This window comes from Oryza brachyantha, chromosome 9, assembly GCF_000231095.2.
Source record: "Oryza brachyantha chromosome 9, ObraRS2, whole genome shotgun sequence".
Classification (NCBI taxonomy): Eukaryota; Viridiplantae; Streptophyta; class Magnoliopsida; order Poales; family Poaceae; genus Oryza; species Oryza brachyantha.
Window position 1 is genome coordinate 14058076 of NC_023171.2, and position 56423 is coordinate 14114498.

At 43.4% G+C, this 56423-nt stretch overlaps 10 protein-coding genes across 10 annotated transcripts; 5 read left to right on the forward strand and 5 right to left on the reverse strand.

The window, feature by feature from the left end:
- Positions 1-669: 669 nt before the first annotated feature.
- LOC102705005 (acyl carrier protein 2, chloroplastic-like) lies at positions 670-3439 on the reverse strand. The gene is made up of 4 exons (XM_006660846.3): positions 3296-3439; positions 1993-2091; positions 1401-1523; positions 670-987 (listed from the first exon to the last, which is right to left on the reverse strand). Exons 1-4 carry the CDS (start codon positions 3344-3346, stop codon positions 856-858), a joined length of 405 nt encoding a protein of 134 aa, XP_006660909.1. The 5' UTR covers positions 3347-3439; the 3' UTR covers positions 670-855.
- Positions 3440-7429: 3990 nt separating this feature from the next.
- LOC121055304 (UPF0481 protein At3g47200-like) lies at positions 7430-8869 on the forward strand. Its single transcript, XM_040527370.1, has one exon. It carries the CDS (start codon positions 7430-7432, stop codon positions 8867-8869), a length of 1440 nt encoding a protein of 479 aa, XP_040383304.1.
- A 406-nt stretch (positions 8870-9275) lies between these two features.
- On the reverse strand, positions 9276-10800 carry LOC102715608 (GDSL esterase/lipase EXL3-like). The gene is made up of 5 exons (XM_040527863.1): positions 10518-10800; positions 10303-10433; positions 9982-10209; positions 9654-9903; positions 9276-9550 (listed from the first exon to the last, which is right to left on the reverse strand). Exons 1-5 carry the CDS (start codon positions 10798-10800, stop codon positions 9351-9353), a joined length of 1092 nt encoding a protein of 363 aa, XP_040383797.1. The 3' UTR covers positions 9276-9350.
- Positions 10801-12634: 1834 nt separating this feature from the next.
- On the reverse strand, positions 12635-14262 carry LOC102715882 (mediator of RNA polymerase II transcription subunit 4). Its single transcript, XM_006661424.3, has one exon. It carries the CDS (start codon positions 14230-14232, stop codon positions 12964-12966), a length of 1269 nt encoding a protein of 422 aa, XP_006661487.2. The 5' UTR covers positions 14233-14262; the 3' UTR covers positions 12635-12963.
- A 187-nt stretch (positions 14263-14449) lies between these two features.
- Positions 14450-18820, forward strand: LOC102705279 (WD-40 repeat-containing protein MSI3-like). Its single transcript, XM_015841095.2, has 5 exons — positions 14450-15155; positions 16625-16768; positions 17092-17216; positions 17876-17971; positions 18418-18820. The coding sequence occupies exons 1-5, from the start codon at positions 14520-14522 to the stop codon at positions 18647-18649; spliced, it is 1233 nt and encodes a 410-aa protein (XP_015696581.1). The 5' UTR covers positions 14450-14519; the 3' UTR covers positions 18650-18820.
- Positions 18821-25533: 6713 nt separating this feature from the next.
- On the forward strand, positions 25534-27061 carry LOC102705558 (protein FD-like). The gene is made up of 2 exons (XM_006660848.3): positions 25534-26119; positions 26245-27061. The coding sequence occupies exons 1-2, from the start codon at positions 25616-25618 to the stop codon at positions 26314-26316; spliced, it is 576 nt and encodes a 191-aa protein (XP_006660911.3). The 5' UTR covers positions 25534-25615; the 3' UTR covers positions 26317-27061.
- Positions 27062-35276: 8215 nt separating this feature from the next.
- Positions 35277-39253, reverse strand: LOC102705840 (la-related protein 1B). Its single transcript, XM_006660849.3, has 7 exons — positions 38861-39253; positions 37994-38753; positions 37762-37912; positions 37580-37670; positions 36143-36220; positions 35954-36024; positions 35277-35841 (listed from the first exon to the last, which is right to left on the reverse strand). Exons 1-6 carry the CDS (start codon positions 39251-39253, stop codon positions 35974-35976), a joined length of 1524 nt encoding a protein of 507 aa, XP_006660912.3. The 3' UTR covers positions 35277-35841; positions 35954-35973.
- A 4078-nt stretch (positions 39254-43331) lies between these two features.
- Positions 43332-44834, forward strand: LOC102706125 (probable aquaporin PIP2-7). The gene is made up of 3 exons (XM_006660850.3): positions 43332-44096; positions 44176-44316; positions 44409-44834. The coding sequence occupies exons 1-3, from the start codon at positions 43491-43493 to the stop codon at positions 44529-44531; spliced, it is 870 nt and encodes a 289-aa protein (XP_006660913.2). The 5' UTR covers positions 43332-43490; the 3' UTR covers positions 44532-44834.
- Positions 44835-47004: 2170 nt separating this feature from the next.
- LOC102716443 (blue copper protein 1a-like) lies at positions 47005-48090 on the reverse strand. The gene is made up of 2 exons (XM_015841157.1): positions 47819-48090; positions 47005-47712 (listed from the first exon to the last, which is right to left on the reverse strand). The coding sequence occupies exons 1-2, from the start codon at positions 48060-48062 to the stop codon at positions 47357-47359; spliced, it is 600 nt and encodes a 199-aa protein (XP_015696643.1). The 5' UTR covers positions 48063-48090; the 3' UTR covers positions 47005-47356.
- A 4395-nt stretch (positions 48091-52485) lies between these two features.
- Positions 52486-53772, forward strand: LOC107304960. The gene has a single exon (XM_015841149.1). It carries the CDS (start codon positions 52609-52611, stop codon positions 52990-52992), a length of 384 nt encoding a protein of 127 aa, XP_015696635.1. The 5' UTR covers positions 52486-52608; the 3' UTR covers positions 52993-53772.
- Positions 53773-56423: the final 2651 nt, after the last annotated feature.

The following is a 56423-nucleotide window of genomic DNA, read 5'->3' on the forward strand; positions in this document are numbered from 1 at the left end:
CCAGCCGCGCGCCGCGTCGTCTTGCACGATCAGCCGACCGACCTGCATGCCTGAATATGCCGTTTTTCTTCCTCCCTTTATGTGCATAAGTATACCCATAAAATATAGGACCTTTCTCTATTTATCCTTCGTATTTTTATATGATACTGTTAACTTTTATATTTATATTTGATTATTTGTCTTATTAAAAAAATATATAATTATTAATTATTTTGCTATAATTTAATTTATTACGATAGAAACTTTACGTATGACTTGTAATTTTGCATTTTTGAAAAAAAATAACACCAATAGTCAAACGTAAATCCAAAAGTTAACAACGTCATATAAAAAATATAAGGCAAATATGTTTTAATTACTATTGCGAAGAAGGATCAATATGTTAAAAAGAAGATGAAGTATTTTTTAAAAAACTAGGGTGCCAAGGGATATGTGTTGTCAGCCCAATAGCACCACAGGTTCCGCGGGCAAGACACGCCTTTCCTCTAGTGTAGTAAAAGGCAACGGAGCATCTACTTACTTTTCACACGTTCCCTTCTAAGAAAGCACCACATAGGGGTTTCTCATTTCTCAAGGTCCAAACCATCCCAAACAGCAGAAAAAAAAGGAAGCAGCTCATCAAAGTTCTAAATCATGGCCCTTATAAAGAGCACTAGAAAGAAACACCAGTGAAAATAGCTTTTCTCAACAACTTCAATAGCTTCAAATGTCAAAATCACCGCAAAACAGCCAATGATAATCATGTGCTATTAAAGCACCTCTCCACAGTAAAATCTAGAAAAGAAAAATGGACATCGGACAACAACAGTAGTTTGATCTCTTAACAGTTGACACATTATTCCAACGAATTTGGGCTTATTTTCCAGCCTCAGCCTCAACAAGCTTGTCGATGAGATTAGCAGCATCCTCCACTGTCGCAATTGACTGCGCACTTGATTCCTCCACGCTGATATGGAAAGCCTCTTCGAGACCCATAACGATCTCAACCTACAAAACAGATTCACATGGAAGTTTAGATCACTCGGACAGTAAAATCACATGAAAGTTTAGATTCACTTCGGAGAAGGGAATGAGGATGGGTCATCTAAATGGTAGAAATATGAGCATGTGACTTTATAAACTTCATAAACTAGTCAACAGGATACTGCTGCTTAAAACTGTCCCAAAGAATCAGAGAAAATCTAGTATGTCAGGGGGAAAACTACTGCCAGATGAAAAATGCATTTCCAGAGAATTTTGCTACATGCAAGCCACCCTCAAAGGGTACTCATATAATATGGACAAGGAACAGCCGCGTGTTGTTTTGCTAACTAACACGAAAACATTAAGCAATTTCAGGGTATGTAGGTTAATGCCAAATGGCTGAAACCAATAGAACTTTGCATATCCAATTGGCTCACCGTGTCCAAGGAATCAGCACCAAGATCAGTGAACTTAGAGGCACCAGTAACCTGAGTGCCTTCAGGAAGCACGAGCTGCTTCTTTACAATATCACAAACCTTCTCCACTGTTTCCTTTTTGGCCTGTTCAAATGCATATTTTGAAGCACCAAATGGTAAAAATTCAATAAAGGAATCAAAAGTTGCAATGCAATGAAGGAAACAAAAGTAATGCATGCTGCTGTTCTTGTGTATCTGTGTCGGGAGCGGAGGATTCACTAGCTTAAGTGTGTTGCAACTACACTAGCAGCCCACTTATGCCAGCCAATCAAAGCATGGCAAAATGCACGACACCCTACACTAACTAAATTATCTTCAAGAAAAATTACTGCAATGTGCAGAAACAAATGCTCAATACCATCAATCTAAATAATCTGCTGAAGTGACAGCATCAAACCAGTATAACTTTTGATCAATCACAGAAGCAGAAACTCATTTACTTCAGATAAAATAACTGGGACATGAAATATGATGTAATAAATTTGCAATACCACCAAAATCAGGATGCCATGATTAATTCTGTAATAAAAAGCCACAAAAAGATGGTACTTACAGCACAGATAACTGCAAGTCTTTGTGTTACTGGCTGCATACGGAAGGCCACATTGTCCTTCCTTAAACCAGCAAAAGATACCGAGCCAACATTGATTGCCTGTGAGCCACCGAACATAACTTCTTTAATGCCAGCAAAAACTAAGCAAATCAAGAAATAGCATAATCAATTTGCAGGAGAAACTAGGAACAATGTAAATTCACACAAAACAAACTAATGGCATGACTACCAAATATCAGTCCAAGCTTACTCAGCGTCTCAGCCAACAAGTAAGCAGCTTGGCTCTGAAACACTGTCAGTTTAAGACTAATATCTTGTGAAGAAATAAACAGAAATGATAGGGACCAATTTCAAAAGTTGGTTTTCAAAGCAATACATAGGCCAACTTGATTGAATGACTGAACTCTTAGTTTTCAGTAAATTCCAACAGGGCAAGCTCATATAAAAGGATTGCACGGCATCACACTTCTCCCTGTGTTTTAGGAGTCCAGCTTGGCATTTTCATGTTCACCATAGGTCGGATTAGATATTAGCAATAAAAGTTATAGTCATGCATTTCAATTTTCATATGAAGGACATTAGTAGCACGTTGGTGACTGATGAGCATGTCGAGGTGAGATTGGTGAATCATTTCCCTGGTTCATCCCACCTTGATAGAGCCATTACAATTGTCATAAAGTATTGCACCAATAAGTTGTCATCTTGAACGCATAATTTTCTTCCGAGATAATCATCCATTATTTTCAGTTATGAACTATGGATAAATATAAAGGTAGTAAAACATGAGCAACAGTGTTGGCAATTCACAATTTCAAATGGTAGGCTAGTGTCGCATGTCCCACAAGAATTGTACTACAATATTTTTGGCCATGGGACTATCAGAGACAGTAACACGGAGACTGGTAGGCTCCAAAGACCAAAACCCCAACTTCGCGTATGACATATTTCATTGGGTGGAAATGTCCACACACATGTATACGTGAGTTGTCCACCACGAACACTAGACGCCAGAAACCCAGAGGAGATCATACCAACCATAGACCCGAACCCCAGATCTACCGAGATCTGCCCCCACAAGCGATCCGGTCGCCAACCAAAAACACACATGCACCCGCACAACGGGCGATCCAAGGACGGGCAGACAAACAGCTCAGCCCCACCCACCGGAGAGCGCAACCTCAAGCCGCGATCCCCAGCACCAAAACCCCCCCGAGCAGCACGCTTAAACCCTATCGAAAGACAGACCGACCGCGGATCGGGGGCGAGCCGAGAGGGAAAGGGGGGGGGAGATCCGCTGTGGTACCTTGACGGGCCTCGCGAAGGAGACGGCGGATCCGGTGGTGATGGCGGCCATGGGCGTCGTAGGAGAGGCGGCGGGTGGCGGCGGGAGCAGAGGAGAGAGAGAGAGCGGGGGGAGTGAGGTGCGCGTGGGGAGAGATGGAATGGAGGTGGCGAGGCTGCTCATTATAACGCGGGTGGGGACAGGAGGGGCATCGGGCGTATCGACCGTGGGCGGAGGTCACGAGGCCCCGCCGCCGCCCCGTGAGGCCGTGACGCCGCCCACAATTTCTCCTCCCCACGGTCGCCCGGTGGGTCCCACTTGTCAGAGACCCAATCAGTACGACAACGGCCAACGGGTTTGTTGGTTCGCCTGTGGTTAATAAAAATAAATCATATATATAAGAGCTGTTATAATGTGTATATATATATATATATATATGATCTCGGTGATATGAAAATAGATAATTCAATATAGAAAACCTAAAATTGACTTTATATTAAGTTTTAAATTTTAGCAGACTCGTCCTTTCGCTTCAACTTATACTTATAATTCAAAATTTAAATCACTAAGTATTCGTATGTAAAAAATTTATTTATAAATTATTTTTTATTTGAAAATATATCATTTTTTTTCGCTGAAATGGCTAAAAAATCATCCCATAGGTTTTTCTTTATAATTATAAGCTAAATAGTGAAACGATGGAGTTGAGAGCCCATCTAGTCCATTGTGTTGTCACCGGTTATAAGCAGAAGTGATAATTTAAATTTTGATGCATAATTTTAAAATTGATATTGATGCTTTTCATCGTGGATTATTTTACCATATTTATCTTTATATTGCTAAAAACAAGTACGGTATTATAAGAGTTTTACTAAAAAATTATATTATTTTTTAAGTTAGACGCTTTTGCACCACTGCATCCGCTCCGACGGTGTCTGACCTAAACAGAACGCTTCGAGAAGGGGACCGTGCGTGCGTGCGTCGTGCTACGCTGCTTGCGCAAATCGACGAAGAAATCGTGGTTGGTAGCACGTTGGTGTTGACGCTTGACTCGATCGTTTGCTGCATCTCCCCCCGCCTGCATCTGTTGCGTGTTGCCGATTGAGGGGTGGGTGATAACTTAACTGTCTACCAGTCGTCCAACTGTTCCTCGACGAGAATATAAAGACGAGCCACATGGGCTGCAACGAAGAAACATCACAAGACGGTTTTATGACCAGCGTGGTACTCCCATAGTGGAGTAGTAATTCTGTAGACGTGCACAGTGTACTTGCTGCCCAGTTTCCTACACGATTTTATGAACAACAACGGTGTCATTCATTCCAGTAACCTGCCACTTGCCAGCGAGGAGTCAAGGACAAACGGCAGGCAGCATCGTTGAAACAAGGCGTTTCTGAACAACAACAACATGGGAATTGAAGGGCCCGACCGGTGTCATGCCAGCAGTTGCCAGTTTGGCGCTTACGTTGCGTTCTTTTCTAAAGCTTATTCACGTATTAAACGGCTAGATGATGTGTGGTTTTTTTTACAAAAAAAAAACTATATTAAAGTTCACTACCACAACTTTTTAAAGTAGTTTTTTAAATTTGCGGTATTCTATCACTTATATATTATTAAACAGGTAAAAACCAGGTATTTTTTATCTTTCATGTCTTGAAGAAAATCCAGCCTCGGTACCACTACCATCAACTTAACTCGCTCGTTTTTCATATGCATGTTTTCCGAACTACTAAACGGTGTATATTTTGCAAAAAAGAATTCTATAGGAAAGTTATTTTAAAAAATCATATTAATCTATATTATATTTTTATAATTAATATTAATTAATTATGTATTAATCTATTACTACGTTTTCAACGTCGGATAAGTTACTTACCACCTCTCGAACAAATGCGACCCAAGAGGAGTCAAGGACAAACGGCAGCAACATCCAGACATCGAGGCCCATGCAGGCCCAGACGGTTCTCATTTTGGGCCGTTTCCCTTCGTCGTGGACCCAAAACTGGCTTTCGGCCCAAACTGCCTCAATCTCGCTGCCCGCTTCGGCCTTCCGCACCAAACGGGAATGCGGCCCACCTGCGACTCGTACGTGGACCGAACGGGAATAACGGCCTCCGTGAGGCCCATGTCTGATGGGCCCGAAATGCAATGTGGCAGTAATGCGGCCTGCATGTGTCTTTGCGCGTGACTTGCGGCCCATAAGGCCTCCGTGCGGTTCTACTAGGTGTAGGCCGCTGTTAGGGGACATGGATAATGCTTACTCGTGCCGAAGATGGTTTCAATATATATTCTTTCGTTTTATGTTTGTAGGTTTTCTAACGGCTAAACGACGTGTTTTTAAATAAAATTATTGAAAAACCACCATATTAGAAATATCTTATTATTATATATTTTAATTATTTTAATAAAATTAATGGAGCATAAACTAATCGTTTTTCACGTTAGTTAGTGACCCAACTACTTAAAGCGGGTTTACTTTAATGAACCAACTTGCAAGCCGAACTGGGTTACCATTAGGTTTCCGTTACTACGGTTACCGTCCAGGCTGGGCTCTCCACCAGGGCACACCTTCAGCATACCACGGTTTTGCCATAAGAAATTGATCGAAATTTTAAAAAATTAAGGAAATTTGTGGAGAAAATATATAATGTAGATATTGATTTGTAATGATGTTTGGTGAAAAAATTAATTTAAAAACTAAATTTAGCAAGTGATTTCACTTCAGTACCTCCACCTATAATAAGCAAGTGATTCCACTTCAGGACCATTCATACATTTCCAACCAATCCGGCATCATAGCCGTCAATTTCAGAGCAAGTTCACTAGTATAGCCAAATACTAGCTCCAATTTATATATAGTTAATCTAATAGTCAATTTATATAATAGGTACCTACAAAACATTAATACATGGTCCCACATGTTATCTCTTTTCTCTCTTTTCTCTTATCTCTTTAAAATATTTTTATAGCTTGTTTATAGCGTGTTATTATACCAGCTCTAACACAGAGAACAGTCAACACGTTCGACTGCTTGTCACGAGGATATACACGACTTCAGATGTCAACCCTTTTTCGGATTAAAGATTAAGAGAAACCGAGCCTGTCAAAATCTCCCGCTGTTACAAACACCCCATCTACAAAATTTGTCGCTCCGTTTTACGCTATTCCTTCCTTCTTCCTCTGGTTGCACCAAATGTTCATATTCTTTTGTCAAGTCATGGTCAATGGCTGAAATATGCTCTTCTCAGTCCACAGTTCCAACTCAGACTGCTGTCACCTATAACGCGGTGAAAAAGAAATATGCAGAAAAAATGCGGATACCAGGTCTCCAGGCTCATGATACGTGATGTAACAATCGCTGCAGCATTAGTATATTTTCTCCCTTTTTTCAGTTGGATCAAAGCAAGAAATGTTATGGCTGTCGTGTTTACTTTTTTTTTACTGCCTTCCATGTTCAGCCAGCTTGCTGTTTCAGAACAAATTAATCTTCGAAATCAAGGGGCAGCTCAGCAGCTGACAGCGAAGTCCTGTTCCCTTTAGCTTTTTAATGGTACATGGATGTGCTACGTTTCACTGGTATAAAACTTTTACCCCCACACATATACATTAATACAATATATATTCTCAAGTTACTAAAATCTTACACTAAAAATTTAATATTTGATATGTATTTTAATATATGTAGATACTGACCTTTTTATACATTTGGTCATTGTCCTATAGAAAAAATATACGCACGCGCACACATATATATAAATAACAGTAATAATTTTGAATTTTACAGTCTCATCTTCTTGCTCCTCGTAACTTTAACTCAAAATTTAAATTTTCAACATTAATTTTGAAGTTAATTCTGAGGATGTTCTATCGTACTTTACTTTTTATTATTTGCTTTTATACCGTGAAATTATTTTTTATTTGTAAATATCTCATTTCGTTTTTTCATTAAAACCCCAAATAATGACTAACTTAATTACGAATGGTTTAGCGTATACTGCTTCGTCTTTTTAGATTACAGTCGTCTAAAAAGGTGAAAAGATATATTTTTCTCAGTGGCAGCATATATAGACTGCATGCCATCAGCAGCGAGCATATGACAACAAAATTTTTACTTCTCTGCGAGGAAATATGGTAGCAAGCGCGCGTGGCGAGGTCATGGATGACGACGAGCTCCTTGGTCGCATGGAGCAAGGGATCGCCGACCTGTGGGCATCACCGGCAGTCCGCGGCGGCGACGGCGACGACGAGGCCTTCACCATCGTGCGCCTGCCGTCGCACGTCCACGCGCTGAACAAGACCCTGTACGAGCCGCGCGTGGTGTCCGTCGGCCCGTACCACCTCGGCAGCGACAGCACCCGCGGCATGCAGGGACACAAGTGGCGCTTCCTCCGCGACTTCCTCCTCCGGGACAGCCCCGCCGGCGCCGGTGACCGCCTCGACGCCTGCGTGCTCGAGGCACGCGCGATGGAGGAGCGGGCGCGGCGCTGCTACGGCGAGCCGCTGGAGATGGGGAGCGACGAGTTCGTGCAGATGCTGGTGCTCGACGGCTGCTTCGTCCTTGAGTTCTTGCTCAAGTGGAGCGAGAGCGACGCGGCGGCGGAGCTCGACGCGTACATGCAGTGGACGTGGATCTACGTCTACTACGATCTCCTCCTCGTGGAGAATCAGATCCCGTTCTTCGTCGTCGCCAAGCTATTCAGCCTCGCCATGGGCAAAGATCTCGGCGGCGGCGGCGGCGCGGCAGGCATGGGAGACGACGCGGTGGACCAGCGTCTTCTTGACCTCATCTATAACTTCTTCAGCCTGCACGAGCCGCTGTGCCAGGTCCCGGCGCCGAGCCAGCTCACCGTGCACCACCTGCTCCATCTCCAGTACCAGAGGATGGTCATAGCGCCGGAGAGGAAGGGGACGCTTCGCCGGAGGCCGACGTCGTCGCGGCTGACGAGCCGGCTGAGCGCGAGCCTGTACAACATCCGGACGGGCATCAGCGCGTCGGTGCGTGCCAGGATGATCGGCTCAACGACGACGACGCCGCTGGCGATCCCGTGCGTGACGGAGCTGCAGGAGTTCGGGGTGGCGTTCCGGGAGAAGGCCTCGCCGGTGAGCCAGTTCGACGTGATGTTCCGCGGCGGGACGATGGAGATCCCGCGGCTGGCGCTCAACGCCGGCGCGAGGATCCTCCTGGCCAACCTGCTCGCCCTGGAGCAGACGACGCGGGACTGGAAGGAGGGCATCGTCACCAGCTACCTCGTGCTGATGAACGCGCTGGTGAACACCGCCGCCGACGTCGCCGTGCTCCAGCGCCGGGGAGTCCTGGACAACATGCTCTCCAACGAGGACGCCGCGGCGGCGTTCTTCAACCGGCTCGGCGGCTGCGCGCTGTTCGACCCCAGGGGGCACCACTACGCGCGGCTCTTCGCCGACGCCAACGAGTACTGCAACCACCGGTGGAACCGGTACATCGCCGTGCTGAAGCGCGACCACCTCCGGACGCCCTGCTCCATCATCTCCCTGCTCGCCGCCGCCACCTTGCTCTGCATCTCGGTCATGTCAGCCGGCTTCCTCATTTGCCGCTATCGCCATGCTTGTTCTTAGGCTGCATTCTAGTAGCAAGATTATTCGTCGACTTTTACACGCACGTTTTTCAAATTACTCAATGGCGAGCCAAGGAGATGATTACTGAACCAAGTAGGAGTATAAATTAGCTGACATATTGTTTGGTACTGCTTCGGATATGATATTTCTTAAATCTAAATATTGTACTCAATGAAACTTTCCTTGTATAAAAAAAGTGTATTTTTCCATCCTTGAGAACGTAACACTTCTTTCCATGTAAATTTTAATATCTTTAAATATCTAAGATAAGATATTAAAAAATATTAAATTTTACATAGAAAACAATGGTATCTCGTGACACCTCTTAAGGATGGTAAAATTGTTCATAAAAAAAATCTTTTTAAATGCTTGATCATTAGAGATCATGCATAATAACCATCCTTAATTTACACAGTAAACTCAACGGGAGATTTTGCTCTGTACATAAACAATTACCGTGCGTTCGTGCCCATTATCAAACTCAATATGAGATTAGCTTCTCCACGTATCTTGGGTACAGATAATCCACCATCATGCCGTACGCTCTCTCAGTTGGGTGGTAGCTGTCCCAGAAGACATACTTCCGGTCATCGGCGCACGTCGTCGCCGTCAGCTCGGTGCAGGGAAGCGCCACCACGAGGTCTCCGGCGCCGCAGCAGCCTCTCGCCGACACGTCAAACCCTGCAGGCAGCAGCAACGAGCATCTTCTCAGGTGATCGACGACGAACCGGAGAAGGGAGAACGGGTTCTTGGAAGCGGAGGCGACGATCGAGTCGAGGTTCACCGTATTTGCCGGGGTCGGTGATCATGTCCTCCAGGACGCCGTAGATGTCGACGTAGCCGATGCTCCGGCACTGCAGCGTCCTCTGGAGGGAGACGATCTCCTGCTCCAGCCTGGCGTTGAACAGCCGCGCCGCGCGGTTGCGGGCCGCGTCGCACGCCCCGCCGCCGGCGATGCCCCGCTGCGACGGCACGCACCCGATCGGCGGCATCCCCAGGACCGCGATCCTCCTCGCCCCTTCCCGGTGAAGTTGCTGCATGCAAAGTGCAAACCAGTATCAACAAGCATGAAATCAGATTGTGTGTGAATTTTGGGTGAAAAAAAATCTCACCTTGATGAAATCGGAGGCTAGCTGGTTGAGGAAATCGACGTAGGCTGCAACATCGAATTGCAGTGATCTGACGGGGGCGAGGTAGTAGTTGTTGGCGATGTCGTCGGTGCCGGCGCAGACGAGGAACAGGCTCTCGGACACGATCCTCGCGGCGTCGCCGGTGATCCCGGCGAGCCTCTCCTTGTACTCGACGAACATGTTCAGCTCCTCCTGCATCGGCAGGACGGCCTGAAAAGAAAAGATCGAGCATTGCAACAGCAGCATCTCGCACTTCAATGGCGATGATGTGTGGAGAGATGGGGCTGAGTCGTGAGGTGTTACCACGAGAGTGGAGGTGAGGGGATCGTAGCCGGTGCCGGCCGAGGCGAAGCTGACGCCGGTGAGGAGGTCGTCGTCGGTGAGGTCGGTGCCGAGGTAGGCAGGCACCAGGTCTTTCAAGCCCAGCCGTGACGCTGCACAAGCAAGCAGCCATGGACGGTGAGACTCCGGTGAGGTGATCCTTACCTACATTGGAGTGGACGGAGAGTCAGGCTGACCTAGGAAGTCCGGCGGTATGCGGCCGTTGGAGAAGCGGCCGGTGGGGACGCCGCCGTCGAGGTCCTTGCCGTAGGGCCTGAAGTTGGACTTGGTGAGCGTCAGCACGGCGTTGTTGTTGCCGGTGTCGACGATGGAGTCGCCGAACACCAGAACGGCCGGCACCCGCGGCCGGCCACGCCCGGCGCCAACTGTGCCACTGACCGTCGTCGCGGCGACCTGCCATGGCGAGACGCAGAGCGCTGCCACCAACAGCAGCTGCAGCTTGACGCTGCCGTGCTCCATCCGAGTGTGCTTGCTTAGCCACTGTCATCTGTAGCACTGGTTGGCCTTTTCTTTGCTGAGTTTATCAGCCACTAATGATGGAGGATTCATCATTGGAGTTGGATTCCTTTTCGTCTGATACGACAAGCCGGCGTCCGCAACAGGGCATGGAGATTTTCTGGACGATCTGGTCGGTGAACTCCAGCCACTAACCGCATAAAAATTTAATTATAGAAATTTGACAGGAATTAATTCAATGCTCGTGAAAATATTCTCATAAAATAACTCCATTCCAAGGAGGCTTCACTGCTCAGAGCTTCATCCAACAACTACAGTCTACGTGCAAAGAATTAGACAAACTTGAGAGCATGGTGTGCAGCTCAGTACACATCACACCATGTTCAAGATACAGAGGAGCAACAGATATCCTGTAGAGAAGGAGCATGACATCCTAGCTGTTCCAGATTCAGAGAAGGAGAAACATTGGAACAAGCTATGCAAAGATAAATTAGAAGCAGCTAGGTAGGTTGGCAGCTGAATTAGGATTAGATAGCCAGAAACAGTCGATTGGGATAACAGCTCATAAGTCATAACCTGTGGCACTCTGCCATTTTCTATTCGTCAGTAATGTATGGAATGAAGGTACATGATTTCATTTTTCGCAGAATACTCATCAACAATGTTCAAGCTGCTGGCTAGAGATGTGCAAAATTCTGTCCACAGGCAGGGAACATAATACTACATTGCCCAGAAAAAAACAAAAACTAAAGTGCCAGTAAAAGAAATTTAGAGTAAAGATGATGAGAATGATGTATCAATATAATGTTTTAAAACCACATCCCACAATCTCAGTGCGAAAGTCAGAAACCAAACGCAAGAGAAACATCCGACTTTTCAGTTATATTCATTCACAAATCTGAACACAACTTAGAAGAAAAAAAAATGAAACCTTCCTTAATTGACTTATTGGCGACCATATAATTCTGACTCCATGACCAGAAGCCATTTTCTTAAAGGGTAGCAGCTGAAGACCAAAAAAGGAACAAAGATGATGAGTGCGGTGCGACAGGCACCAGAAGCTTAATGAAAACCTGGATGGTGACTCCTCATCGCATTCAACATTAGTACTCCAGGATGAGGCAGAAAACAAAAATTACAGATCTGTTGTATATAAGAATAAACCCCAAATCATAGGATATCTTAATACCCGCGGAAAATTGATCAGTGGCCATTTTATATTTTACTATGGACACTCTACTAAGGCAACTGAAATGTATTGATGATGTGATCACTTTGATAACCATGCAGCTCTTGAATAGGAAATACTTCTGCATGATGCCTTGGTATTCTAACCCATTTGAGTTAACTACTACTTTACCAAGTGCAGCCGTACAAGATTGCGGTTTCATGTTTGTAGTAGGAAGAGCCCATAGGCTGGAGCGAAAGAAGAAAGAAATAATGTCATGTTCATTTATGTGCAAACTTACAGCTTGACCACTCCCTTGTCATAGCTCATATAGTTTGTGTTACAGAAAGAATATTCTCAGGTTTTCAGCTATCACTCTTTGGTACAATGGTGACAGGGTTTTAAGCTATATTATAACAATAAGAGGTACAGAAACAACGTAAAACAATGATGTTAGATATATAATTAGCAACACTACTGATACAGTATAATGGCTTATGGAATTTGGGGGGAAATAACAGCCAATTGAACGGCAAACCAGCTCCGAAACGTGAGTAGCTGAGTAGACAGGAAATTTATGCAGAGGATAATGAACATGGAAGGCATTACTGGATGATTGAAAAGCTCATGACCAGTTATCACCCTAGCAAGCAATTACAACTGAAATCAGTAAAGAAGGGCATCAAACATTAACAAGAGATGTTCAAGTTTAAAAATCCATAAAGTAAGCCACATGTCTGACGATTCCAAGTACAACAGCAGCACATCTTTGAGATAATTGGAATCCATCATGCTTGACTACATATATGGGAACAAAATGACTGGTGAGATAGTTCAAATAATCAGCACATATATGTTATGCCATCAAATTCTATTCAATACCCGTTTAGTGCTGCAAGATCTTGAACAATCATGTATGAGCGCATTATTTGTTCCTACAATTACATGGGCTATAGCGGCATGACGATACATGAATGACAAAATAGCTTACCAAAGAACTAATCCTCATCATCTTCTTCGGAGCTCCCAACATCGCTGCTGTACTCATCACTGCTAGAACTAATGTTAATGTCAAGATCAACATGCCGGACTTGAATTGGTTCTTGGGCCTTCGGCACCATTGCTGGCACAGCAACAGACATCTGTGGCACACTGGCCCGTGGCTCCTCACCCTTGACACCAGCCAGAATGCCATCCGGTGGTAGAGTGATCGGGTCCCCAGGTTTCCATCCAGGCGGCGGCAACGGAATATCGAGTGGCCCGTTCGGCCACCCAGGCAGCACATTAGGTGGTAGCATATGTGGCATCATGTGTGGCCTCGCCTCCTCCCGGGGTGGTGTAGGCTCAAAGAGTGGAGTAGCCTCTCCCTCTGATGCGGTCCTCTCCTTTGCCTCCAGGGATTTCTTGGGCACCCCAACATCCAAATCAGCAAACTGATACAGCTGCGACATCCTCATCTCATTTTCCTGAGGAGCAGGCGGCAACGCCCCACGCAGAGGTAGCCCAGCACCATGCTCAGGCGGCGCGAAGGTCGTGTAGCTTATGCGGTGGGCGTACGTCAGGACGTCGTCCAGATCGAGCTTGGAGTGGAGCGATGAGCCGAAGTCGCCGTCTGACACCGGCTCGGGGCCGTCCGCGGCCGCTGCGCCGCGTGGGCGCTTGGGGTCGCGGCGGTAGTCGGCGTAGTCGTCGACGAGTCGGTCGAGCACCTGGTGTGCCTCGCGCAGCTTCTTCGTGAAGGCGAGGATCGAGGTGTCCTTGGCGCGCGCCTCACGGGCGAGCCGGGCGCGCGCGTCCTGCAGGTCGAGGGTCTCCTGCAGCTCGGCGACGGCCTCGAAGAGCTGCGTCTGCAGCGTGTTGAGCAGCGACAGCGCCTCCTTGGTGGAGGAGACCGGGGTCGGGAGCGGCGGCGGCGGCGCGGAGGACGAGGAGGGGAGGAAAGTGGGGAGCGACCCCCGATACGCGGAGATCCACGCGGCGCGGTTGGGCGAGAGCTCGAAGAGGTTGGAGGCGAGCGTGGAGATCAGCTGGAGGAGCGACTGCGCCCGCGGGAGCGGCGGCAGGAGCGGCAGCAGCGACGGCGAGGTGGTTAGGGTTGGGGCAGCCGCAGCGCCCGCCCCCGCCCCCGCCCCCGCGCCAGCGCTCGCGCTAGGGTTTCCGTGTGGCGGGGAGGAGGTGGGATTCACCACCGCCGGGTTCGGCGGGAGCGACGGCGACGAGGCGGTCAGCCCCAGCCGCGCCGGGGAGGGGAGGTGCGACTGCATCATCGCGGCGGCGGCGGCGGAGTCGGGGGATGCAAGAATCAACCGGACGCGACGTCGAAGCTACTAGGCATCACAATTTCATTTAGCTAAATGGGCTCGTGGGCCTTCATATTTTGTGGGCTATGCTTCAGTGGTGTTGGGTTTCTAGGCCCACTAAAGCCCATTAATTCCGCCATAAAATCCCTCTCCTACTGCTCCGCTCACTTGGCTGCTTCTGCTTCCTCTTCCCAATATTTTGGCGGGAGATTGCCACCGCGCCGCCTCCACTTCCCGCGCAATCGCAAGAGGCCATGGACGGCGGCTCCTCCTCGCCGGCGAGGCCTCCAAGGGCCGGGTCGTCCGCGACGGAGATGGAGGAGTACCAGAACTGGAAAAAGAACGCGCCGGTGCTCTACGACCTCGTCATCTCCCAGCCGCTCGAGTGGCCATCGCTCACCGTGCAGTGTTTCCCCTCCTCCCAGTCGCCGGAGTCCACCCGCTCCCACCGGCTCGTCCTCGGCACCCACACATCCGACGGGTCCCTCAACCACCTCATGCTCGCTGACGCCGTCCTCCCGCTCCCGCCCCGCTTGGCGGCCGCGGCGGCGGCTGCGGGCGGCGCCGTCCCGGCCCCGTCCGTGTCCATCTCCCGCTCGGTGCCGCACAAGGGCGAGGTTAACCGCGCCCGCTGCATGCCGCAGAGGCCGTACACGGTGGCTACCAAGAGTTGCGTCGACGAGGTGCATGTGTATCATCTTGGCGACGGCGGCGAGAAGGGCGGCGCCGATGTGGTGCTTAAGGGGCATGAGGCGGAGGGCTATGGGCTGGCGTGGAGTCCAATGAAGGAGGGGTTGCTGTTGAGTGGCTCGTATGACAAGAAGATTTGCCTCTGGGATCTAGCTGCTGGGAGTGGAGCTCCGTCTCTAGATGCGCGGCATGTGTTTGAGGTAATGCGCCGCTGAATCCCCTCCCCTCATTGCATTTTGCGTTAAACATTACAGCTGTTAAATGTTTTCATAATACTATGAGTAGAGCAGCTATTTGTTAAATTGTAATCTAATTCATTCAGTAACAAGCATAGCTCATTTGATCTGCTAGATGATATCTCAGTTTATGCTGCCATATTGAAATTAACTTATTACAAGGTTGAACCAATATTATAACTGAAATAATGGTACAATTCCAGATCAGATAATTTCACTGCCTAGAGAAAGTACGTAGAGCCATTGAATAATTAGTCCTGAAGAGAACATTTTTTCCCATCCCCATAGCTTCATTTGAAGGTAAAACAATCATCTTTTGGTGCTTGGAGCAATTAAATCATCACATGGACATAACACCCAGTTTTTCAAACCAAAAAACACTGAGTTTTTAGTTCAAGTGTTCTAGAAGACACTAGATACTTGTTCGATTAGCAAACAACGTGAAATTGGCATGTTTTAAATGTAACTGTAGAAATAGTTTTTTTTATCATCCTTGAGAGGTACTCCCTTTGTATTTAATAGATGAGCCATTGATTTTTTGCCACATATTTCACTATTCATCTTATTCAAAAAAGTTATGCAAAAATATAAGTTAAATTTAAACAAGTTTAGTAATAATTCCAATCACAACAAAAATATATGATAACTATATAAGTTTTTTGATTAAGAAGAATGGTCAAACGTGTGCCAAAAAAAAGTCAACTAACACCTGTTAAAATATGGAGGGACTATTAAAACTAGGAGATACATCTACCGTGCAATACCTCTAAAGGATACTAGTAATAAACTCTTGTTTTCCAGAACAAGTATCTAGAATGTAGATAAGAAATACTCCCTCCGTTTTATATTGTAAGACGTTTTGGCTATGCCTAGATTCATCTATATATCAATGTATATTGTTTATATATAATGTCTTGATTCATTAGTATTCATATGAATCTAGACAATGTTAGAAAGTCTTATATTGGGAAACGGAGGTAGTAAATAGGAAACCTGCCAAGACAAATTGTAGTATTTCCGTAAAAGTAATATTGAACAGAAGCAGCTCATGTAACAATGTTGTTCAATTCCTCTTTCCAATCTTCTTTCCAAAAAAAAAAATCCTCTTTCCAATCCACCAGCAGTTCTCAACAAACATTTTATGGGCATTGTGATCTTCAATATTCTAATTTCATTAGATGTTATTGATGACATATTGTATTGTTGCTTCTTTCTTCTTTTCACTGGTCTAAGTGCTTAAGTCAGATCATTTGTCCAAAATATTCTGTCGGAAATGTACCCTAGGACTTGCACGAGTGTTATGTGATTTGTCCAACATAACAATTCCACTCCATTGTAGCAGCATGCTTAACAAAGATGTTGAATATATAGTTCGTGCCACTGCTATCCATTTTCTTTTGATAGCTACTTATATCATATTCATGCTTTTGCAGGGTCATGACGATGTTGTTGAAGATGTTGCATGGCACCTGAAAGATGATAACCTATTTGGATCTGTTGGGGATGACTGCAAGTTGATGATGTGGGACTTGCGTACTAACAAACCAGGACAATCAATTGTTGCGCACCAAAAAGAAGTAAGCATGCTTTCATCATGAGTTGCAGAACTAATGATTTTCTGGGCTGATGAGCACATCATTTTCATTGACCTTAACCTTTCCTTTATGCACATTGGTGTGGCTTATGATGCATGTCTTATAAGGCTGTAGGAATACTCTTAACCTTTTCTTTTATCTGCTGGCTCCATTATCACTGTTGTGCTTCAATATAAATCATGCACAAGGTTCAGCATATGTTACTCCCCGTTGTAGTACAGACTATGCTGATGTTTGTTCTGGTTTTACAGTTTATTCGTGTAAAACTATTTTGCTGTTCATAATTCACATTGTTGATTTCTCAGGTCAACTCCTTGTCCTTCAATCCTTTTAACGAGTGGATCTTGGCTTCAGCATCCGGAGATGCAACTATTAAGCTGTTTGACTTGCGAAAACTGTCAAGAAGCTTGCATGTATTCGACAGCCATGAGTACGATTTTTTTTGCTATGGCCTGCTTTCTTCAGTCATTCCTTTTATTTTACATTATCATGCCCCTCGCCAGTCCCTCTTCTCTGCTACTTTGCAACTATTAAGCTGTTTGACTTGAGGCATGCAAATAACCAAATCGTCAAAGAACATCTTAAGCATTTACATAAAAACGGTTAGTATATTTTTTTCTTATGTGCCCATTATATTGCGATACTCACAGTGAGTGCTATGTTAGACTTCTTGATTGCTATTTCCCTTGCACAGTTACAGTAGTTGATATCATGTCATCTGTGACATTTGAATCCATGTCTTAGAAAATAATAAGCACTGGTCGTGGCATTTGAATCCATGTCTTAGAAAATTATAAGCATTGGTCGATATGAATGAGGCCAGTGTCAGAGTTCCCAAACACATCGCCCTACTTATTGTGATTTCAGTAGCTGTAGCTGACCTATAATGATATAGTAGAGCTGAATAATCTTTTAAAGGTGTGAACTTTTGAGCTGATCTGCACCTCTTACTCTCAACATTTTTCAGAGAAGTTATCAAAATCAACATAAAACACTGGCAATCAGTTTGTTGGTTACACTACATGTGATTCTCCAGTTTAACTGACTTATGCAACTTAATTGAATTTCTGCTATGCTTTGCTCCCGTAGAGGAGAGGTTTTTCAGGTTGAGTGGAATCCTAATTTGGAGACTGTGTTAGCATCTTCTGCTTCAGATAAAAGGGTGATGATATGGGACGTTAGTAGGTAAGTTTATTCAACTAAGCTCCATTTCGCAGTTGGTATTTTAAGTTATACTCTGTTATTTACTGGTGCCTCATTCCAAGTTGAAACAGAAAAAAGAATTAAACGAAAATATAGTACGACAACAGTTCTAATGAATTCTGTAGTAAATTGTTACACACGTCTGCAGTTACTACTAGTTAAAGGCTACACATCTAGTTATTCTGTAGGTGAATTACCTTTGGGAACTTTATCTTTAGAGCTTAACTTTACTAGTTCAGGTGATTTGCTACTTTTTCCCGCGTTCATCAACATTAAAATCCTCATCGTTTGTCATGCTTTGTATGTCCCACCCCACTGACATGATAGATTCCTGCCCAACTGAAACTAAAGCCACCATTCTCACTGGACTACATTTGCTTTTTGTGCTGTGCCTTTCCTGGTTCTCACTGCCCTGTGTCACCTTTCAGGATCGGAGATGAGCAGGCAGAGGAAGATGCAAACGATGGTCCACCGGAGCTGCTATTCGTGCATGGAGGGCACACAGCTAAGATATCAGAATTGTCGTGGAACCCCACCCAGAAATGGGTCATTGCCAGCGTGGCGGAAGATAACATCCTGCAGATCTGGGAGATGGCAGAAAGCATATACTGTGATGATAATTATCTGCATGACAATGATGATTCGTGTCAAGCCACATAAGGATTTTTGCGAGTTCCCTATTGTGTTCTGTTGTGACTTTGGATGGTTGGACGGATGATATATGCATTTAACTATTTAAGTGTTAGATCATGGGTTGATGGATGATTTATGCAGTTAACCTCTAGGCTTTGAGATGCGGTTGTTTAATCAGCTTTCGTTTTCGCTTGACACCTTCAGGCTTCAAGGATGGAACATCTTGAGGTATAGTGTCTTCTACTTCACTTCCGTCCAAAAATACTTTATTTTAGCTTATTTCATTTATCCTTGAAAGATTCCATTTCTTAAACAATTATTGCATTGAGTTAGTAAATCTATGGATAAATACATTAAATTTTTTAAAAGTTAAGGGTATTCTAGTATTTGTGAATTTATATTGATTTGTATAATGTAGGCTAAAATTAAAGTCTTTCACAGAGGTCATTGATCTTGCCTGCATGCCGTCACACCGATATTTTTGTTTTTGTCTATGTTTATAAGCTAAAATTTAAATTTTTAACCTTAAATTTAGAGTTAATTTTGGTTTTTTCATTGCATTTTATTTTTTAGTCTTGACTTTTAGATTTTTGGGCCAGTGTTTTACGTGATCACGTGGTGCTTTTTCTGTGCTTCCTCAATTTCTCTAAGGGCTTATTTATATAAAATTTATATATACGTGTTTTAGTGATATAAAATATAAGTTTGAAAAATAAACTGCAGTAAAACCTCTTCTAAATCAGCTTTACTTTTAGATTAAAAATTTAAATTTTAGCTTACAAAAATAAGCATAAATGAAAAAGACACGAGGTGTCGACCATGGTCCCTTGTTTGCTCCTGTAGGGCAACAGGGCATGTTCAGGTCCTGTGCAAGTCCAACGATAAGACAAACTGTATGCCGAAAATAATGACCTGTCATGCACACGGTCTTTTCTTGCAGCATGGTTTACTGCCTTTTCCCTTAAAAATCAACTCTTTGAATTGAAATTTTATTTTTATAAAAATAGACAATCTACATGATATGATAGCATGATATCAAAGGATATAGGCAGGCAGCGGGCCAGGGGGGTGAGGGCCCCGTTCGTTCCCTATTCCAAATAATTAAGATTCCCTCGTTTTCTAGACACTGGGCATGTGCATTTTAAACTATTAAATGACGTATTTTTTATAAAAATTTTTTATAAAAAATTATTTAAAACATTCAGATTAATTCGTTTTTTAATTTTTTATAGTTAGTAATTAATTAATTATAGACTACTAATATATTACTTTCACCGGTTAACCAGCAGCGTTACGTACAGTGCCGTACTATACGAGCGGAGCGGGACGACGGCTTTGGTCGCCACTTCCCCCGCCGGCGCTGCATCTGCATCTGCCCCGTGTGGTCAGCTCAGGATCACCCCCCGCCACTCCACGCCATCACACCCTACGCTTTCTTATAGCTGTCCGTCTCGCTGTGCCCATCCTTCCATCTTCCAGGCCTCATGCAGCCAGCTAGCTGCGCTCTCGACCTGTACTCGATCTCCTTGCCTGCAATGTGTCTGTGTCCATACAATACTCAAGATGCATGCCCATGGTGGACTAGTGTAGCCAGCGGGGAGTAGAAGTAGTGGCGGTGACTATAGCGATGGTGGGGCTATTTGTTTCGTAGCTATAACAATATGTCTCGCCACTCATAGCTTAGGCTCCGTTTAGTTTGTAAATTTTTTTTATAAAAACATCATATCAGATATATAGATATACATTTAAAGTATTAAACGTAGTCTAATTATAAAATAAATTATAGATTCCGCTAAGAAACTTTTGAGCCTAATTAATCCATCATCAGCACATATTGGTTACTGTAGCACTTATGGGTAATCACGTACCAATTGGTCTCAAAAGATTCGTCTCTTCATAACTGTATAATTAGTTTTAATATTTATATATATTTAATGCTCTACTTAAATGTCTAAAAATTCGATGTAATGTTTTTAGAATAGTCAGGCGGTAGCACGGAGCGATTAGTACCGGCCGTGGCAACGCCGCGCTTTAACTGGCAGGGCAAACCCAAACCCGGACGGGACGGGGGGCCAAATCGAGGGAAGCAGGATGGATAAATTTGATTTGCCACGCCCCCAGCCAACCACCTCCGCGGGCTCTGCTTTGCTTTGCTCTCCCACTATCATTTCATGTGCTACTCCTTGCCTATGAACTGCCCCTCTGCCTCTGCTTGGAGTAGAAGAAGTACTCGTGAGTAAAGTATGGAGTACATTATTGCCACCACACTTGCTACCGCCATACACCTCCTGGCCGGGCTGCCCACATTGATCACTGGCTCTTGCTGTGTAGTGCTGGGGTGTAGGCAACCCAACAACCCCAGTTTACTAGAGTTTTTTTCTATCCATTTCTGGCCCTTGCTCGTTGCCAACTCCGGACTTTTGTATGTGTTACTACTGGTTAGAGCATCACCAATGTATATGGAATATTTGGTCTATATAGATCAAAATCAAAAAGATGGTATTTTGCTATTTTAATTTACACAATGTATAAAGATAGTAATGGTCATAAGGTAGGACCCATAAATCTCATCTAATAGTCCTAGCTCTCTCACAAAAGAGAAGAGAGAGGAAAGATATAATAAATTTTAGTCTATATGGGTAGTTCTTATAGCTAAAGGTAGCTCATCCTATTTCACTCCATAATATTCCCTTCCACAATGTTAAAGTAGTCTACATAGAGCTATAAGGATCACTCTGGATATACACTGTGGATGCGCTATATGTACAATATTTTGTGTGAAACAAGACCGTGTATATATTTCACGTGTTAGATTCTTAAGTCTAAACATACTTACGTCATCTTCATTTTTCGACGCCAAGCTACTCTCGGTTGGCCAACATTGTAACGACATGCACTATGCAAGCCACTTAATAGGAGTGGTCTTGCGTGCCACGTGGGATGAGACCACTCTTCCTATAACGCAGACCACTTGTGGTGGGACTCACTAAAATTTTATGTTTCAGCCCATCCTGTTATGTATATACAGATTTATGCACTTTAGCACCTGCAATATAAAAAGTCACTATATTTATATCCTTCCCATCCCTCCCCTTGACGCCCATCTGCTTCGGCGTCCATCTTCCCTCCGACGTCCATCTCCCCCACTCACTCCGACATCTGCGGTGGCCCTCCACGCCCCTCTCCCCCCTCCGGTGTCCTCCGCCCGTGCCCCTGTCCCCTTCGACAGATCTAGCGATGGCGGCGATGGATCTAGTGCGGGCGCCGACACGGGCAGAAGATCTAGTGGACGGCAGTGCATGGAGACCGGCGGTGATGGTCCTATGACGGCGGATCCGACGGGTACTTACTATTGAACCCCTCCAAGCCCTCGCCTAAGCCTTTTCCCTGCCAAACCCTGACGAGGCATCCATGCGCTCTGTAGGACGCGAGTGGCTCCGCAAGGGTGCGGTCCATGACTGGCTGGCACTGTTGCACCGACGTGGTGGGTTGTGGCCACTCGGCACGTTGGCACACTATGCATGCCCTAACAGAGTATCTGCGTCCTACTCTTCAAGCTCTCTGTAGTGAATTGAATTTGCACATTATTGTTTCTTTGGAAAATCCCACAGATCTTTCTTTTACTACCTAGTTACCCGTGCGTTTGTAATAGGTTATTGAAAATAGAAAAAATAAATCTGGTTAAAAATATTTTTAATTGATTGTCTTGTTTTTTCTGTGTTTAAAATTACAAAAAGTTCAATCTAAACCACAAAATAAAAAAAATCATGATTAGAAAATTAAGGAATTGTAGAGCTTCATAAACACAACTAAAAAATAGCAAGTAGAGCATTCATATATATTGTGCTGGTTACTAGTCCACATATCAATGATAACGGTGATGGTCATGACGATAGACCCACCATACCACTGTTGTCTTTAATAGTATAGATAACATTTCAAGGACTATGAACAGTACGTCATGGCATCACTTCTTAAACTTCTAAACTCACCTTATAATTCTCAAAATTATATCACCTCTAATGAACCTTTAACTTTTAGATGAAAAAATTGATCATTTGTTGAAATTAACTCTTTTCGGCCATAAAGTTTTCATCCCAAATTCTTTTTCCTCGAGCCTATATCCCTCACTCAGCCCTAAAGTGCTAGAGGCTTTAGACAAAGCTTGGGCAAGGCTCTCGTTTTGCTTTTTAGAAGAAAAGGTGAAAACACGTTTTTGCAAACGAAAAATAATTTGCAGATAAAATTTTTATACACATGTTCATAGCGACTCAAAAGCGAAAGTTATAAAAAATCACAAAATCAAGTTTAAAAATTCAAATTCTGACTTATAATCAGTTATGACTGTGAAATGATGAGAGCACCGGTCTCCCAATGTGTCATGAAGCGCTTCGTGTTGGGGCCGCCGTTGTGCATATGCTTGAGCGAGAGGGACATGTCGCCGTTATGCTCCACGAGGCGGCTGGATGGGAGAGAAGGAATGGAAAAGAGAAAGAGGAAAAACCAATGGGTGGCGCCATCATTTTTTTTTTTCAATTTTGCTTAACTCAGCTGTCATGTATATGACATAGAACCATTCTAAACTAAATTAGAAGACAATTCATCCGAATCGAAGAGTTATGGGTGCTAAATATTTACTATACTCACTTTAAAAGTAATTCCAACTCCTGTAATTATCAGGGGGTAATTCGTAATTTTGCGCTTCTTTTACTAGCACGGTAAAAACATTAAGAAAAATTACCAAACCAAACACACCATTTAAAAGTAATTCGAACTCCTGTAATTGCCATGGGGTAATTCGTAGTTTTGTGTTTCTTTTACTAGCACGGTAAAAACATTTTAAAAAAATCACCAAAACAAACACACCAGGTATACCTGTATTCCCAAAATTTTATAGGTCTAAAAATACCAGGCCTTCTGCCAAGCTGGGCCCGGCCCGGCCCGGTTGGGACAGGTCTAGTAGTAGTACAAGCTGTACGAGTAGCCGTACCCCGGATTGCACTGCACTGCGGCGCAGTGGAATCGCCCTGTGCGATGAGAAAGTGAGACAAGGCCAGCAGCAGCGACTGACACCGGCTGGCCCACGATAGCATACTCGCGGTCATGCTCATCAGAGCGAGTATAATAGCAGGCTTTATGAGCATGCACAGTAGCAGACTACAAGTTAGCTATAAGTATATTTTAAGGTTTTATTTTTTTCGGTTTAAAATTATTATAATCTAGATTATTAAGTCAGATTATTATAAGTTAGATTGTTATAACCCGTAGTACAATAAGCTGTGAGTTGTTCATATAGTAGAATAAACTGTGAGTTGTTTCTTTCCTAGATTATTATAGACTAGATTATTGGGTTTGCAAGTCTAAAAAGGGAGTGGGTGGCATGGTGGATTTTTCACCCAATAAGATAGAAAAAGCTCATCTAAATGAGCTTATAAGATTATAATAAGTTGGACTCCAGATTATAATAAGCTACTTCAATAAGTTGTCTATTTTTTTCAGCTTACTCCCAATAATTTGGATTATAATAATCCCAAGCTAAAAGAAACATGGCCTAAGAAAATAAAAAAGAGAGAAGAACAGTGAGCTACAGATTTATAGCTAGCTGCATCACGAACTCCAAGACACAATATGTGTATGACATGTGTGACACAGTAATATGTATTTTGTAGATAACTGTTGTATGAATTGACTATTAGATTGACTATAGATATATTGGAGTTAGTAGTTGGCTATACTATTGAACTTGCTCTAGCCGGCTAAATGCTATGGTGGAGGAGAGAGAGGAGAAGGTGGCTATAAATTTATAGCCGGCTCTAACACAAGAACCAAGAAACTCTGTGAGAGAAATAAGTGAACCATATATTAATTATAAACAACTACTAGCTCTGTTTTATAATGTAAGTCTTTCTAGCTTTTCTTAGATTTATATGGATGCTAATGAATCTAGACATATATAAATTATATACATTTACCGATTGATAAATTTAGACAAGACTACCAATATTATATGAAACGGAGGTACTACATAAGTGAGGCGAGGAAAAACTACGGAGATCCAGCTCATCCCACACGCTTGGATTTGCTGCAGCTCTCACCAATTATTAATTAAACCTCCTCTAGTACCAGTATTGTGCAGCTTTGCTTTGCTGTGGTTCAGATCATATCAGCAGGTGAGAAGCTGCATTGCATCGCATGCAGCTTGAAGAGTTGTTGACAGGAAGGTTGTTGCAACAGAGTGGAGAGAAAGGTTGTACAACGATTACATGTAAAATTATTTCTGGAGAGAAAGGTTGTACAACGATTACATGTAAAATTATTTCTTATTTATAAATATGTTTGCTTGGTATTTTCATATAGGGCCTACGTCGCAGAAAAAAAAAAAGTCACCAACCAAAGGGCCGGAATGACTGACTGGCTTATAGTAGTATCTCCCAATGGTAGCGTAGCAGCATCAAATTGTGATTAACGAATGGGGCCCAGGAACACGTGAAGATCAGCAGGGTGTCTCGTAATCTACTGGGCCATCTGTGGCCGCCGTAGAGGAGGGCCACACCGGACCTCAGCTCGGCCGGCCATCCACGTAGAGCTTCACTGGAGAGAGGCGCCCAACACAATAATTTGACCACTCACTCACAATCACTCACTCAGTCACAGTCAACAGTAGTCTCAGTGGGTCTTGGTCACTGCTGCGCAGCCAACAGTAGTTCCGCTCTCGCACGACGCAAGGAGGAAGGGGGGCATGCACACGTGTCAGCTCCCCATTGGGCTCTGACACACTGGGGGGAGTGTGGCTGTGCTGGTGGGGCCCACCCTTCCCAGGCTCAGCTATACTACTACTAGTAGTGAATATAAAAACCACCTCTCCTCTCTTCTCTTCTTCCCCCTCTCTCTGTGTGTGTATGTGTCACACTCAGCTGAGCTGAGCTCGCTTGCTTGTTGGCTCAAAAGAGGTAAAGAAACCGACCGCGGCGAGATCCTCCGGTGGGCGGCGGCATGGCGATGGAGGACAACGAGGACATGTGGGCGAACACGTCCAGCCCCAGCGCGTCGCCGCCGGGGCCGACGGCGGGGGAGGGGGGGTTCATCTCCACAGCGCTCAGCCTCAACTCGACGCACCTCCACGGCCTCCTCTCCTCGTCCTTCGTCGCCGCCGACCCCCCGTCCCACGCCGGCAGCAACAACGACGACAGCAGCGGCTACCGCAATGCCGCGCCGACGTCGTCCTTCTTCTCCCCCGCCTCGTACCACTACCACGGCCACCCCCTCGCTCCTCCCCCCGCGCCGCTCGACGCCGCCCGCCGCGCGTTCGAGCTCAACATGTGCGCCGCCGGCGCCGGCGCCCCCGCCGCCGGGGACCGCCGCAAGAAGCGGATGATCAAGAACCGCGAGTCCGCGGCGAGGTCCCGCGCGCGCAAGCAGGCCCGCGTCAACAACCTGGAGGCCGAGGTGGAGCAGCTCAAGCAGGAGAACAAGATGCTCCGCGTCAAGTACGAGCAGGTCGGTAGGCAAGCTAGCGACCCATCCATTCCATCCATGGACGCAGCTACCTAACTCATCAATTATATCGATCACTGACCCTCCGTCTACCTTGTTTCTTGCTCCGACCCATCCGCCGGCGGTAGCTGAGGAAGACGGTGGAGGTACCCGTGCCGGTGAGGAGGACTCTGCAGAGGGTGCTCTCCGCGCCATTCTGATCCCTCCTCTTCTTCTTGCTCCTCCAGACACCAGAGGAGACAGAGCATTCATGGTCTCCTCCTCCTGCTGCTGCTATCTGATGATCTTGCACTTGTTTTTTTGAGATGGTGGCAGATAATTAGTAGAGAATAGCGATAAGCGAGTACTTAATTACTGCCACCACCCACCACCACCACTTCTCACATAGCTTGCGTTGCTGTGATGCTTAATTAGCAGGTAATCCAGCCATGTACATTCAGGTGGACCTTAGCTACTACTGCTGGGTTATTACTACTTAATTAGACAAGTGGCAGCGTTAAGCTGAAGCTTTAGTTAGCTTTGCAACACTTGGCTTAATTAATCTGTGCAGTGGCAGTTGCTGGCATGTTGCATTATTGTCAAGTCTCCCAGGGGGAGGCCATAGCTGCTGCAGTGCTTGCCTTGCTCTGTTTTGGTGTGTTAGGCTTTCTATGGTGGTAGTTGTAGTAGTAGTAATGGCCTACAGCTTGTCTCATGGTATCAGGCAGAAAGATGAGCTGCTTGTACAAATTTGGTAACTATTGCTTCATGGAACAATGACATTTTGGGCCTGAGGAAAAGGGAAAGAAGAGTCCTCTTCCATAGCTATATGTTTCGTATGGGTTCATGTCGATGGGTTGGAGATTGGGGTTTTCTTCTGATCTCCCTTTTGTTGTGCAATGTGATCTTGATGTGTTAGCTGCCATGTCGCTTTCGTTTCATCTACCTGATTACTGAAATGTTAAACCCCCGGCATTTTTCAGGGTCGTGTTGTTACGCCGATGAACTAATTTCCGTAAAATTCATGTGTTTCGAAGAAACCCGAGTTCCACCGATACCTGGTTCTCCATCGAGATCATGGTTGTAGAAATTTCGCATGAACCATTTTAATAGTAAAATTTTCTCACATCGATCGAACATTCCAACCCTAAAAATCACGATTCTAGAAACGACGAGTTGTTTGTGTGGAATGAATGTAATGATGTACGCAGATGTTTGACTAACTGCAGTCCTATGATTATAATGAGCTTTCTTGCTGCAATTCCAGTGCTTAGATAAGACAGTGACGTTGGACTGAATTTTTGCTGTGACATTTCTATCTAATAAACCACCCGTTGTTTGTCTCTCCTGGGCCCCAGTGGTCAGTGGCTTGAAAAGCCTCCAAGGACAAGATTCTGAAGGCGTCATCTTCGTATCTCCTAGATCAGGATATGTGGCCACGCTACAAAGGATAGTGAAGTGAAAAACACAAGTGCTTCAAAAAAAAAAAGTGAAAAACACAAAGCTAGCTAGTGGTATTTTAAAATATGAGCTGCCAGTTAGTGCTTGAGTGAGTGGATGAATATCAGAATATACACTATACTTAGTTACAGTTACAGTTGCACGTACTAATCTGTTTAACCTACAAATCTCTATAACTCAATTTAATTGTGTGTTACTCTGTTCCTAAAAACTTTAATTTTTGTTTCTATGTCAATCGTTTGACCATCAGTCTTGTTTAAAAATTATTAAAAAAATTTAAAAAATTAGTCACGTATAATAATACTACTCATATTTTATCATCTAATAACAATAAAAATATTAATCTAAAAAAATTAAATAAAATAAAGAGCCAAACATTGTATTTAAAAACTAAAAATAAACTTATTTTGAAACAGGTGGAGTAGAAATTACCGTTAGAACATTATTTCTGGCCCTGATACATGACACCAAGAGCTTAATAACTAAAGCAGCCAAACAATATTGGATATTTTTATAACATTGCAAAACCAAGCAACAGTGGCATGTGAAATTGGTCACAGTAGCTTGTACTGCCAACAGAAACGAGTGGGTATCAAATAAAAAGACGGAGGTGAAGCGAATGACATCATTCAAGTTAGCCTAGATTCACGCCAAAGTGGGACGTACTGTGGTGATCATTGAAGCGCCCGCTGGATGAACGGCTACCTTACGCCTGATTAAAAATGTTACAGTACCAGCAACTTGGACTGAAAATGCCATGTGACAGCGTCTCATGACAGCGTTTCATTTATCACCCACGCACTAATAAAAAAATATAATATCATAAATTTTATCAAATACTAATACGACGATTCTTTAGAAATAAACTTATTTTAGATAAAGAAGAGAGGGAAAATATGATGGTATTTGAAACGGAGGGAAGTACTGTTAAAAGGTGTTATTTTAGATAAACTTGATTAATTCTAGGTGCAGACAATTAGTACAATCTGCTACTATTAAAAGGTGTTCACATTTATATACTGCAGGAGGACTTGGCGTCCTAGACTCCCTAGCTAGTTGTCTACCCATAGGTGAGCATCAAATTTGTTTCGACACAAGTATACTAGGACTGTAGGAGTACTCGGTATGTACTCGAGAAAAAAAATTTCTTTTATGATGATGGCTAGAGAGAATACGGTACCGACAGTAGTTGATAAAAAACATATTGATCTGGCGTACGAAATACACGTGAAGGTCTGAAAGATTTGCTTAACTTCAGTATATGTGTTAAATTTTAATAAGGTGTGGGTGTGACGGTTAGTTTTATCCTACAAATAATAATATGAATAATAAAAATAAGCCGATCGGCTACGACCAGATGGATAATTGATGACCTAATCGATTATCAAAGACTAGACAAGTTGCATTGGATTTCTAGCCAGAGAAAACGAAAGGGATTTGAGCTTACTGTCTATAGTTTCTTATGGAATCAGTGGACATGAACTCATTGTCTACTTCAAAGTAAGTATATACCAGCGGTATATGGAAGGGTGTGTTAAAAATTTTAGGATAAAATTGAAAAGGGTTTAAGTAAGAGCATCTCCAACAACGTACCTAATAGGTTTCCAAAATAATTTTTTTATCTGTGTTGAAAACAGATGTCCAATGAAAATCTAATCTCGTTCAGTAGTCCCAATCATAGCTCAAAAGTAGCTCAAATCTGAAGATACAATCGGCGTTTCCAATCTCATTGAGCGGAGTCTGTTGCGCGAAATATTTCGCTCCTGAAGAGTCGCATGTTATTTTTTTCTGCACCCATGCCGATCCCGCGCCATTCGCTCCACAACGCTGAGGGAGAAAAAACATCGTGCGCAGGGGGCGGCGCTGTCGTACACAGGGGACGGCTGAATTAAGAAATAGAAGAGAACGATCTTAACTAATTTGGTTGATCAACTATTTTTAGGTCCACTATTTTTTAAGAAGACCTTCAATACATGATTTTTCGAATATAATGTTTATGATTTTTAGAACATAATGTTTAGTTCTCTATTTGAGATGCTCTGGGTTTAGGTCCACAATTAATCTAATGATAATAAGATGTTCTGTGATACTGCTTATCAGCATATGGACCTAGCAGCATGTACTGTAAGGCACTTGTAACTTAATTGTAAGTGGGCAGTAACACCTCATGTGGCCAGCGGCATGGGAGACGTCTTCGGCGCGTGTATGATGAAGCCTCCGGGTAAGCAATGGAGAAAATGGGGATGTCAAGATCGGGGTGTAACGAATATGGCCTAAAAATTATGAAAGTACGACCTACGAAATATAAGAGAGAGATAAAATTGCCCCTTTACAATTAGAAAATGTACCGAACATGCATCATGCCGTTCGGACAGGGTCCTTAATTGAACACTGAACATTACTTGAATCGCACTGCCCTGAACGCTGTTGCGCCACGTTGCCGGCTATGTTTACGTTTATAAGTTAAAATTTAAATTATCGACCTTAAATTTAAAATTAAATTTTTATATGTTCTTATCGAATTATTTTAGCCTTAGCTTTTAAATTGTTAAGTATATATAAATAAAAGTTTTATTCATACATTATTTTTTGTTTGCAAATTTATCTCTTGACTTTTTTATAAAAAAAAAATCAATCAGTTACTCCGGTGTCTTACGAGTATGTTGTTACTCTTTAATAGTATGAATGTATTTATGGAGGCAATAACATCGTGTGTAATATAAAAAGAAAAAAAAGAAGGAAAGAAAGAAAATATTAATTTCATATGCTTGGTCCTGTAGCAGGCCAGAGCTGGCAGGCAGTAGCTAGTCAAGGGCTGAAGGCTGCGGTCGATGGTGCAGGACGTGCAGTGCACACGGGGCGAGAGAGCGGCTACAGCTCGCCGCGCGTGCGTACGTACGACGGCGCTGTTGGCTTTGCCCGGTGAGCGGTGGGTGTGTCCCGTCGGTCGATCCGCCGGCGATGCACTGTGCAGCAGCGGCGACGCCCATCACAAGCAGATCGAACATGCAGCGCGCGTACCGTACGTACTGCTCCAACCAACGTGTCGATCCGACGATCGCTCGCCGACGCGACGTCAATGTGCTCTCGATCGATCTCGATCCGGATGTGGAGATCAGGAGGCCGGAGAGAGGGGTAGCGTCGTGTGTGTGGTTGTGTCATGGAGGAGGAGGAGGAGGGGGAGGGGGTCACGCAGCAAGGATCATCGGGGGGGCGGGCAGCCTTTGGGCGGCCGGCCGGCTCGTTTTCCGCTTTGACGTACGATGGCGGAGGACGGCGGTGTCGGCCGCTGATACGCCGCGGAGGGCGAGAGATACGTGCAGGGCCAGGGCAGAGCACGCGGGCAGAGGCAGCTGCTGCGTGCATGGAGGCACGCGTCGGGTACACGTACGTAACACTTACACGATCGGTCCATTCGCTCGCGCGATCGCCTCCGCTTACGCTTTGCCCTGACAAAATTTTACTCACTCACTCACCCTTACTAGCTGGGCGATGCTGGGACCAGGATCCTCCACAGGACCCACAGACCAGTGATCTCGGTATCTTATTATAGCATTTTCTAACCAGTCGTCCGAATTTAATTTTATATATGGTTATTTGGATGACCATACAAAATAGATTATCTGTTCATATTAGTTATCGCTCCGACAAAATATATTACATCATCCATCTATATTTTATTAATAATTTACAATCATCTTCTTATGTTGTTACTGTTATCTACCCTTCTAATTGGATGCTGAGATATATAAGGAGGAGAGAATATCCATATTCGAAGTTTCTCTTTCCAATATAGATGATACTATTTTTTACGATGAGATAGATTATTTGCTAAGTAACATTTTTTTCTCACATACTCTATTTCATAATGGAGGATGAGATGAAATATCTGTTACGGATGCTCTTAGAGAATCTTATTTCGGAAAACTACACCTATGGCCGTTGCCTAACCAGAATAACCTCATTTTTCGTAAAATAAATTTATTTTTAACTAAGTTAATGACTGCGTCGACATAGATGTTAAATTATGGATTTTTATCGGTACATTTTCTAAACCGTTAAACATATTCAGAAATTATTTTATATAAAGTACATAATCTACCTTTCGTAAAGAAAGTTTTTACTTTTTTAGTTAATTTAGTCATTTATATGATTAAATATCTATCACAAAATTAGATAATCATTTGATTCTTTAATATTCGCTATCTCAACCACCACAGTTGTCCCACGAAAAATTCATCTCTACGACAATTAGTGTGTTGGAGTTTACAAGGGTGGAGAACAAATATATTGGAGTTTGAAAAAATGAGGGGCAAGTACGATGGAATATACTAAAGTGAGAAACGATTACATTAGAGTTTAAAATTGGAGCATTTTAGTGTTTTTATTAGTGTATGTTACTATCTCTGTCCCAAAATAATATTATTTTTTATCCTCTTGTTTGTCCCAAATAAGTTTATCTCTGAGTAATTATCGTATAAGAGTTTATAAAAGTAGAAAACAAATGCATGGGAACTAGATAAATTATGGAGTAATTGCATGAGGAATTGATAACGTAAAGGATACTCTTTTATTTTATTTTTATTGGTAGATGTGAGATATGTGAAAAGTAAAAATATTCTACGATAGAGGAACTAGATCAGAACATATGATGTATTTGGGATAGAGGTTGTATATAGTTTGGGTCCGTTTCACCGAGTTTAACTCCCTGTGAACTAGAGTTTAGAGTGAAGCTATGGATTGAGGAGCGGTCCGAGCCCTACTTCACCTCTCTATTTCAATTTATCCATACTGCATTAGCCCGTTTTGCTTACATTTTAGGTGAAGTTGAACTATTTGATTCGTGTTATACTTATAAGTTCAAATTTTAAATTTTAGCATTAAGTTTAGAGTTGATTTAGGAGTTTATCTTAGTTTATTTTTAATGCTTTTATATCGCTAAAAACACGTGTAAAATTTTTACTTATAATACTTTTTTATTTGTAAATATGTTTTCTTAAAAAAAAAAGAGTAAACGATGACAACCGTTATATCTGTGAACTCCGTGCTTCTACACGATTTGACCGTTGATTGGTTGGTCGTATGTGAGCACGAGCAAAGCCGTAGACGAGCCAAACTACGGCAAGGTTGCATGCTTTCATTTAACGAGTGTCAAGTCAGTTTTTCTATGCTTAATTGACGTTCGATCGGGCGTTATGCATGCCCTCTACAGCAGTGTCAAAAAGCTACTCCCGATTTTTTTTTACATCATTGATTTTTTATCGACCCTTCATCTTTTTCAAAAAAAATTATGTAATTAATTATTTTATAATGATTTGATTTATTATTAAAGTAATTTTAAGTATGATTTATAATTTTGTATATTTGATAAAATTTTTAAATAAGAGAAGGTCAAACGTAAATAAAAAAGTTAACGGCGTGAAAAAAAAATGAAAATCGGAGGTAGTACCGTATCTTCGTCCTTAAGGGTGTGTTTGGTTTGGGGATGAGTTAGAATGGGTTAGACCCATTCTTGTTTTTTTGGGTTAGAGCGGTTTCATTTTTCTGTTTGGATGAAGGGTTAGAGCGAGTATGTTTTCTGTTTGGTTAGAGAGATGAAAATGGATGGAATGAACCTATCCTGTGTTTGGATGGATGAATTTTGGTAGGACAAGTAGGTAGAGTAACCTCCTCATATGCAAAGGTAAGATTACCTTCTCATAACAAATATGTGAAGTTACCAATTGAGTTTACAAACTGAGAATAGTTATGTGCATGCATTAATACATCAATTCTTCACACATAAATAGTATTTTTAAAACATTGACAAGCCAATTAATCCACGTTCTAAGTAATATAAGGATAATAATGACAAATTATTTTTCTTTTGCCAATATGTGTTTTGGCTATCAACAAGCAACAAATGACACGGTTGAACAATCGATCAAACTTTGAAATAGATGAAATTCGCACGAAATATTAACCGCTTGTTGTACGGTACTGCCGATTTACAGATGTTGGAGTGATGAGAGGATGCATCATATTCATCTAGAAAGACCTGTACATCAATGAAGGGCAGCAAGAAGTGCTCGTCGGGTGCCTCAGCTTCATCTTCCTCCTCGGCAGCCTCGACACGTCATCGGCCGGAAATGGACCATCGGCCTCGCCGCTGCCGTCTTCCTCCGATAGCGAGGATGAGGCGCAGGAGGTGAAGAGGAGAGGAGGGAGGGGAGCACCTGATGCCAGCGCCAATCTATTCCCTGTCGCCGCCGCAGCCTCCTCTCCTCCCCCTGTCGCTGTTGAGCCGCCTACGAGGAAGAAACGCCGAGGGGGAGAAAAATCGCGAGCGGAGGAGGGAGATGCGGTCTATGCACCGGTGATTTTTCCGGAGAGTTCACCCTTGCGTGGGCCCTCTTCACGCGCGCCCGCGCACGCTGCTGGGTCGGCTCGGTCCGGCAAATTTTGCCGGATCATCCCACCCCGAATCTGGTTAGAATATTCCCTCCTAGGTCCGACCCACTCCTTCCGACTCCCAAACCAAACAAGGGCAAAACCGGGTTGGCTTTATCCCAACCCATGAAATCTTCCCAACCAAACACATACTAAACGTAAAGCGTTTTATCTAAATTTATTTATTCCTAAAATCCCTTACGTTGTTCGTGGTACGATGACGAAGTTCTCGTGTTTTACCACCAAGCCCGGTCGATTGGTCCGCCGCAGAATATGATTACTGCTGGTCGATGGCGCCGGAACCAAATTTATCCATAAAGAAACCTCTGTGATTAACATGGAATAGATATGATACTACTATTGCTAGATTACTAATTAAATAAGAAGATAGTACTGGTTATGTGGGTGCTGGCCAGAGAACAAATTCGACAGAAAAAATTGTCACGTCTTGTCGTGTTATCCAGGTACGGGGGGGCATCTATCCCTGTGGTTCCATCATCTCGTGGCCAAGCACCGGCACAAGCCCCGGTAACCAATGAAGGCAGGCAGCCAGGAATCACTCCGGGCAAAAGTAACAACCAACCAAGCAACGGGATCATCATTTGAAAAATCAAATCGTAAAGGTTCGCAATCAAAAGCTTGGGCGAACGCCGGTGCGGTATCTTGCATCATATTTTTGGTAAGAGCACTCCAAAGATTTGACAATTTAGACTCTGGCCAACTCTCCCCCTCTCTCTCTTGCGTGCTCGTTTTTCTAAATACTAAACGATCTATCTTTTTGTAAAAAGTTTTTTACATAGAGGTTTATCTTACACTTCTAAAAGTAGATTTTTTTCTCTGTAGAAGTTAATTTTATTGTTTATATTAGTAAATAGCTATCACAAAATCAGATAATGTTTAATTAATAATCTTCAAAAGAACAATTTATTGAATTGAACTTGAATTCTTGAAAAATCACACCGAATTTCACTCAGCATACTCTCATCCCGCATTCAAACCTTAAAATTTTGTAGATAATCGGTTTCAATTCGAAAACGTAAACCCTGGTTAAAGAGCCATCGTCCACAGCCAGTCACACGAGCTCTTTTGCGTTGCCACCTACTGGAGTAGCAGTGGTTGCTTCACACGGCAGGCACGTGCTCCTGTCATGCCTCACCTGTTCGTTGTTTCCAACTGAATTTCGGTAAAATCAGTGAGAAATCTCGGAAGAATTCGTGAAAGCAGATGGATTTATACTGTATACTTGTATTTCATCTGCAAACACGAGCAATCAGATGGCAACAGGAATGTATTTGAAAGGAACTCATCTAGCTGTGTCCATCTGGTGAAAACCATGGAGACAGCTTCTAGGATTCAGACTGCCTTTCGTATTCCAGAGTGAATCACATGCTGATTGCACAAGCATGCTAGAGCTTCAAAGAGAATAAAAGGCGAGACAAAAAAAATATTCCGGTAACCTCTCTGCTTCAGTAGCCCAAATCATCGTGCATGCAACCAAAAAATGACGGGGTAATCCCAAAATAAACCCCACAGAACATCCACAACAGTGAAGAGGACATCGTCTTATGATGAAAAGGCACCGACCGTTTCTTTATCTGACAAAACTATACAGACCAAAAAAAGGATTTATATTCTGGAGACTGTTTCCTATTTTTGGTGTATTTGCCCCCTTCCAATGCCTTTAATACGCCTTTCCCAGCAGCCAACATGTCTGACCTAAATAAACAAAATCTTCTTACTCTGAAATGACCCACTGTACACCCATGATGCATCACGAAACCTACGCCCGTGATCAAATAAGCCCCCTTCTAATCAGCTCTCCAGGATAGCAAGCAGCTGTATTTTACCATCTCAACCTGCATTTGACCAGAAGAAATGCTTCAGTTAGTACCTAATCTCCACAGATGTTACGTCTACACATAGCTGTCATGAAAAAGCGAAGCCAGGAGTGTGAATGGTGGAACCAACCTGATTTGCAGGTTGGGGGCTTAATGAAGTAACCACTCTGGCCAATCATTGCGCCTTCGGACAGTATTTCCCTGTTTATTCCATGATAGTAAAAAATACAAATACAAGTCAGATGAGAAATCAACACCCTAACTGGACGAAACAATGAAAACAAACTGTATATCCAACGATGCAGGTGTGTGCACAAACCTGCACTTCTACTAGCTCTGACCCACGAACAGCATCTAGTATATAGTTGGTGTCTACAAAGTATGTAAATCTCCTCATCTACAAAAGAACACAAGAGAGCTGTGATGAATAGAACTGTAACATCATTTGCATATAGTACTATGCATTGCTCCAGAAAATGGTGTCAAAGACAAACAAAGTTACCACACTAGGACGTCAAAAATAGTTGCAGCTCAGTTAAAATTATGTGTGCAGCATAATTAACAAAACAACAAAAGAAATGCAAGGTGCATTTTTCTTTTTGACGACAGGATCAAAATATGGTCAACTGCCTAGTCCCAACACCTGTAACTGTCAAGCATTCACAATTGGAGATCTATGTGAGCCACCCAAGTGGAAGTATCTATTATGCAGTCCTCACTAGAAGTCACAGCTATCAAGCATATCCATGTATCCACAATCATACGTCAAGTAATGTTTAAATCCTATGTGAATATCCCTATTTTCACTTGTTCAACTCTGGAGCTATTTATGTGTTGATGCCATGACTAGAAACAGAATAATGTCTCAAAACAGATGTTTCAGTCTATGCAGATAACACAATTAGTAATATTAAGCATTTCAAAACTAGACAATCACTATTTGTCTGATTTGTTGCTAACTTCCAGCAGATACTGCACATGTAACATACATGGGTACAAGTCGTTGCAACTGTGAAACAATGGAATTGTCTGTGCTTTCTCAATGAATATTACAGTAGCTTGAGACATGTCAAGTACAATCCCAAAACATATGATACAAGAACATATGCAATTGTGTTATGAACTGCAATCTATCTCACAGTATGATGGCAATATGCATACATATGTTGGTGGTTTGATAGGCTAATGATTACAACCAAGTTCTTCCAGACCAGAAAAACATTGTGTTCGACAAAACTTAGCAACCCATGTCAGTCTACCAGAGAAGCAGATGTCAAAATAATTTGAGTTTTTCCTTTAACAGTTTCAAATGTGAAAATTATGAAAATTTTCATCCAAAACTACGATTGAGATTTTTTAACATTAATACATTAAATTTTGTACTTTCATAGCTATCTTTAATTGCCTTCTGCCAAGAAAGCATAACCATCCTCATTTTACTACATATTCACATATCTTGTGAACATCGAGAAGTGAGAACCACCCTCCCTAGCAGCAACAGCATGAATTGTGTGGAAACAGGAAATAATATGCCTTCTAGAAAAACACATCAAACTGCAGGGATTAGAGTTCCGCAATAATACAATTTTCTATCCAGCATTCTAACAGTAGCATAATGGGGCAGTTCTGAAAACTATGTAGAAAACAAACATTAGTTATATCAGTGTTCAGTGCATGGGGGGGAAGATAAGGACCCATATCAACAATACAAACTTAACACAGGGACAAGAATAAAATAATAAATGAGAAAACTAACCCTGTTAAATTGCGTGATTAGTTCAATGGGTACCCATCCTTGATCATTCATGTGTCTCCTCAAGTATGTGTCATGACACAGATTATTAGTGCTAGCAAAAGACAAGATGAGAAAAAAAGACAATCAGCACCAAAAAATGGCATGAATACCCATACCCAAATAAAAAGAAGCACATTCACTACCTAAAATAGAATTCTATCTGCGTACGGATATCCTTTTGGAGATTCTGGTCATCTTGGGGAACCCATATTGGCTGCATTGGCGGCCGGACAAGGTGCATGTTCTGGAATTGCTCCACTGGTGGGAGGTAGATAGGGTAACCTTGCATATCAGCTGTACATCACCACACAAACCACATTACAACAAAAAGGATGGAAGTTGTCCAAAGAAGTGAAGGATGGATTTCAGGCTCACCAGTGTAAGCAAAGTGTGGAACATATGGCACAAAAGGCTGCGGCACCATAAAATGTGCAGGGGGTGGCGGCGGCGGTGGTCGAGGAAAAGGTCCAGACTGGTAGATGCCTGGCTGTTGTTGCTGAGGTGGCTGGGGTAGCATCGGCTGCCGAGGGTAGTTTCTAGGAGAGAAACTACCCCCTCTCTCATGGTCGCGACGATTACGATTACCACCACGACCACCAAAACCATTGTTACTGCTACTACCGTTTCGGCCATTATTGTTCCAGAAGCTCCCTCCGACAGCGCCATTTCTATTGCCCCCATCACCACTGCCACCAGCATAATGGTTGCTGCCACCACTGCGTCCGTTATTGTTCCAGCTGTTATTGACAGATGCCCTTCTGCTGCTGTCATGGGCACTGCTACTGGCGCCACTGCTATTGAAAATATTGTTCAGGTTTGCAACACCACCTCCATTGGTGCTGTTGCCATGACCAGACCTACTGTTGGTACCGCTTCCCCCACCAACAAGGCCTCCATCGTTCGACTTCCCATCAGCACCGTCGCTAGTGTTTCCATCACGGCTGCTAATACTACCAGCACTGTTGCCACCACCGCCAGCGTGCCGAGCTAGATTTGGCTGGTCAGCGTTGCCGTTCTGTTGCGAGGTGACCACGGCGGTAGCATTGGGAGGTGGAGATGAAGAGGTAGGGTTTGAGACACCGGAGATCGGATTAGCAGCTGGATGCGGTTGCATAGATGGCGCAATCAAATCCTCCTGATCGCATACATAGATTCATCAAAACACACAAAAGCATCAGTCCGTGCTGCATAACTAAAGCGAGAGAGATTTTCTAGATTCTAGGTGATCACGAGATTCAATACCGATGCGGAGGGGGCGGAGCCATCGGAGAGCGACTTGAGCGAGTCCGACGACGCCGACTTGGGCAACGCGCGCGCCGCCGACTCCGCGAGCGCCGGCCACGACCCGGGGCCCCCACCCATGATACCGCCCCCGCCCCCACCGGTAGCAGCCGCCGCCGCCGCGGCAGCGTGGAGCGGCGCCGGGACGTTCCACGCCGTCTTCCTCCCCGCCGCATTGCCGGGATCGGCGCCCTCCGCCTGCCCCGCTGGATCCCGCCGATTCGCCTGATGCGGAGGCGGCGCGCGGTCGGGCTCCGTCGCCGTGATCCCCGCCGCCGGAGCGGGGGCGGCCCCCGCGTCAGCAGCCGACGCCGGCTGCGTCGGAGCGGCGGCGCCACCAGCGGCCGGCGACATCGGAGCGCGAGGCGACGGCGGGGAGGGGGTGGGGGGGGGGGGGAGAGTGCGCTTCGGATTCCAGGTGGGGTTGGGTTTTGGGGTCGCGACGAAACGTGAAAAAAAAACGGAGGCGACGAGGAGGAAGCCGGAGAGAGAGAGAGCGCAGCGGCGGTGGAGAGGGTAGCAACGGAAATTTGAGGAGATCGCGGGGGTAATTTGGGGAAAGTTTTTCGTGCGGGGCGACGGGAACTGTTACAACTTGCAACGAAACGGCGCCAGCTGCTTCGCTGTTCCATGCCCATGCCCAGCACCTGCACGTATAATAATACATTTTGAACAAAATTCAGAGAGGACCAGCGGTACCGTTTTCACAAATTTCGAGCAAAATTTCGTTTAAACCGAAAGACTAAAGACTTTATTTTTTAAATATCTATTTAGTATTATAAATATAAATTAATTGATATAAAATTAAGTACCTATTTTACAATATGATATGATAAATGTTTTGTATGGAAGTTTTCTAAAACCGACGTCAAACAGTTTATAGGGATACGGTAAGCATATGCAAAAATCAAGGAAGAATCAGATTATAAGTTGGTTTGACGACCGTTTTCTCCGCTGTAAATTTAATTTATAATTAATTACGTCCAGTAAAACCTTTTACCTCCGGCCCGATTTTCTCCGGGACAGTAACGGATTCGATGATGGGCAGTTTCACCGAATCGTTTTGACCCAATGCTGCCTCAAATGGTAGGATTTTTTTTTTCCTTTCACCGCTGCCTCTGCACATTGATTGCCACGTCGACCGGACCGAGCACTTGCGTCACGGGTGAGGTCAGCTCGCTGCAACAAAGCGGTCATGGCCCCACCAGTCAGTGAGAGAGATGGGTAAGCGTGCCAGGTCAACCAGTCAACAGCCAAAAGTGTTCCTTCGTATAGTACTCGTTGTGGCACTAGGGCATGCATGTAGAAATAGTGTAAACCGGAATAAATATAGGTGTCACCGAAACGTGACAGGACAAACTTGACGTAGCGCACGTTTGACTCGACCCTTGATGTGCGCGCGTATAGGATGCACGGCTTCTTACAAAATTATCTCCAAATCACGAGTTCTCTCACAAACAACATTTAAATTGTAACGCAAATACAGTACCTAGAATTCAAAAAAAATGAAATATATGTCAAAAGTCGGACGAATCTCAATTAGACAAAAGCTTTATTAAGCAGCTTTTCTTAATTTTTAGGATTTAAAGCTTCCAAATTAAACAGGAGCATGTCCGGTTGGGTGCGTGCGTGCGGTCGGTCGAGAGGGTCCGGTCAAAAGTCGATCTGATACGAATTGGCTTTGTTGCGGTGGGCCCCATTTGGCATATGCTAGTAGAGATATAAGTTTATACGGCCTTAATCTGTTTTAGTTAATGACGTTTTTGCGGGGTGTGGGGCCCACTCGACGCCGTCTTATCGCAGCAGATGGGGGTTTTGATTTGACCGGTCGTCGTGCGATATCCTCCGTCGAGGTAGGACGTGCACGGCCGAGATCCATCCTGCATGTATTCCTTTAGTCAACAGAAAAAATATTATTATTTGTCATCCGTTATAAATAAACCAATATAAAATTAAAAGACTATAACTTTTGTTTTGTTAAATCTCAATGTAATTATTCAAGATGAAATACTACTGTATTTGATTTTGCTTAACGGTTCGTGCACGATCCGATGGTCAAACAATTCAGTACATACTTATACGACTCTTTCAAACAAGCTTAGAGCCTGTTTAGAGTAGCTTTAGATTCTGAGAAGTAGTTGTTTGATAGTTAGCTTCTAAGAATCTGGAAAAACTATTAAATCCAGCTTCTTCAGCTTCTGGATTCTTAGTTAATTTTTTAGAATCTGTAACTCCAGATTCTTAGAAACTGTGGACCATTTGGGACAGTTTATGACAGAAACAACTTTTTTATGAGAAGCTTCTCAAACAGACCATAAGAATAAGAATAATATAGTAAAAAAAACTAAAACGACTAGGTTTCTCAGGTTGTGAGCAGTACGTGTTTTGGATTTTACAAGTTCACGTAACAATGTTGTTTGGTTTCGTTTGGAGTCTCCTATCTAAACCGCCGAAGATTACGTGAGAGGTTATAATAACTGTCACAAGCCTCTCTAAACCGCACTCTAGAGAAGAGAAGACTATACCATAAAGAGTGTGCCACTGTGTCGGCGTTTCACAAGGTCAACTCTCTACCACCATCGTTGTCGGCGATCTTGCGTGCGTGCGATCGATGCAAACGACGAGCTCGATCCATATATCCTCTTGCGTCGCTCGTTGACCCTCATGACTTTTGTCGTCGTTGACTTTGTTGTTGTTAATAAATGGACGGTCACGCCTTCCAATAAATTCTTGGACGAATCGATCCAAACGCCGTCTTCTCTACCCATTGTTTATCATCGCAGCAAAAAAAACAAATGGTTTTCATTTTTTTTTTCAGCGCTGCCAGCATGGGAGAATCTGGTTCTTTCTTTGACCATTCAAAAAGATGTAAGCAGTATACAAAATACATTGTTGCTTAGCTACTCTCATCACCCGGATCGAAAAGCTACATACACACATACATGTATACCATGATCATCGAGATGATTGCTAATCTTTGTATATCATCGCTGATTAACTGTCATGGGTCGTTCAACGCTTGCACCTAACTCACTCATCGCTCACCTAACTCGCAAAAAATCATGACAGCGATCCAAGACGACATCGATTCCTTACACTTCCTCCCCCTCTAAGTATCATAAAATTAACCAGCTAGTCGCTCTGATTGAGTCTAGTAGACCACATAATCGCCGTACACTGCGATTGCATCCAGGTCAGAGCCTCAGAGTTGGTGTTCATCTCCAAAAATCAAAATCAAGAAGAAGGCAACGTTACTTTTGATGATGAAAGATTATATGATTTCTTATAGCTATTTAATGATATAAATAATAAAATTAATTAATATAAAAATAAAAATATATTTTTGAACAGTGAGTGATAAACTTTTACGTAGAAACATTTTTAAAAATATATTATTTAGTAATTTAAAAAGTGTGTATACAAAAGCCGACGAATAATCCGGGAAAAAATCAATACAAAAGAACTCAGCCTAGAGGAATAAGGCCGCGTTCGGTGGGTATAGATAAGTTAACTTATGTCATAGCACGCAAAACGTAGTAATAGATTAGTATATGATTAATTAATTATTAATTATTAAAAAAATATAAAATAGATTAATATGATTTTTAAAACAACTTTCTTATATAAAATTTTTACAAAAAATATATCATTTAGCAGTTTAAGAAACGTGCGCGTGGAAAATGAGAGGCGGAGGTGGCCGAACGGGGCCTATGGTGAGCAGGAACATTGTGGGCCTCGTGGCCCACTGCTTGCTGGGCTGGGCCCAACACGTATGCACCTGGTAGGACTATCACCGCACGTGCTTGACTCAACCCAAGTAGTCCTCTCGCAATCAATCACATCCGTGAGCACGCCATAAATTGGTATTTACTCTACGTGGTTAGCTGCCCCTTCACTAATTAACTGTAGAAAATACACGGTGCCAAATTACCACATGTAAATATAATGTAGTGATAAAAGAGGACAAAAGCGTCGTGTGCGCCGCGACAGCAACAGGACGGACACACACGCCCAACTAAAAAAAAAAAAAATCCGCGCGCCGCAACGTGACGAACTCGTCGCTGCAGCACTGCGCGGGGCGGTGGTCCCCGCCGCCGGAAAACGGCAGCGGCCATGGCGACCTCGCCGGAGACGGCAGCGGCCCCGACGTGGATCGATCAAATCGGCACGCCTCGTGGCTGCAAGAAACGATGAGAATTTCTTCGGATCTGGACAAGGATGTAGCGATCATTTTGCAGCTAAGGACACAGGAGCTAATTGCATGAGCACCAAAACGTCGCTGTGCCATGGACAGGATTCCGAATCGTGTCGTGTTCACGTCGACGTACAAGAAGCACGGTATTGTAGAACCCAAACGAATTGGCAGGGGAAAAAAAATCAAACCGTTTATAAATTTGGTAATTAGTGGGCTCGAGAGAAAGAAATGTACTGGAAGCAGTGAATCGTAAGGAAAGAATCCCCGCCAAATATCTTGTTTCTCCTTCCCGGCAAGAATGCTATCCTCTCTTGCCTATTTAAACCTCGCCTCTTGCGTTGTCGTCTTCGCGGGAGGAAGAGGAAGAAGAAGAGGGAGGAGTAGTAGGAGACAATAATGGCGTCGAAGGAGGAGGTGGCGGTGGAGACGGCGGAGGGGGGAGCGCCGGCGAAGGCGCCGTACTGGGACCCGCCGCCGGCGCCGCTGCTGGACACGAGCGAGCTGGGTAAGTGGTCGCTGTACAGGGCGCTGATCGCGGAGTTCATGGCGACGCTCATCTTCCTGTACGTGAGCATCGCGACCGTCATCGGGTACAAGAACCAGAAGGCGACGGTGGACACGTGCACCGGCGTCGGGTACCTCGGCGTGGCGTGGTCGTTCGGCGCCACCATCTTCGTCCTCGTCTACTGCACCGGCGGCGTGTCGGGGGGCCACATCAACCCGGCGGTGACCCTGGGCCTCTTCTTCGGGAGGAAGCTGTCGCTGGTCCGCACGGTGCTCTACGTCGTGGCGCAGTGCCTCGGCGCCATCTGCGGCGCCGGCATCGTCAAGGGCATCATGAAGCACCCCTACAACTCCCTCGGCGGCGGCGCCAACACGGTCAGCGACGGCTACACCGCCGCCGGCGCCCTCGGCGCGGAGATCGTCGGCACCTTCATCCTCGTCTACACCGTCTTCTCCGCCACCGACCCCAAGCGCACCGCCCGCGACTCCTTCATCCCCGTACGCGCATCCATCCATCCATCGACACCTAGCTACGACGTGGTGACGCCATGAATGAACCGTGTTGATCGATGTGCAGGTGTTGGTGCCGCTGCCGATAGGGTTCGCCGTGTTCGTGGTGCACCTGGCGACGATACCGATCACCGGGACGGGCATCAACCCGGCGAGGAGCCTCGGCGCCGCCGTGCTCTACAACCAGCCCAAAGCTTGGAACGACCACGTAACAATATATATATAATTAATCAACGAGCACCACTTTGATCAATCAATTCTTTTCTAGCCTAATGATAGTTACTTTGCTGGTTTTTGCAGTGGATCTTCTGGGTGGGGCCGGTGATCGGGGCGTTCGTGGCGGCGGTGTACCACAAGCTCGTGCTGCGCGGCGAGGCCGCCAAGGCGCTCAGCTCGTTCAGGAGCACCAGCGTCACGGCGTGACAGACGACGACGACGACGACGACGGTGTCCACGAGAGATCTTGTTTGTTTAAATTTAATTTTAAATACCATGTCGATCGTGTGATTAATCAAATTTAGATGCATGCGTGCATGCGCCATGCAGTAGAAGATATGTATGATTGATCTTGCGTAGTGCGTCTGTTCTTCGTGTTTGGGAGTGTGATATGATCGAGACGACCGTTGGTTAAAATAAGTGGATCGAGTGCCGGTGTATATGCACGGTACGCCCTTGCTATCTTGTAACATTTGGATTTTTCGGTATTAGCAGAAATATTATATATAAGCTTGTTGCTGCAAATTTCGTCGCTGAAATTAATTTATCGTCGTAATTTCATCCGGTAAATGTACATGATAGCTCTGCACACTCCATTATTGAATCATGACAAGTCTGTTCTGCAAAAAGAAGAAACAGAGAGTAAATTAACATGAGGTTCAAACAATATTGTCCAATTGGATGAAAAATCTACGTTGTCCAAAAACACCTGGTCGTTCCTACGTACCACGACTGGAAACATTCCACATGCATGCCTGTGACGAAAAACACAGTATTACTCAGCTAGTAGTATATTTGAAAGGGATTTTCTCGGCTAGAGTCCTAAGAAAATTGCACCACATAAACTATATCATCGTGTCACTCAATTGAGCTCCACCTCTCATGTGCAATCCAGCTAAGACTACTACCCGAATCCTGTGTAGTTGTTATCTTAACTCCAAGTTAAACGGCCAAATGAGCCTCAACATTTTTGTTGTTGTTGTGTGGTGTGTGCTTGTTGATAGAGACTGGATAAAACATTTCCATTGAAAAAAATGACGTGCGAAGGGTTAAGATTTGCAATGATCTGTAGCATATTTTTCCGCTGGTGCTATAGCAAATCCTCTTAGAGCCCTGTTCGGTAGAGGTGAGGGGTGGGTTAGTTATCCGGCACGGAAAACATAGTAATATTAGTATATGATTAATTAATTATTAATTATTAAAAAAATATAAAATAGATTAATATAATTTTTTAAAACAACTTTCCTATAGAAAATTTTCAAAAAAATACATCGTTTAGCAGTTTGGGAAGCGTGCACGTGGAAAACGAGAGTGATAAGATATCCAGTGGGGGCTGCCGAACACGGCATAGGTTGTATCACAAATCAAACATGTACCCCTCCGTTCCATATTATAAAACTTTTTAGGTTTGTTTAGATCTATGCATATATTAATGTGTATGATTTGTATATACGTCTAGATTTATTAGCACATATATGAATCTAGATAAGTTTTAAAAGTCTTATATAGTGGAACGAAGAAAATAGTTTAAGAGTGTGTTTTTGTTGCAACTGCGAAAATGTAATTACAATTGCACTACTGGATCTCGTTTCCTTGTCCCATTGTCTAGCTCGATCATCATGCATCCTTGCAACGCTAGCTTTACTGTCGAGTGGTCATCCAATTAAGCAACTTTTGATCCATTGTGGAAGGGGATCAGGTGTTGGGAGAGGGATCAACGCAATCCCCTGCCGGAGGGATTTCGGTAATGAAATGCTTTACTCCATGTGCCAAACAAGCCAAAAATGTCACTAGCCTTCACACTGGAGTAGTGTGCTTGGCTAGAATTGGGCATGCCTTCTATGTGGAGCTGTCCCAAAGTGATTTTAGTGAAGCACACATGTATGGCTTTTCGGCTTAGTGGATTAATGGGTATGTTTACTGAGCTCACAAATGATGCTTTTTTATGTAAAAGTTTCTACTCCATCATCCATCTGTTTTATATTGTCACGTTTTGACTTTGCATATACTCATCTATTAATCAATGTATATTATTTATACATATGTCTATATTATTTATACATATGTCTAGATTCATTATGATCCATATAAACCTGAACAATGCTTGAAAGACTTATATTATGAAAGAGATAATATATATAAGAATTTGTTAGATAATTTTAATCAAATTTCAAGTTTATACTAGTTAATTTGGCTGTTATATATACTCGAATAATGTTTCCAAATAGTTCAGACATTCAACTACTCAGCACAAAACGGCACGCAATGTATTTCAGCTCGATTCTTTCGTTGAGAAAAAGAAACAACCTCATCTTTTTAGAGCAGAACAACTTATTGATGATTAAAAAATAATTTATGAGTAAAATTTTTATATGTGTGTTCTGAGCGATATATAAACAAAGGTCAAAAAATAAATTACGATAAAAAAACACCAAAATCAACTTCATACTTAGGTTTGAAAATATAATTTTTGACACAAGCATATGCATAAAGCAAAAGGACAAGATTCATTCGGATTGCTTTGTTGAAATGTCCTAGCTACTGGATTTGCTTGCAGGGAGCTACTGCCCTGGCGATGTACAAGTGCACAGTAAAATAGAAGCTTCCTTTCCCCAATAAAAGATAGAAGCTTCCTTAGAGACTTTGACGAACAGTAACGGTACCAGAGTACATAACCATTGGCATCTCCTTATGTCAATGTAGTTGGGCTGGATTGGACCGTGATCTCACTCAGTTTGGGCCTATTGGGCCATGTGCAATATGATGCCAAAATTACCATTTCATAACTCTCAAAGGGATTATTAACATTTATCCCTTGTATAAACAAAGGTTAAAAATAAAAATGCTGAACGAAATTATCAAACAATACGTATTTGACCAATCGAATATAAAGTCAACTCTGATTCATGCGCAGATGGATCGACACATCTCTGTCTCTCTCTCTCTCACTCTCCAGCCAATCCAATGAATGGTCAAGGTCAACCATCAAACACATTCTTGATCAATTTTACATCGTGCGACTACTCAATCAATCACCAGCTAATCCACATGGCGATGACCAGAGCGAGGCAAGAAGCCGGCGTCGTCAACGCCCGCAGCCGTCGTCCGGAGCCGACGGGCGGCGGCGGCGCCATGAAGGCCCGTGGGGGTGGCGGTGGCGGCGGAGGAGGAGGCAGCGGCTCGCCGACGGCGACGGAGAACTTCATGCCGCCGAGGCAGTGGCCGCTGACGTTGCAGATGAAGTAGTAGCTCCCCGGCGCGGCGAGCTCCACGACGTCGCGCCCCGACGCCCACCGCTGCATGGTCTGGTTCGCCCCCGGGTCGCACGTCCGGAACGCGTCCAGGTTCACCCGGAGCACGTCGTGCTGCCGCTGCACGTAGCTGAACACTGCACGGGCGCGCGTGCACAGCATCAAGCAACGGCGAGGGAGAGATGGGCATCGTCGGGAACCGAGCCAGAGGTAGACGACGAACGGAGAAACGAACCAACTAACCTAGCGTGTCGCCGGCGGTGAAGTTGTACTTCTGGGACCATGCGAGGTAGCTGGGGCCGATGGTCCACCCTTCGGAGTCACCAACCGTGTACTCCGTCGCGCCGGCGAGACCAGCCGCCGCCGCCGCCGCTACGACAAGTGCCAGGACGGCAGCCGAAGAAGACGCATCTCTGGCCACCATGGTCGATCGATCGGGTTTGGAGGAGAAGAGAGGAATTTGGGTCTGGTGCGTGTGTTCTTGCATTTGGGAACTTAAATGCTTACCGAAAATTCAATGCTTTCTTGGGGTTGTTGCGTTGCATCCGCTCGCCAGGTTGGCTTGGACTTCCAACTTCGCAGTGATACTGACACCAGCAGACGACTCTGATTTGATAATCTCTACTGGCGTGTGCTGTGTACCAGGTCAAACCTGAATATAATGATTGATCAAGTAATTGTTCGTCGTGTAGAGATTATCCTGAAATTATTAGTACACGGCATGGAGCCAAGCCAAACCTAAAATATAAATTCTAATTGATTCAGTGTCATCTTCAAGGTGTTTAGAAGAAAAAAAAGCAAGCAACATATTTATAAACAAAAAATAATTTACGAATAAGACTTATATAAACATGTTCATGGCAAGCCAAAAACCAAAGCTGGAAAATAAAATTCGGTGAAAAAAGATCTCAAAATCAACTTCAAATTGCAGGCTCTTTGGTCTAGTTTATTTAGCTCTTTATACATGGTGATGTTTTTCCTAACACGGTGTTTCCGATGACAACAGCCGTGAACATAAATTAGTGTTTTTTCAGGTATCCTGATTCCTGAACTGTTAAGTGAGTCTTGGAAACGAACGCTGAAATTTTAGCTACTCTCTGACGATTAGTTCTTTCCGCCAACACTCTTTCATACGAGTTTGAGAGACGAAAGCTTGTTCTTAGTTTCAAGTAGGTTTCTTGACAATCGTAACATTGTCTGATACGCAAAGATGCAATTACACATGAATTTTTAGTGAGGGAAATGGTGCACACACCATGGATGGAAATCGAAAGGGATTGCACAGTTAAAAGAAGATAAATTAGACGCCTTTTGCTCTATTTAGTCTAGCTTCAGTTCTTTATGGTGATGTTTTTTCTTGGCCTGACGTTTCCGATAACCATGAATTGGTGTTTTTTTCAGTTATCCCGAACTCTCAAGTGAGTTCTTCAAAACGAACTCTGAAATTTTAGCTACTTTCTGACGTGTAGCCCTTTCCCCCCCGCAAAACACACTTTCAGACGAGTTTCAGAGACGAAAACCTGTTCTTCTTCGTTTCAAGTAGGCTTCTGAACAATCCTAACATTCTCTCAAGGTAAGATGACACCAATAGAATTATAGGACAACACAGAGGTAAACCTGACACACGTGGATGCAATTACACATGAAATCGTGCACACACCATGGATGGAAATCAAAATGGATTGCACAGTTTAAGAAGAGAAATGAGATGGCTAAGTAAAGTGACAAGTGCTGGGCCTGCAGGCAGGATTTAGTGTCCATGTTCAACGGGGAGACTGAATGGGCGTCTGAAGATATTGCCTATGGATCACCATCGCCGCCGTAGCTTGGAGAGGTTCATTCTCATCGCAGCTTCTACCGCCCGGCGCCAGCCACCGCCGGCCATGAGTCTGAACTGGTGTTGTGCGTCAGCACTCCAGCAGCACTGATTTTTTTTTTTTTTGCACATCATTAGTCGTCAGATAACTTTGATTGCCCAATTTTGGGACCCTACTGGCTGATTCTGGTGTCGATTGGGATCGCTGGCTGATCAATGTATGGAGGACATCCACACTAGAGTTTACAAAAGGTAACAGAAACAAGTCCGGATTTCGGACCAGATCGATCGGCTCGATTCCTGACTCAAGTCAGTTTTAAAAGAAAAGACGGCGCCTTTTTGGGTATCATCGTATTTTTATCAGTTTATTCATTTTTTTTTGCGAAATTCGGAGATACTGCTAGTTATCGGTTTTTTTATGTGTTATCTGGATTGTCAATCCTTATAGGCCCTAGGCCCTGGACATGATTAATTAATTATTAATTATTAAAAAAATATATAATTGATTAATATGATTTTTTAAAACAACTTTCCTATAGAAAATTTTTGTAAAAACTACACTTTTTAGCAGTTCGGAAAGCGTGCATACGAAAAACAAGAGAGGCTTAGTTAACCAGTGTGTATGCGGCCCTAATCTTTTGCCTTTTTGGCTGAAAATAAACAAATGGTATATTTACATACAAATATTTTATAAACGTATTCTTAACCATCTGAAAGCAAGGTTAAAAAAAATACGATAAGAAAAACTAAAATTGATTTCAAATTTAAGATGAAAAATTTTAATTTTAATTTATAAACAAAAGTAATCGAAAATATGACGATGCACGATTACATGACTGCTCAGGCAGGACCAGTTTTGGTCAACAAGATGATCCGAGCAGCACAGACATCTCACATCTGGATGGTGAACATGCGTCTCAATCCGAGTAAACATTCACTCATGGCAAAGTGAATGAATTTAATGAATGAATGGTTCCTGTCATAGCATATCCCTGAAAACTGAAAAGATCATTTTTTTTAATTTGTATGTCAGTTTCTGATTGGTGTCAAACCTACAAATTGAGGTACTTTGTGAATACACACCCTCCAAAATTTCAACACAACTCCATGAAAAGTAATAGGTTGATTGCTTAACTTTTCTAGGAAAGCCAAATGACATATTTACAAATATGTCATTTGTAAATAATTTTAAAATAATTTTTTAAATAAAATTTTTATATACGTATTCTTAGCGACCTAAAAGCTAAAACCGAAAAATAAACTTTGGTAACCCCAAAATCATCTCTAAATTTAAAATTAAAAATTCAAATTTTTGTAACCATAACTAAAATCTATTACGTATTACTCCCTCCATATTTTTATATATGACACCGTTGACTTTTAAGATCATGTTTGACCATTCGTATTATTCAAAATTTATATCCAAATATACAAAATTATAATGCATAATTAAAGTTTCTATAATAATAAATCATATTATAACAAAATAATTAATAATTATATAATTTTAATGATCAAACGTGAACCTAAAAGTCAACGGTGTCATATAGAAAAATATGGAGCGAGTATATGTTTCTAAGGAGACAGTACTTTGGTTAACGGTCACTCACTCCAGTTCCATTATCCCTGTCGTTTTAAACAAAAGTGTGTCTAAACTTTTCAAACTTTATTTATTAATACTTTTAAAATAATTAGTTTGAAAACAAGATGATAACATGTTACATGTATGTACGAGTCATAAACGGTACTTTAATAAAAACAACATTTGTTTATTTTTTATGGTTTAATAAAAAAATCATATTCAACAATAAAAACCATGTGTTGTTTAAAATGATAAAATTATCAGGAAGGAGACATCAATGGGCATCTAGAATCCAATTGTTTTACTCCTAGTATAATTTGCTGTACACGATTTGCCCTGCTGTACAGCAACAAATCCTTTCCTGGTGCTTCATGGATGCCCGGAAGGAAAATTTTTCGAATTTTTAATTTTATTTATTAAATATTTTACAAATTTAATTTTGTGTTTCAAAAATTCACAGAACTAACCTCCTGCGCCCTCTAGAAGGGCGGAATGCTGACGTGGCAAACGGCCACCCGGCCGAGAGGGATGGCCGGCAATGGCACGTCAGGCCTTTTTACATTTAGTCCTTTTCCACCGTCTGTAAGGGTGGCAAGGGGGTAAATACAAAATTGCCATGCCGTCTCGGGAACTTTTTGCAATTGAACCACGTTTTGATCCATATATGTATAACATATATATTAGTTGATCACAAGTGCTCTCTTGCCTTAGTGGTCATCATCGCCTTCTTCTAACTAGAAAATCAGAGGTCGAATTCGCACTAGAGCATAATTATTCCTATTTTTGCCAACTAAAAAGCAAAAATCAAAGAAAAATATGCTACAATAGGGTTAAGCAATTACATATGTTATACATATATGTATCAAACCACGATTCGATCGTGAAAAGTTCCTAGGACACACATGGACATTTTACATTTAGGGCGGAAAGAGGTTAATTGCAAAATTGTCCGGCGTGCCGTTGACGGCTGTCCCTCCGAGCCGGGTGGCCGTTTGACACGTCATCATTCCGTCCTCCTAAAGAGCGGCAGGAGGTTTGTTATGTGAATTTTTGAAACGCAAAATTAAATTTGTAAAATAGTAATAAATAAAATTCAAAATTCAAAAAATTCCCCGGAAGGAGACAGTTCAATCTGGGCCGGCTGTCTCCAGCTGATGGGGTGGAGCCCATCGTGCGGGGCCCACTTGCAGCGCCAGCCCACCACCCCGGACGGCATGCCACGCGGCACGCTGCCATTGGTTTCCATGGGCCCCAGCGCAACCAACGGTCAAGCGACCCACGCCGAGACGGCCGCGCCCGAGCCTGACACACGGGTCCCACACGGCAGTGTCACCGGAACGTCTCCCCGTTCGAGCCGGATCCGACCGACCGAGCCGGACCGTGGGGGCCAACAGGTCAGTGGCACGGAGCGTCTCTCCGGCGTCGAGCCCGATCCGACCGGCCGAGCCGGTTCCCGCTCGCTATAAAGCCGCCCACCCGTTTCTTCTTCCTCCATTCCGGCCGCATCGGCATCGGCATAGGAATCGGCATCGGCGGCGACCCCGAACTCAACCAAAAACCCACAAAATATTTCCGTCTCTTTCTCTTGCTCCGCGAGCTCGCGAGCGATCGACTCGAGGGTCTCTCTCTCTGGCCATGGCGTCGTGCGCTGCGCCGCAGCTCGCGTGCGGGCTGTTCGGTGGTGTCTTCACGGCGGCGGAGCTGGCGGCTGCCGACCAGCTCGTGCAGCTCAGCTGCAGCAGCGGAGGGGACGAGGCGGATGCGTCGCCGTCCTTCTCCTCCACGCCGTCCTCCCCGCGGTCGGTGAACACCTGCGCGGCCACCGCCGCGGCGGACGAGGAGTTCGAGGGGCGCCTGCGGGCGGGCGAGACGATGGAGCTGGACATGCGGGCGAGGAAGCGGTACCGGCTACTCTCCGAGCTCTACGCCGCCACGGCGACCAAGCGCGGCACCGCCTCCTGCAGGAAGAGGAAGAGGGACGGGTCGCCGGAGGCGGAGGCGGAGATCGCCATGCGGTAAGGTGGAGAGGTACCTCCCTCCGTCCGCCGTGCTAGCAAGCTTAGCTTTGGGATCGCCGGTGAGCGAAGGAGGAGGAGGAGAAGGGCTTTTGTGTAATTACCACGAAATCCGGGGTTTTTGCCTTTTAGGTTTAGCTTTTATCGGAGGGGAGGGAGAAAGACGACAAGGACTTGTTTACAGCTTGTACAGGAAGGAGACGAGTTGGTCGCGGCGGGCGTGCGTGCGTGCGTACGTGCCACCACCACTCCCGTTTGAAATTTGAAATTCGAATTTTGAACTTGCTGGGCCAGCTAGTACGCACAGCCAGATTTGCTACTAGTAGTTGCTGCCTGGAATAGCTCCCAAGTTTTTCAGATCTTGAAATGCTCCACCACGCGTACTTGTTCTACGTATAATTGCGTCTCTGCAATTTGTCCACTGCAATTGTTTTTTTTTTGTCTCTCTCTCTCTCTTGAACTCGGGATCTGTACTCGCAGTCTGAAATACAAAAATGCAAAGAACATTCCAGATCTACTACTACAAGGTTCAGTTCATCGCTGTATTGCAGGCATGGCTAGCTAGCTTCGCAGAGATGCTACTACTAACTGGGAAGCATAAGCGGCAAGTGACCCCACCTTTGCATCCAGTGTAGAATTTGAAAATGCAGGTGTGGGCGCTTTTCAAGTTCAAATTGGGTTTGGCAGCTCTCAAAATTTGCGAGATCATCGATCGGTCAGGATATATCAGGAAGAAGATGTAGCTAGCTTCAATTCATAATCAATAGGTTGTCACGACTCACGAGCCGGCAACATGTAACGCTCGATCGATCATGGCGGCTTTGGAGTTTGGAAGTTTGAATTGGCAACATGATATTAGGTGGTGTTTGGGACAAAATAAGTCTCTTATCCTATTTAATATTTGGACGTTTATTATAAATAGTAAATATAGACTAATAATAAAACTCATCCATAATTTTAGACTAATTCGTTATACGAATCTATTGAGCCTAATTAATCGGTGATTAGCCTATGTGATGCTACAGTAAGCATGCTCTAATTATGTATTAATTAGGCTTAAAAAATTCGTCTCACGAATTACCACTCATTTATAAAATTAGTTTTTTTATTAATCTGTGTTTAATTGAACATCCGATGTGACGTGAATTTAGTCTCATCTAAACAACCTCTTAGTCATGTACGATACTCGTAGTATAGTTTTGGGCAGTAGTGCCAGTACAGCTGAGAGCTGTATTTGTACCACTTTTGTAGTCTACTGCCCACCCATTTCAAAATAAAACTATTTATTTATCAGACTCATCGTTTTAACCAATCATAACAATTTTCTTATTTTAAACTAATCATTATTTATTTCAAAACAAATCTATTTTTCCAAAATTAACTATTATTTTAAATAAATCAAACAGTAAACACGAGAACCGAAGAGTTAAAACTTACCGTGGGACGGAGGGGGAGTAGGCAGGATATTTCCATTCTATTAAGCATGCCACGTCCATAGTATCCCATTACTACTCTCAAGAGGAGTACTACTAAATATCTGCCGTCGGGAAAATCGTTCACCCAGAAATATATTCAGATCAGCTAATTTAATTGGTTTATTGCAGACAAGAGGAAAACTTACTGGTAGCTAGGATTGTTCAGTTCGGCAAGCTAAACCATTCCTGGAAAAAGTACACGTAGGAATTCCAACAACTAGCATCTTTGGTCCGGTCCATGATATCAAACCCTTCTACAATAAATTAAAGTGTCAAATCACATTGTAAATCAAGGAAAGTTTAACTATCGCAGAATGTCGACTGCAAATCAGCTTTGTTAGAAAATATAGGCACACATAGATTATAGATTGTAGATACAGATTTAACGGGGAAACACTTCCAAGAAAAAAACGATGTGCACATACTGACAATAACCGTTATGAAAAAGTAATTACAATGCAGTGGAATAAAATACGTCTTCACATATATACTTTCATTGTAGCTTAGGAGAAATAAAGAAAGTCTCGTAATAGAAAACGACCGAAAGAATCCTACTAGAAAATTAATCTGACTACTAATAGGAAACGATTAAAAACATTCTTTTATAAAACTAATCCGAATATTATTCTAGTCAAATTCGGATTGCATAATTAACAAGTTTAATATTTGAATATATAGATTATTGATTAACAAAAAGCATTTATACCATGTGGTTAGCACAGACCGACCATGTGTTGAATTATCTGCCTAACATAAACAACGACCGTGACTTGAACGTAAGCGCAAAATCTGGTCCCTTCTTTAGAACCAGTTAGTGTTTCTTTAGACACAACTGATTAATACCCTAAAGTGTTCTAAAGCAATGCAGGGTTTGGCATTTCTTGCATGTATCTATATGTGTATGCATGCATGATGATATCTATGGTTTCTTCCAGGAAAGAGACGGCGCTGTTCGTGTCTAAATCGATCGATCTCTGGTCAAATTTCACATTTTCTATAGGAATTTTCAGTACAAAAGCCATGTCATCCTGAGGCTGTATGTAAAATTAACTACTCCGTACAACATAGAAGTATATTATATTTGTTCAGTTAGTTGTTGTCTTTTCCGATTTTATCTTTGACGCTTGGTTGTGAAACATATGTACGGATAAGTTCGCGATATGTATCTAAATTGAGCAACGATTTTTTAATTTATTAGACTATGATCAAAATGTAGCATTGAAAGCTCACTTTTCAGGAGGTAAATATATATGTTATCTCCCTTGCACGCATATTCGTACTGCTATAAAAGTTACCCAAATTATGATGTACCGTATTGAATTGGGATGAACACTCATAGGATTTGGAAGGTTAACCGTGATTATGTAATTCGGCAAACTTTTATAATACGTACAGATTAGATGCATGCAAATGTATATGACACTATTAGAAAATATAGTAGAGTAAACTTGCTATATATATTCACTCATTACTATATATTATATAGTTATTGCATCACATCTATAGTATGTACCAAATTGTTGATGTGCCGGCCATGTGATTTTCTATGGGGTTAATTTACCCCTTTGTGATAAATCTTTATTCTAGTTGGGGTGACATGTCCACTTTTGACCGAGTTGAGTAATTTAAACATGATAGTAAGGGTGGTTTTATCATTTCAATTTAAGGACATAGACTCATAATTAAAAAAACATCCCTACGTGAACACATTGTATAAATATTGCTGAATGCTTTAGCCCTACTCATAGGATTAGAGTGTGATGTGATGTACAATCAATACTACTTTAAAATTTAAAGAATCAAATATAGTATAACGCAATATAAGTCGGCCTACCCAACAGATTGGGTTAAATCAGGCTAGGCTTCATATATGGATCAACCATGCATCCGAGTATAGCCCATACGCAAAGCATATGTGAGTGATGTATTGATAACATGCATCGGACATTTATGAAACTTG

Excerpts from the sequence above, each read along its gene's own strand:
- LOC102706125 (XM_006660850.3), top strand. The coding sequence starts at position 43,491 with ATGGCGTCGAAGGAGGAGGTGGCGGTGGAGACGGCGGAGGGGGGAGCG. Across the intron at positions 44,097-44,175 it reads CCCGCGACTCCTTCATCCCC|GTGTTGGTGCCGCTGCCGAT; the intron begins GTACGCGCATCC and ends ATCGATGTGCAG. Across the intron at positions 44,317-44,408 it reads CCAAAGCTTGGAACGACCAC|TGGATCTTCTGGGTGGGGCC; the intron begins GTAACAATATAT and ends TGGTTTTTGCAG.
- LOC102705005 (XM_006660846.3), bottom strand. The coding sequence starts at position 3,346 with ATGGCCGCCATCACCACCGGATCCGCCGTCTCCTTCGCGAGGCCCGTC. Across the intron at positions 2,092-3,295 it reads CCTTCGCGAGGCCCGTCAAG|GCAATCAATGTTGGCTCGGT; the intron begins GTACCACAGCGG and ends GGTGGCTCACAG. Across the intron at positions 1,524-1,992 it reads GACTTGCAGTTATCTGTGCT|GCCAAAAAGGAAACAGTGGA; the intron begins GTAAGTACCATC and ends GCATTTGAACAG.
- LOC102715608 (XM_040527863.1), bottom strand. The coding sequence starts at position 10,800 with ATGGAGCACGGCAGCGTCAAGCTGCAGCTGCTGTTGGTGGCAGCGCTC. Across the intron at positions 10,434-10,517 it reads CATACCGCCGGACTTCCTAG|CGTCACGGCTGGGCTTGAAA; the intron begins GTCAGCCTGACT and ends TTGCTTGTGCAG. Across the intron at positions 10,210-10,302 it reads CCCTCACCTCCACTCTCGTG|GCCGTCCTGCCGATGCAGGA; the intron begins GTAACACCTCAC and ends TTTTCTTTTCAG.
- LOC102705558 (XM_006660848.3), top strand. The coding sequence starts at position 25,616 with ATGGCGATGGAGGACAACGAGGACATGTGGGCGAACACGTCCAGCCCC. Across the intron at positions 26,120-26,244 it reads TCCGCGTCAAGTACGAGCAG|CTGAGGAAGACGGTGGAGGT; the intron begins GTCGGTAGGCAA and ends CGCCGGCGGTAG.
- LOC102716443 (XM_015841157.1), bottom strand. The coding sequence starts at position 48,062 with ATGCAAGAACACACGCACCAGACCCAAATTCCTCTCTTCTCCTCCAAA. Across the intron at positions 47,713-47,818 it reads CACCGCCGGCGACACGCTAG|TGTTCAGCTACGTGCAGCGG; the intron begins GTTAGTTGGTTC and ends GCGCCCGTGCAG.
- LOC102715882 (XM_006661424.3), bottom strand. The coding sequence starts at position 14,232 with ATGATGCAGTCGCACCTCCCCTCCCCGGCGCGGCTGGGGCTGACCGCC.
- LOC121055304 (XM_040527370.1), top strand. The coding sequence starts at position 7,430 with ATGGATGACGACGAGCTCCTTGGTCGCATGGAGCAAGGGATCGCCGAC.
- LOC107304960 (XM_015841149.1), top strand. The coding sequence starts at position 52,609 with ATGGCGTCGTGCGCTGCGCCGCAGCTCGCGTGCGGGCTGTTCGGTGGT.
- LOC102705279 (XM_015841095.2), top strand. The coding sequence starts at position 14,520 with ATGGACGGCGGCTCCTCCTCGCCGGCGAGGCCTCCAAGGGCCGGGTCG. Across the intron at positions 17,217-17,875 it reads CATGTATTCGACAGCCATGA|AGGAGAGGTTTTTCAGGTTG; the intron begins GTACGATTTTTT and ends TTGCTCCCGTAG. Across the intron at positions 17,972-18,417 it reads ATGATATGGGACGTTAGTAG|GATCGGAGATGAGCAGGCAG; the intron begins GTAAGTTTATTC and ends GTCACCTTTCAG.
- LOC102705840 (XM_006660849.3), bottom strand. The coding sequence starts at position 39,253 with ATGTCGCCGGCCGCTGGTGGCGCCGCCGCTCCGACGCAGCCGGCGTCG. Across the intron at positions 38,754-38,860 it reads GCTCCGCCCCCTCCGCATCG|GAGGATTTGATTGCGCCATC; the intron begins GTATTGAATCTC and ends GTATGCGATCAG. Across the intron at positions 36,025-36,142 it reads CAGAGCTAGTAGAAGTGCAG|GGAAATACTGTCCGAAGGCG; the intron begins GTTTGTGCACAC and ends TGGAATAAACAG.